Source organism: Apteryx mantelli, chromosome 5, assembly GCF_036417845.1.
Source record: "Apteryx mantelli isolate bAptMan1 chromosome 5, bAptMan1.hap1, whole genome shotgun sequence".
NCBI classification, from domain to species: Eukaryota; Metazoa; Chordata; class Aves; order Apterygiformes; family Apterygidae; genus Apteryx; species Apteryx mantelli.
In genome coordinates this window covers 81,756,380-81,828,468 of record NC_089982.1, presented here as the reverse complement: position 1 = coordinate 81,828,468, position 72,089 = coordinate 81,756,380, and the positions used below count along the sequence as shown (strand labels likewise).

Sequence of the window (72,089 nt, the reverse complement as noted above, 5' to 3'; positions counted from 1 at the left end):
CATGTGTTTGCCCTAGAGAGATGGGTGATGCACAGCTCTCCTGGTTTCCCATGACTCATCCTCAGTTTCCCTACATGGTGTGCAACTAACAATGCACAGTGCCCCCAAAGTGTCTTCTCTGTAATGGTCATCCATAAAGTTTTATTCTTCTTTATAGTACTCTAGGCTGTAACAAACAGGATGGTAGGTATTGGGGGGAATAAACCAGCCCACCAAAACACCCAGACAGAAAACACTAATGAGTCTCACTTGTCTCTCATTATTACTCACACAGGAAATTAGTCCTTGCCCTTGGAGTGATGGGAAATATGCTGGAGCAGTTATACAGTAGCCTAATTACTTATCACAAATCTCTTAAATGAGTTTACACTCATTAATGTGGCACCTGGGAATCACTCATTAAACCATCAATGACCTTTTTGCTAATCAAAGGCCTCTAAGGGTGTCACTTGGAGGGTACTCCTCATACAGAGCTTTACCTCTGTTTCAGGGTAATCAGACAGGTCAGTTTTTCTTGCTGAATTTCAAAATGCTAGGAGTAAACCTGCAGAGATTGCTATATAGAAGACACGCAGTCATACAGGCAGGCTTGCTTCTCTATTCTGCTGGTATGCTTTGCCATAAATGAGTTGCCTCTACTAACTTTATGAACATCAGTGTTAGCTAAAACAGAGCTGTGAATGATAATTGAACACAAGGGCTTCAGCACCACTTGTATTCCTACATGCATACCTCAGCAGCTACACTGCACTGCAGTCTGCCTTGAGTCCTCTACGGTATCATTATTCCTACTGCTTATATTACAGCTAGCTGAAGTATGCTTAAACCTACTACTTCATTGTGTATCTCAGTTGCTATGTGGGTCTTGCTTGGTTCTCAAAGTCTTTTCACACAATCACAAGCTATCAGGTCCTACAGTTTATCCGGTTTCTGCTTGTCAAGGTAACTAGCCCACTTCTAAGCTGCTTGCCACCTAGTTGCAAATTAAAATGCATGTACTTAAATATTCTTTCCAATGACAAAATGAATACAATTTATTTCACATTTCTAATAACCTTCAAGCATTCTCACAGTGAGTTGCTATAGTTTGATCAGTGGTATCATTTCAGCTAAACCAAGGTAACTGAATTGTTTGTGATTGTGTGAAAATTCTCTGAGCTATATCAGTTCCCAAGAATCATTCCAGCTGCTAAAAGTAGTCAAAGCACCTTGCATGCAAGGTCACATTCCTCCTTATACTTTATGTGTGACCAAGTAAAATGATGTAACTCCTGATATTCTGCACTTTGTAATAATCTAGTTTTCTGGATATTACAGAGTTTAAGGCTATGTTTTCCCATCAAAACAATAATGTTTTTAGTAGGGATAGATAAACAATACTGGTCTAACATGTGGTTTTGATCTAGCTAGGATGCATAGCAATTGGAGTGATGATAACTTTTTATTCCTTCCTCTCTCTTATCTAACCACTAAAATCATGGCAATTTCATGGATGTTTTCAACGTTGATGAGTTGGAGCTTTCTGATAAAAACTCACAGATTTCCCAAGATTTGTGGTAAATATCATCACCTCTGTTTTACAAATGGAAAAACTAAGGTCAGTAGAAAGTCCATTACAGCTCATTTCTTGATCAGTTTTAGCCAGCAGTTCTTACAGTGACTGTTCTGGTAGTGCTGGACAGAGTAGCACTCTCATCTCCAGCTGTTTCTTCTGGCTTTTGTTTGCTCCTTCCATCAGGTAGACTTAGATGAGGAAAGAGAGAGAGGGAACAGGAACTGAGTCATATTTTAGCTTGGTTAAGAAATTATTGCGTGTCTGTGTGTGTATGCGTATCCACATGAGTTTCTCTTTCACCATGTTTATGTTGCTTTGCTCCCTGCTTTACAGCTATTATTAAGCGGTATGACATTATGGAAAGCAACAGCGTGCTTCTGATGTACACCAAATAAGCAACTATGTGTTCAGTTATAAGCACAATTCTCTTGATTTACTTCAGAGTATCAAGGCACAATATCCACCATTTTTGTTAATTTTAGGCCCAATTTTATACTTGATAGCACTGCTGATGTCAGTAGCACAGCAACAGTTTGAATTATATGTTGATGACTTGAAAACCAGCTATCAGGAATGGGATTAATCTGACCAAATGAAGACATTTCTACTGTAGATATCTGCACTGGACCTTGTGGTCCTGGGCTCCCTTAATAGTCAATAGAGAGGAGGAGGCTCTTTGACAGTGCAGTTCATCTTCTGTTAAGGCAGACATCTAAAACACAGCAGATAAGTCACACTTTAGAATGTTCTTTTCTCACATCGAAGGTAAAGGGAGCTCAGGTTGAGTAGTTCAAGTGCAGTGAAAATACCTAAACATATGATAAGAGTGTCAGCCTTGGAGTGCGCTTTGTCCTCCTCACAAAACAGTGGTTTTTTCCTCACAGTTGTCTCCTTCTTCAAGCAGCCTGTCTTCCCTCCCCTGTCATAAGGGTTGTGGGACAAGCAGTAGGACTGTCTAGGGACAACTGTAGCTGAGCAGATCAAATACGACCTTGTTACTCCAGATCTGCTTCAAAGACAGCTCTGGGTGCTTATGATGTAACAAGCAAATGAACAGCAGGGTATCTCATTACCATGGCACTTTTTCCTATCATATAGTTGAAAAGTGCAGTAAAAAACTGTAGATAAAATTATGAGTTGTAAGTCCACTAATCGTATAAAATCAATAGCTACCCATTACCTGCCATTCAAGAGCTACAGTGAAGCCATGAATAGATGTCCTAAAATCTCTAGCACTTTCTTTTCAAAATTTGATTTTTCACTGGCAGCTAAATTTGGGGGGGAGCAGAAAGGAGAAGTAGAATTTAAGAGTATGTTTATGTTGTGACTATCATTAAAAGTAAGTTAATCAAAAGTTTGACTCTCATCAAAAGTAAGGCACTTAATCTAAGCTTATATTTCCCTTTCTAGTCAATGACAGACAAGGCTATGTCTAGGAAGTCCTAGCTGTCTTGGACTGGATAAGGAAAGAAGCCTGTATGACTGGCTTAGACTAGATATGTAACATTTAGATGGCTAAAGTGAAATAAAATATTATGAAACAAAATGCACGACAAATTTTTTTCCCCGAAATACCCTATTAGGTTTTTCAGTTCCCTGGCAGAATCTGCTACTTTAATGGCTTTAGACAATCCTCATAGTCTTGTAGATAAAAAGTAGCTTCACGCAGAAAGAGGAAAGGACTGTCGATGAATACCAGAATATTAAAGTGCATGGTCCTTATTATGGTGCATTGTATGGGACTTAAATGCAAGGAAAATGCCAACTAACAAGGAAGCTTAGTCCTAATGAAATGCTGACTGTGTCTTAACTAACCCCCAAACATTTATCCTTTGCCATGAGTACATAAACCTCCAGAGACATTTTGAAATAACTGGCTTCCCTGGCTAAGATTTTCAGCGTACTCTGAATGGCATTATGGTCTCAGAATGAAGCACAAGTCCATTGAAATGTGAACAGCAGAAAAGAGTCTGGTTTTGAGTCACAGTTAGAGAAAGTACTAACCTAGGGTAAAGAAGTGCTATATTGCAATTCTTGTCTTGAGGGTTCTCCGGCTTTTTTTCTCAGTATGTGGACTGCATCTTAATCTAAGCTCACCAAATTAGCGAACAGACTAAACGCAGTGTTTACATTAACACATGGCATTAGTAATGGTTTTATTTTGACAATATTTAATTAGATATCAAGCTAGAAGTAAACATCAAAGACAGGAAATGGAATGTATAGCTTAATTTGAGCAATAACTGGAGATGGCCTATTTATAACAACACACTGTAATAAACTTACAACTGCTAAATTGTTTCACACCTGCTACTTTGCAGCAGGCCGTAGTATCTAGGAACTGCCTAGGCTTAAGCTAAAGGAGAATTACTATTAGCTGTTAGTAGCCTAGAGCTCTTGGCACACATCTGAGCAATTCCAACAGTTCCTGCAGGAAACACGGACATCTTCTACGTTAGTTCCTTTATCAGCCCTCTAAGTCTGCCAGTCCTTTATATTAGGTACTGAGCCTGAGACCTGGTCTTTGGATCAGCCAGTCTAGATTGACTTGTTTTCATATTGTCTAAAGGGTGGAATATGATGTTTACTGTCGTTTTTGTTTCATGACCATGTTTCCTCACCATTCCCTTATTCTGCTTGGAGATGGAGCATGAACCAACCCCGTAATAGTATAGTCAGCTTACAACCCTGGGAAAACAAGAAGCACACAACTGGGCAGTACATATGCACAGGTCACAGGAAAAAAAAGATCTAATAAAATATTACAGTAAATATCATAGCAATTTTGCTGAGTCTTGTAACCAGGCATAAGGTGTACATGAAGAAGGAGACATAGCCAGAGCATATTGACCACAAGTGGTGTCTTTTGAGTGAGATAATTCCCAGGGAACTGCAGCTGCTTAAGTGTCTTCACACACACATTGCGGAGAAATAAACTGGGATTGCTGAGATTAATTCCAGTTGTCTGTCCCACTTTTGTACAAGTAGCTGGTACCTTGATCAGGGGCAGCTGAAAAGGTGGTGGAACAGTGCCTGGAGTGTTTGCTGACCGTCTTACTAATGCCAGTCAACACTGAGTTTAGTGTGCACTAATGTGCAGGGTTGTACGCGTAAGGATTCATTTTGTGCTTATCTGTCTCAGCTGAAAAGGCTGCAGGGATAGTGTGGACAGTTAGGGATAGTAATTGGTGCAAGTCATCTTACTGACCCTGCTACTGAATGCACATCACCATCACGAGTGGCAGAACTAGCTGAAAACAGGTTAAGCAATGACAGAAGATGAAGAGATCCCCAGATTAGGAAACTACAAATGCTCTCTCCAATTCAATGCAAGCCAAAGACTGAATACAATGTAGATCCCACCATCAGAGTCCTCCTCAATGGTCATATTGATGGTCTTAATTGATATTAAGAAACTTTGATTCTTTTTAAGGGTTTCCCCCCACTGCTCCTCCTTCTTTTCATCAGGGAGAGTATGAAAGGAGAAGGATAATACTTAAAATAAAAGACTGGAAAAGTTCAGGCAGAGCATGGTCCCCTGCTGAGCAAAAAGGCAGATAAACAGATGCCTCATCGCACCCACAGAGAAGCACACATAGCAGGTCTCACTGCACAGAGTAGCACTGAAAGATCATTTCCTTCCCTTCTCCCCCTCTATTTTTAAAAGCAGAACTTTGATTTCTCAAAACACAGTGGCCACATTATAAGTAGACAACATGCTCTTCCCCCCGGCCAAAGTACAGAAACTTTCCTAATCCTGTATTCTCCCCCAGCCCTCCAAAGTCTGTAGAGTTACTGAAAACAGTGTTTCACAGCAAGAGTTTAGTGAAATTGTATAATATGGTCTGTATTCACAATGCATGGCTTTTTTGTTTTGCCTGTTTTTTAAGTTAAATGTCAGGTTCATTGATTTCAATAATTAATGTATGTCTCCCAGCCCTCCTAGACCCCATATACTTCTGTTCCTTCCAGTTGGCTGAAGGGTTTATTTTTGACTGGGTATTTTAATATGCATGTCTTGATTAAACTGAATTTTCTGATTTGATTTGATTACCTTGCACAGTGATCTCTCCAGCTTTAGATTTTTAATCATTTTTCTTATTCCTTTACCTCTTTCTCTTGTTTTTTTTTTGTTGTTGTTGTTGGTTATGTAGTGTAGTGACTATACAGCTGCCATGGCCTCTGTCAGATCTTTCCAAGTATATATTGTCTCCTAAGACTGTAGAGGTTAACATTCCAAAAAAAGAGAAAAAAATGAAAGAAAGAGAAGGACTGCTTTGAGATATAGAAATATGTATAGATCAGTGATACATACATATGCATATATACTTGTGTTATTTTCTAACTTCAAAAACAGCTTTTCAAGACTTGCTGCAGCCCACTCTAGCTACCTGCTTGTCTGGAGTGAATTAATGATTCCTGGATATAGTTTGTGCATTTGTTTTATATTGCACATTGATAAAAGCACATCAAATTCAAAACAATTTTCATTTATGTATGGAAACTTCGGGGCAAAAACAGTAAAGCAACTACCTTGTTATGAGTTATAGGTTGGTCGTTTATTCAGGTCAAAGAAAATACTGCTGTACTTTCAGCTAAGCAAGATAAGCGCAAAATGTGACCCTATGCTGCACTGACCTCCTGGCCTAACAGTAGATAGTAAATGTCCATCCATTGATGAGTTTATCCATCACTTTGGAGGTGATCTAAAAAGACAGCAAACCATTACTTCTCTGTGACTCTCCAGTCTTGGTACAGGGAAAGCATTGTTAATGGGAGGTAGAAATCCGAAGTACATTTACATTGTATTGACTGGCCAAGACAAACATGATGCTGTCAGAGATATGTAAAAACATATCAAAAAGCTTTCTGAAGCGCAACATGTTTTACAGGCAAAAAAGAAACAGATATTGTCTCTCCTCCCCCTTAGCCTCCTCAAATCATAAAGCTGACTTACTTCTGACAAAATAAGGGATTTTAGCCTTTTGAGTTCAGCACATTGACGTTTTGTACAGTGCCATACAGAAACTGATTTAATTGTACCTAACAGTTAAAGGAAGGACATTCCACGGACAGCAGGTATGTTCTGAAGCACAGTGCGGAGAGCACAGAAAAAGAAAATGTATTGCAGTAAATCTTTCTCTGTTTCTGCTCTTGCAGCTTTATGGGAAATAGACATTCTTGGGGGCCTGCCAACTATATGGTCTAAGCTCATCCCTTTCCTTTGCAGCAAATTTCTGTGCCTCAGTTTCCCACATTCTAAGGAAAGATAATAATGTCTTATTTCATCCAGCTACATTTTCACCTCTCTCTTTTCTCTTCCTTCCTACTTGATCCGCAAGTATCAAAGACCACTTTTTTTCTTGAGATGATCTAACTAATGCATACCTATCCAGACTCTGAACAAAGAGATCTCATATTGTATTTAGTTTTGAAGCCTGCTGCTTCTACTTTAGACCTGAAGAAGAGCCTGTGAGACTGAAAGTTTGCATAATTTTTCAACTATACTAGGTGGTTTTATAAAGCCATTACCTATAACAACAAACCTTGCCCTGCCTTCTTCCTTGTACCATCACAGTTACAGCAAAATGCTGCTAATTTCTGTATGGAATAGTTTTGTTGACCGATTTAGCATAGTGTATTTAGCTTAGACACACTTAGCCTATACAAGCAGATTAAACAGTGCCCTGGTACTGTTTAATTTAATTAATTAAATTTAATTCCTAGACACTAGAAGACTATTGCCTACACTGTTAAATTTCTAGAACAATTCTTTGCACAGTTTTGAGCCAGGGCAACTTGCACTCTACTGTACAATACCTGGACACAGTTTGGGAGCTAGTGCAGGCCAGGGACCATTCTCAGTAGCGCATTTGGATGTGGTCAATCTGTTTGGAGAGTAATACAGCATAATGATATGGACAGAGGTTTTGGGGTTTTTTTTTTGCCAGTTAGACGCAGTGACAAAGAATGATGTCGAGCACATTTGATGTACTGGAATAGACAGGGACTAATGTATAATGCTTACTTAGTACAATTAGCCCTTGACCACAGTTGGGGATCTAGTTGCTACAAGGAGCTAACAGATGGCACCTGTGTCATCCCTTGTCTTTATGAAGTATATAGACATGGTAACCCAACATAATGTTTGTCACATATTAAGGTAACAGTGACCTAGAGAGTTAGCAGGGTAAGCAGATGGAGAAAGAACAGAGCTCCTGCTGTATCTCTGTCTGTTGTCCCCCCTATTCCATGCCTCAGAACCTTCTCCAGGCTGTTCGGGCCATAGCCTGGCTGGCAATAACAAAGGCTAGAGAAAAGTAGCTGAAGTTACAGGGCAAGGACAAGTGGCAATGATAACAACTCTAAGTCCTGTGGGAGGCTTTGAGAAGTAGGGACATGAGGCAGGAAAGTTGTTTAGGGACAGAAAACTGCTGCCCTACTCTCTCCTCCCACCACACCGTGTTCTGCGAAAGCTGGAGTAACTGCCTTGTCCCATGTTTTAAACTTCTTTGTGAGGCAGAGTCCTTGAAGAAATCAGTCTGCATATGACTTGGCCTTCCTCTATCCCCAGCTTGAAGCAGATGAATTGTGAGATTGTTTGGGTGGGCTTCCCGCTCTTGAGACCTGCTGCCTGCATCAGTTCCCTGGGAGACAAAAGATTGACTTTGTTCTTGGAAGCTCAGCAGAATTTGCAGGTCTGATATGGATTAGTGTTGCGCAGTCAAGGGGAGGTGGTTTGGTACAGACAGTCAATAGATACGGCCGTAAAGGAGCTTATATAGTCCACCTGCACATTATTGCAAACAGAAACAGTATACAGTAGGAGTAAGAGCTAAGTGGGAGAAAAGGAAGAGAAATTCAGTAACATGGAAGGAGAGAAGTAATGTACGGTAGAAGACGTAGGGTGAGGACAAAGAGGGAAGACCAAATCCTGATACTCACTAAAATCAGTGAAATGGAAAGATTAAGCTTCTGATGAAAACAAAAAGGTTTTTTTTTCCCCAAAAATCCTTTTCACTTTAGTCTCAAACATTGCAAAAGAGAGGAAAAAAGAAAAAGGTTTCTTAAGCTGAAACTTCATCTGGATTCAACTCCGCTGACTCTTATTTATTCCTCCCAAGTATTTGACTCCATAATTTTGGACAAAGATTATTTATCTATGCATTTATGGATTTTAGTTTTATTTTTTAACAGAAACCTTTAATTGTGTTTGCTGGGCAAAACTCAACCCCAAAGTAAAACAACTTTCTTGATTCATCTTAACCTCAATTTCAGGCTGTACTCTTGCTCTTATTAACCCCAGAGACTGCCTTCTCATTGATTTTCTGCAAGCAGGGTCACTCTAGAATAACCTTCCTGGTCTGAGCAACCTAAGTAAAAGCAATAGAGTTAAGCAGGAGTTAGATACTGTGACTACAATCCCAAACTTTATCGCGTTTGGTCTATCTTACATAGAGGTTAATTCATTAGTTCACATTAAAGTCAAAGGACTCCAGGTCTTTTAGTGCTTTTGAAAATCTGTGCAAAACACAATGCTATGGGTATAATATAGGTTCCATCCTGTACCCCGTCATAGGGGTATTGACACTGCTCTGTGGTGTATTCCTTGGTTAGTCTGTCAGGTTAACGGAGAGAGAGGCTCCTCCAAAGGGTGGACTCAGCAGAGGCCTTAGATGCATATGATAGCCCCTATGGAAGCCATCACCCTGTTTCTTTATTTAGAGAGATTTTAGGGAGAATTTTTTGGTTTTGGCTAAAGATTATGAGCAAGAATTCCTCTGTGCATTGACTGCAATACCATAAGCAATGTTTATGTCTTTGATGTCTAGTCCTGGAGGACTGCCTCATAGTCTTGGGCCATGACTTCTCAGGCAAATAAGGCCCTGTAGACTTGAGTTGTTAATTCCTATTCCTGACACCACATCTACCAGATGTATGAAAAACATGCTGTTGTAAAATTAAATAAAATTAATGAATAAACAAGTTTTCAAAAAGCAACTGGAATAGCAATAATGACTAAAAGAAAATGTAGCCCTTCAAGGCTTCAAAGTGCTTTGCAAATGTTATCTCATTAAGTAAGGTAAATGCACAGTGTTCTTACACTTATTTAATGGATTTGGAGGGGTTTTTTTCTTTTTCCCCCTGTGTCTAGCAATTAACATAATTTTACAAATGCACTTTAATTATACATAAAAATAGAATAAATATTTTTGCAACATTTTGATTTAAACAAGCATTTAATTAAGCCACATTAAGACCTACCATATGTTCTGCATACGATAGGCTATTATAAGTGCACCTTCTCTGGAAGCTTTCAGCGTTGGAGGAAATTACGTTATTTGGCATGGGCAGCCCAGTATGTAATTGACTCAAAATTACAGATGCAATAAATAATTATTATTAAAAATGCATTAACACTATAATAACTGGGTAGTCATTTTGATGGCTCTTAATAAGCCACTGTAGCTGAAACTGTATTGAGCAGCACTTGTAAAGTGCTGAGGATCTGGCAGGTTTGCAGCTTCATTGGTGGTTAAAAAGTGTGTTACCCAAGTTACTGCCAATTTCATGAGGCTAGGGTATGGTGCCTCACCGCTATGTAGCTCACTCTGTGCCAGCTGTCATGATGCAGTCTTCTGAATCATTGATGCATTAACTTTGAATCACGTAATTCTAAAACTTTACATATTGTAGAGGCAGAAAGAGCAGTAGCTCAAAAAAGCTGATTTTCCTTCCCTGTAAATTCACTCAGCTCCTCTGAGTTTGAACCTACTACTTCGTGTTTGACTAAAGTCCAGCTTGTTTTTGGCAGGGCACATGGAAGGAAATCTAGACTTCATCTAAAGGAAACTGGAGAAACCACTCTTCCTGAGAGAGAAAGAATTATGTCCAATTTTTGGCATTATTATTTTTAGTTATCAATTGGTATTTTTTTCCTCTCATCTTTCATTTTTTCTTTCTTTTCTGTGCATGTTCTTTTTTTTTTTTTTTCTTTTTGCCTCTGTCCATTACAGGGAAAAATGAAGGAAAAAACAATTGCTTCTGTTTGTGCTGAAATCTTAATCCAAGTGTAAAGCCTCCTATATACACATTTTTGCCAATACATAAGTTCATTGTATCAGAATACATAATTTCTCCTTCCATACAAGCACTTTTATAGTGTATTACCATGTCCATACTGTTATAAGTAGAGCAGTACCTCTTCTAAGTGAAGTTAAAGGCAATGTATAAACTTAGCATTTCAAATCCAGCTGTGGCACTGAAAAGGATAATTCCCCCTACCTATAAATGAGTGTTAAACTCTTTCCTGGCTGGTTCTGCTCACTACTCTATTTGTGTTAGTTAGTCCCTAATTTGTTTTAAGCAAATGCAGTGGGATTAGGTTTGAATCATTTTTCTGTGTCAAACTGGTTGATTTATCCATGGAATTAGAGGTCCAGGAAGTCAGAGCAGTAACCTTTCTTACTGGCACTTCTTGAACGTGCTGGTCTACAACCCAAATACTTTACTTCCTATAACTGAACTTCAGTGCCTAACTTAAAGCCTGACTAGAAAGTACCACCTACAGTGTCACAGCTACAACTGTGTACAGTATCAGTGCTGAAATGGTTGTTGTCTTTGAAGACTACATCAATGTCAACTTTTGATGCAATTTCTTCAGAGAAGAAGGCATTACTGAAAGATGCCTAGAACAACAAGCAGTTAAAGTTGGCCTGCAAGAAGCAGATTTGTTGCTGTTATTCTTGAGTTTGATGGGTTTGGGTTTGGGGATTGGATTTTTTTTTCCTGGCATTAAACTTACTCAGCAACTGCAGCAGCTCTACATGCTGCTTTCTGGCCTGGAGTGCAAAGGTGCTGGGGTCCCTGCAGAATCAACTAGAACCTTCTGCAGTTAAGTATCTTAAAGTTTGTGTAGCTTGCTAGGAGGTGAGTTGCTTTTGCCTCTGGACCATTTCCTGTATTGCTGCATGATTCTCAGTTACAATACTCAGAGGGAAAATACCCCTTAATGAGCATTAATGAATCACAAAAGCTCATGTTACACTGAACAAAAAGCTGACCTAGTAGCTTTTTTTTTATTTATTTGAAAGAGAAGATAATAAATACTCGCTGACCCAGTGTGAGTGAACTTTAAATTTTACACAGCTAGCCAAACTGAGACATTTGTGTGTTAGATGTATTGCTGTGCTGTTCTTCCCACATCCAGTGCAATTTTCCATTTTATCTTGCATTTATATGTCTATCTACAGATTACAATTTTGAAGAGTCAAGTCTGTAGCTAGGAAGGAGAAAGACCTTTTCTTTAAAGCAGCTAAGCATCAGACAGCATTTTATGGATAAGGCATGTGCCACAAACTGCAGCTCAGTCTAATTACAAGGATCTCATTTCCAAGCAACAAGAAATATTGTGTTTGGTTCTAGGCTTTTGGGGACAACCAATCCATGGTGTGGTGTTTCAAACAGAATCAGTTCAATGCAGATGGTCTCTGTGATTTCACAAAATAATGATCTACTTCAGCTAACTAGAGTGTGATTGCTCTGAATTTAACTACAATGAAATGCAGTGATGATCATAGGCTCCAAGTCCTAAGCTGGCATGATGTGATGCATAATGGAGAGCTTCACAGAACTGAAAGCGTTCACACAAATGGATAAATCATTACTGTTTTCTTACAAAAACTAAAGTAGCTTTTTGTTAGGGGCAGTTTCATTAAGTGCAATGAAAATTTTTGTCTCTTTAAATGTAGTTGTCATTGTGTAACCTAGCAAATGTCACTGAATGCAACATGGAGTGGAACAGGAACCAAATTCCACTATCACTGAACCAGCATAAATCAAGGAAGACTTCAAGTGAGTGAGTGAAGTTTCAGCTGATATAAATTTGTTTATTTGACAACCAAGCACTTTAGATAAAATTTTCTGAACAGTCCATTGCCCCATAATGCTTACCTAGTATAAGTCAGCATAGTTTTGTTAGCTTTGTCAGCAGGAGGTTTTCCAGTTTACAGCAGATGATATGTAGAGAGAGTGGAAAAGGTTGAAAGTAGCCAGCTGCATCATTTTGAACCTGGCCTGGTTCAAAGCCTGATAACATTTTCAGCATTTTAAGTTCAGCTATCTGTATTATATGGCTATTAGACATATCCCTTTATATATCAAATATTTCATGTGCATGTCTGAGTATATTAAGAGACAAGTGTTCACACTAGCTACTACAAGATAGGGAGATCAGAACCAAAATCAGTAGAAATAGGCCTAAGATAACAATAGACTTTGAGACAGATCTTGTACATGTATCAATGGGCTAATTCTTGTATAATAAGGATGAGTAGGAGACTTTATTGTAAAACCTGTTGTCCATGGTAAGAGCAGATGCACTTCTGTATTATACCAGAAGTGTTCAGCAAGCTGAAGCTTTTGTTTGCTCAAAAGCTGACTGAATAGATCTTAAAATTTGAACCATGCTGATTTGATTGCTATGCCAGGACATGCTCAGAACCTAAAGGAAGTGGGAAAATGTATTTTTGATAAAATGCAGACTATTATACTAGTGTCTGGAGCCTGACTACATGTATGTCATAAATGTCCTTCAAAAGGAAGCACTTTGCAAGGCTACTCTTAGAACTACATGAAGCTGATTCTACAGTCCTTATCTTCAAAGACATCCTTATTTGCTCATGAAACTGCAAAATTATTACAAATTGAAGGATCATATCTAGAGGAAGCTATATAACTCACATACATTCAATACAACTACCTAGATCCCAAGAGTGTTCTGGTAACAGGCCAATGCATATCAGGGTTGACTGAGTATTTCTGCCCAACAGTCTGAAATACTTAAGCTGTTAATCTATTGAAATTGTCAATATGACTTTAATATAAATTATTTGACCTATACTAATTTAAATATAAGTTGTGTACTATTATATCCTGTCATGACACTGATGTGCTACTCCACATCTTTACTGGGAATCATGGGTACATTGATAGGAGAGGGTATATTTTATCTTACATGTACGTTCATGCACCAAATCCTCAATTTTCATAGGTCATGTTCTTCCAGATCTTTAATGTGTATTGAGTTAGGATAGAGAAGGAGGAGAAAAATCTATTTGGTTTTGACCATTTATATGTTTAAGAGCTATAATGTTATTACTGTTATTCTAAACAACCATAAGTAGTTTTTTCAGAGTGCACACAGTATATGTTTTCCCAGAAAAATGTCACAAAGCCATTAGATATAGTTTTATTTTAAAAGTGTTGTGGATTATTTTTCCTTGGAGAAAAGAAATATAAAAAGAAACTACAGTACCTACAGTAGTGCTGAAATGAAGGGGTGAGTGTATCAGAAAACCTGAACTTGCTGCAGGCTAATTACTATGCCTCACAGACAAGTCAGACAAGAGAGAGCCGTTTCAAAGAACACTATCATAGATTTCTGATATCACGTCTGCAGAAGTGCCACTGCATCATTCACTCCACAAGAAAAATTGATTTTTGCAGAAAACTTTTACATCTAAAAGTAGAGGAAGAAAAATGAATCTCTAAGCTTGTTGAGGTACAAGAATACCAGGTAGAAAACAAATTCTTTTAACATATTGTGGAGTGGACCTATCACATTAGTGACAGTAGGGATTTGTGTTATATATTTGGCCACTGTTAAATAGTGATTATATTCCTAATACATTGCAGAAGTTAATGCTCACAGCTTGCACTTTTTTCAAATGTAGTTCTTTGAATGTAGTCATGGATTGACACATGCCCTGATCTTCTCCCCTGATACAGAAAAGGTCAATAATATATCTCTTTGTGGATTGTGTGCTCATAATTGAGATGGATTCTGAGCACCTGAATTTTCCCTTGGGGTGAAATTTAATGGAATCATTTCACTGTATACTTCTCAGCAGCAGTAAACAGTGGTTTGAATGCACAGGAATTTTTAAAGTATTTGCTTGTCAATAGCAAAGTTACTACAGCAACTGCATCAGTCTAAATCCTTTCAGATGCAGGTTAGATTCCATTTTCATTTATTTGCCATGTTAGGTTTAATGTATCTGCTTATGAAAACATTGAAAGGCATAAATCCACCAAAATATAAATAAAGAAATGGACAAATCCTCAGATAGAGTATTTTCATGTAGTCCCGTGGAAGTCAATGTTGCTCTTTGAATTAGCCCATCTGATTCTAAGACTGTTGCATATAGTCTGTCAAGAATCAATTCAGTTGCTCATAAAAAGACATCTACTGTCATTTGAAATGTCCTGGGTATCTTGGTGGGCCTCCAACTGCCATGCCAAATGGCAAAAGTCCTCTAACATATCTCCCAGACTTGTACAGATGTCTCAAATACCTTATGGCCTCTCAAATGACACTCAACCCCTATTTGTGGACAATTTAATCAAGCTTTCACTACTTGTCCACCACTGTGGAAAGTATTATGATTAGCCTTATCTAGACATTCAATATATATTGTTAGAGTTTCCCAATGTGTTTTGCACCAAAAGCAGAATGTGTAGGAGCTGAAATTTGTTGCTTGCAGCTAATTTCCATCCTCTACACTATAGAAGATTTTACTCTTTTTGAGTGTTGTACACGTGAGGCAGAATGTATTAGAGCTGTGGGTAAATCATCTTCTTTCTGATATCACCAAGTTCTGACTTGCAGTGTGTTCCAAAATGAAGTAGGGTAACAATTCACTTTTTATTCCTGTAAAGGTGACTTAGACATTACCTAGCTCACCTATCTTTAGTCACCTAATAATTAAGACTCTACAGTGAGATTCAGCTTGCAAATTAAACCAACTTTCAGGTTTCTTCATGTGAGCTAGGGGACTGAGTCTACTGCCCTATGGAGATTCTAATCCCTCCATGGGAGATGAGTGTTGTATCTCCTATGGAGATTTAGGGCAAATATCTCAAGCCCCTGGGCCATGCTATTCAAATAGATTCCCTCTATGGTCAACAGAGGTTAGAGATTTCCACAGGGCATTTCAACGTACCCAAAAGCAAGTGTCTAAGACAACTGGAATGAATCATCTTCTTCAAATGAATCTCTCCTCAGTGACTATGGAGAGGAGCAACTTCAGATAAACTTCCAACTTTCTTGTGGCTCAAGTTCCAGATCAACCTCAGTCCTTGTGTTCAGATGTATAAAGAGGTGCTTGTTGCATGATAATTTATTGCCTCTGTGAGGCAAGTGGAGTTGTAGTAGGTAAAACAGTGCAGCTGAATCAGGACATAGAATCTCCCTGATTAAAATAGACTAGCACTACATAGCTTCTTGTTTTTGAGAACAAAGAGGAAGTAAAGAAGTGAATGGGACTACTGTGCAATGGTTGTGTCTTCATTGCAGAGCAGGTGTACTCCACAATGCTTCCAGCAGTTCCTGAGCTAGAAAATACAACTTGATCAGGTCCTGACAAAATTTCAGGATGAGTCTTCTGTAAATGTCATCTCCTTTTCACCTGCTCCTTTACAAGGAAACCTGAGAACATGGGCAAGGAGAGAAGTGTGGTACACTTCAGTAGGCATTCTGGTCTGGAAAGCTGCGGGACAGAACAGGGGAACTGAATCTCCCATCTTTGCATCCTTTGATGTTAGGAATTAGTGGGGAAGAGACCCAGCTTTCCTTGGTAGTGTGGTCTCTTTTGCTGGACATCTCTGGTACATGGAATAAGGGTGTTGGAGAGATCATGCCACACTGACTGGGAGTGGGCTAAACTCAGAGCCACAGAGAGAAAGTATGATTTAGGGACCAGTGGGAACAACCAAAGTCCACTGAACTCCTCTTGCCTCTAGTAAATCTGTATCTACTAAAGGTACGGTAAGTGCAAAGGCACTCAGGAAACAGATTTGCAACTTGCACTGAATTTGTTCCACTCCAAAAAGCACTTGTAATCCCATTAGGCATTTTATAACAGTGTTCTATGGGTGCCTGTAGTTAGAGTACAAGAGTGATAGCCAAACTATCAGGTCTTCTTAATAATATCACTGTATTAGAAAAGAATCAGAAGAGTATTATGATACTAGACTGGCCAAAAAGCTGATAATATTGCCCATATAAAATTTACACACTGTGTAAAAGCCTACTTTATTGTTATTAATTGTAAAGCCCCCTTAACTTAAAAGGGAAAAACAATGGGCAGTAAGTAATTTTTTTCAGGGTTAATCTGCCACTGAATGGAAAGGGCACATTATTCGCCTTCCTTTAAAGTGACATTAAAGTGATATTCCTAACTGTTTACCCAAAAGTGATGTTGTGTAAAAAATGAGATAGGGCTTGTTGCCCTTTAATTAGGAATTTATTTTGCATAGGGTGATATGATGTGAATCACCACAATTCTAGGAGACCAGTCCCTCCCCATTGTAGGGAGTATTTTGAACTATGAACTATTATTGCCATACAAATGAAAACACCATATTCTGCATCTGCATTCCTGAAGTTTTCATTATTAGAGTATCTGAATATTTCATAATTATTCACAGAGTTTACCCTCATAACAGGTCTAGCAATAGAGAACTGAAGCATGGGATAATTTATTTGTGATTTATCCAAGATCACTCAAGTAATGCCTGTACAGAAATCAACTGAAGCCTCTCAATTCCCAGTCTAGACTATTGACTATTTAATATCTTATCTAATAGCAGTTTCAGCAAAAGAGCAAAAGCAAACTGTGCCATGTTTTCAGAGGACTTACACACAGTAAAATTACAAGTTTTACAAGCTGCCACGTGTCAGCTGAGCTGTGCTAAATGTTCATCTGAATATTGCCTGCACCGAATCTAATAATTGACTTAGCCTACTACAAAAACAAGATTACACTAAATTAGTGCCATCAGATAACAGCATACATAGCGGCCGTTACTGCTCCTTAAGTGATATGTGCTGACTTCTTGGCAAATGTTCTAGAAACCTGGGGTCCCTGTTGCAGGAACACAATGTTATAAGGATTATTCTAAATGTGACAGTAGTGCTAAGAACTGCAGCCAGGCTTGGAGCCCCATTAATGCTAGACCATTGCACAAATATGCAACAGGAGATTCTCCATGTGTGAGTTCACAGTCTACATGGACGAGCCACATGCAGGAAAGAAAGCAATCAGGCAAGCAAAACTGTCAGGGGCAGGGGTTTCAAGACATAAGTAAGTTATAGGGGATTGATGTTGGGGGTTAAATTTATTTCTCTAATTTCATTAGCTGTTACTTGTGTTTATTTACTATGTAATTTCAACACATGCTTTAAGTGCAGTGAGGATGTGAGAGGTGGAAAAAAATATTAGATATGTTGGATGAGGCAGAGTGTGGAGAAGAGTAGAATGAAAGTTGGGAAGAAAATAGTGGGCATTTAGAATGAGGATAACATGGCAACAAAGTGAGGAGCAAACCACAGAGCTCTTGGCAACAGTCAGAAGTTGCTTGATGACACCAGTAATAAATACAAAACCAGCTCGCTGTTGATCCTGCCACATGAACAGGTGCCCGGCCCATCTCAGATGTTCCTTCCTGAAAGACATTTGATTGTCGGCAAGGGTGGAAGACGAAGGAGTAACAGACGAAGAAGCATTTTAGACTTCTAGATGTTAACTGGAGATGCCTACTGGAAACCTTGTCACCACAGAGACCTTTGTATCAATGGACGAAGAGAGGCACAATGTCAGTTCTGAACACAGAAGACCATTGATGAAACATTCCCCTGTCCACTGACAACAGAGCAATTATGCTTCTAATGTAGCTGGATTGCCTGAAAGTAGTTGTGCAAATTCAGACTTCAGTATTCTGGATGTTCTATTCTCTGAGCACGTATTGGAAGAGGATATTTTTTATAAATTAGCTTCATTTTCCCTTCAGCAATTTGTCTTCCAAGTGAGAGGGGTGAGAATCATTGTTCTGTCTGGTGAAGTTTAGATTGCCACCTGCTGAGTTAGATGTACCCTAAGGATAAAGAATGGGATTTTTTTCCTAGGAATGTCTTTTTGGCGCTGTCATTAAAAAAGGGAAAGAAAGAAAGAGATTCCAGGTTACACAAGACTATGTCACAGACAAACCTCTCAAGTAAAAGTTGGCAGTTACTTTTTTCTTTACAGATAGCAGAAGTGAAAGTCTGCATTTACTAGCTAAAATCAAAAGGCTTTTTCCTTCTTTTGAAGATGTTGAACAAACATCTCAATACGTGAAGTCTTGTCTGTTTCTTATCTGAGACATACAAGGCACAAGAAGATATTGGGGACTGAAAGCAAGGTGAGAATACTTATTTATCCTGTTATAGCTACTCTGTCTAAGGTTTGAAGGATGCTGACTTCACATCCTTTCTGGAAGACTGCTTAGTCACCTGTCTAGCATGTATAGTTCAGAAGTTGATACAGTAGATTATATCTGATGCCTTCTACATTTATCAAAGTTAAGCAGAAGGTCAAAATCACTAATGTTCTCTTTCCACTACAACAAAAGATGGATTGCAAAGCAGAGAAACTTAACAAGAAGAAAAGGAAACCTTTGTTGAAAAGGCTATGTAGGGACCAAGTTTGTGGAGATGAAAAGAAATGAAAGAGACTGAAGGAAGCAATTTTCTTTTGTGCCAAAATGCATAAACTGGACAGCAGAGATTGCATTCCCAATCCAAATACCAGAATTTTTTTTTCCTGTATAAACAAATAACAAGGTATTAATTTTATTTATCTATCTACTTTGTAAAATACACAAAAGTTTTCAGGATTAAACCTTGAAACATATGAGCAGAAATAAACTATAGTAAAGCATTAGAGAGAGAGAGAAAAATGCTAACTCCAAAATCTTCATGTCAGTATCTCTTTTTCTTGGTCTTGCCCAAATATACGGATAAGTCTTGTCTTGCACTGTCTAATCACATCTTCTCTATTTTACTCAAGTTTATTGTCTATACAATTTGAAGTTGCTTCAGTAATTGAAGGAGATACTTCTTTCCTCCACCTCCACTTATTTCCTTCTTATGTTAAATCAATGTATTTTACAAAGAATTGGCTTTCTTTTCCATTTTCTTGAAATTGTTTTATGGAATGTAATAATATTATAATTTTTAATTAAAATTTTTTATATGTCTCTTTCAGAAAGCAGAAAAAAATCAAAAAATATTTCATTATGTTGACAAGATGCAGCTTCTTAGTTGAAATACTGTAAAAAAAAGATTCTGTTCTTTCATGTCAGTTCATTCCTTCCCCCATACTCTCAGTTTCAAATATGGCATGTGCTGACTTATTCTGTCAACATGCACTGTCAGTTTTACCATTTCTGTCAATCAGGGTTGATCAAAAGGCAAAAGTCAGTGATTTGCCATTTGGCTCCAATTTGGTAACATGATATATGGAACAGTCTGTTTTTTCTGTTTCTTTGTACAAGCTTCAATTGTGGAGTTTTTGGTGGGGACAAGTCATGTATGCAATGAAAGTGCAGCTTCAGGACAGCCAAAACTATTTACAGTTTAGATTTGATTTCTCCAAATAGTTTTGAATAAAATAAAAATGACAGTGTATTTCAGAAATGTCAAAACAGCTCAGTCACCAAATCAAAAATGCCAGTGATTCATTCAACCCGTATCTGTAACATCTTAGATGTCTGGTGTGTTTTCAGGAAGCAAATTCCAAATCTTTACTGGTAAATCTAGATCACTGCACAATTATAGTTATCACTTTCCTAGATATGATAAACTCAAGAGCTTTCTTTTATTCTTTCCCTCTTAATTCTGGCAAGTCATAAAGAAAAGGGAAAGTCAAAGGTGTGGAATGAGGTTTTCAGAAGCACTCAGTATTCGCCTAAGTCATCACCCATTGAACTCTGTGATTAAACTCTTGCTGATTCCACGGCAACCGAGTTATGCTAATTCTTACTGCTTCTGGACATGCTATGCTTAAATACATCTGTGGCATGTACTTTCTTTTTTTACTGCACATTGATTTCTTTCAGCTTTCCTTTTCCTTTTCTGCATTCTGGTTTTGAAGCTAGTAAGTCAGCTGGATGTCTCAGTATAACAGTTCCAGATCGGAGTACTCTAGGCAATAATAGCAGTTCCACCATTCATTAGAAAACTTATTTTTAAAAATTGGGAAGTAGCACACTGCAGAAAAATATTCTATAGTTTACTGACAGCACACTGATTTTTAAACAAGGTTCATACAAATAATAGCTTCTAGCTTGCCATTCATTACATGGTAGAACCTTTTATTTTTATTTTTATGCTGGTTTGTTTGTTGCTTTTTAAGCTGTAATGTCTGAATTGTTTTATTTAATAAAATGTACTTCAGGGTTTTTTCTTTTTATAACATAATCCATTTCTAAGCTTGGTAGGGATAAAAATATACCCACAGGAACAGTCTTACCAATTTGTCATTCTTTCCAAGTTCTTTATGTCTATTAGAAAGATAGCACAGTAACATTTTTAAAAGAAGGAAATTTGTTTTATAGTTTGGGGGCATGGGAATGACTAATTATATTGCATTATGTTTTTCAGCCTTGAAATCACAGCAGAATTAAGTGCAGAAAAAAATATTTTGATATTTGTGTATGCAGCATAGTTTTCCTGTGAAATTTGGAGCGAATAGATGCTTATGAGGCTGCAGAGATTGACTACAAGGCTCTCCATAACCCATAGTGTTCTCTGGTTTCCAAAGTGTACTATAGCAGTTTTCTACCACATGCTAATACTAAGGTGTTTTGCATTAAACATGGTGATTCAGGGCTATCCATACAGCCAAGAGGATTTAGGATTCCCTTGTTATACCAGGGTTCCTGTAGCACCTCATGACCTCTTTCCCTGCTTTTCCACTTCCGCCCCCAAGAGTAGGGCTAGTCATTTTGTAACATATACTGACAGGCTGACTCTGTCTCAAAAGAGTTATTATGAGAGAGAGAAAAAAGCTGGGGAGAAAAAGACTCAGTCAAGTGAATTTACTCGTTTATAGTCATAGAGAAAGGCAGTAACAGAGAGCAGGTTCCAGAGCATGTGAAATGGGACTGAGATGTAATATAGTGCCCACAGAAAAGGCGCTTGTATTCAACAACCAAGACTGCCTGCACTTCAGTGACCATTTAAGGATTGCCTAAAATTCACGAGTGCCTCCTCAGTCACCTTTAAAGTTCCTGAGTGCCTATTTTTAAGAGTCTAGATGTGCCCAGAAAATCTCTTTGAAGAGTTAGCAGCTGGGTGTGAGATGCACATAAATACTTAGGTGTCCATCACAAAGCGTGAATAGATTTTGCTCACCCAAGCACAGAGAGCTGCCTCAGCCCCGCCAGACAGAGGCTGCTGAGAGGCTGCATGCACTTGTTGTAAGGTCCTGAAGTTCTGCCACATATGCTCAGAGTTCCTTCCTCCATCAGTGAGCTGAGGACCTGGCAGGCCATGGGTAGGACTCACAGTTTAGGAATTTTCTTATTTGTGTTCCCTGAAAAGCTCAACCAAGTATGCTCTGGGCACATGCACAACACAGACAACTTTAAGTTCAGCAAAGAGGTCATAGCCCCACCACTGGAACATGACTGGAGGAGAAAGGAGTAGGAACCACCTTTAACTGGGAACTCAGAACAACAGGCAGGGGACCAAGTTCACTACTGTCCTCATCCTGGGGAGCTACCAGTCCGCATGACCCACTTCCTAACACCAGTTCTAACCAACAAGTGATCTTTCATGCATCCAGGTCAAAATGCCTATGCTAGTTTAGACACCAAAAATTAGCATTCAGCTCCACTTACTCTACAAAGCAGTCTAATATCTACATCTCTTTAAAATTTGGATCTAAATCACCTCACAGGATGTCTGTCTTCTTCTTAGGACTACCTTCCACAAATCTCATAAATTTCCTAACCTGTTAAAAATTTTGTGGCCCTATTTTTCTCTTTTGTCAAGCAAGCTGAGCCAAAGGGACCATATTTCTGTCTACATTGTATTTCATCAGAACAGTGCAATAAAATATGTAGGTATGAATTGTCATATTTCTAGAATATATGAATTCTCATAAACTCACCAGATGTTTTGAAGCAAGCACTAGGTTTTAATTGGGACATTTAGACTTGAAAAGGCCAATCTGCAGTGACACTGTGCTTCTTATTTATTTCAGTCTATTTACATTTTAGAAAGAAGGGCATAGAAAGTTTCTTTTTCTGTTTTCCTGAAAAAAAGGAACAAAACAATCATTAGTACTGACTTATACACAAAGAAATAGAAAGGTGAAATGGGAAGATTGCAAAGCAATTTAGCCCTAAAAAGAGAAAATTCCTAAGAGAAATCCTTAGTAAACAAAAACACAACATTTTTGGCCATAGAATAAGGATACAGTGCCTTTCCTGGGTAAGGGTATTCCTCTTGGGCAAAAAGTAGTTGTAAGATGCAAGCCTGAGTGGAAAGTCTTCCGGTGAGTTGCTAGATTAACAGTTACAACATTCAAATATCTGAAATAACGAATAGTGATTTTGCCAGAATTAAACAGTTAAAACTCCACTTTGAAAATTGTAATAGCAATGTGACACCTGTTCATCCACTGGATTGCAAAATAACTTACTGAATGCTCTAGGGTAGCTAAAATGGCACTAGCCACTTATGTTTAGGCAGCTGAATCCAGCTCCAGGTCTCTGTCAATTAAAATCAGAACAGACAAATAGCTTAGCTACAGATATCTAAATTTAAGTGTCTTAATTTTGACCTAACTCCTATCCGAGGAATCTTGCCCATTCTTGAAAACCATCTTCCTATATCACCAAGCAGCACATAAGTTCAATGTGAAAACTATTCAAGAGAATCACTAGACATGCAAAATCACAGAAAGTAGGGCTAGAAGAGATCCTGAAACGTGAATGAATCTATCCATCTACCCCAAGACAGGATCAGTTCTACCTGTGGTATTTCTGACTGATGTTTAGCCAACCTCTTCTTAAAAACTCCAAAGGTGGAAATGTGAGATTCCCAAAATCTTTTTGCACAGATGTTTTTTTGAGATCTGAAAGCAAGTTTGAGTGGCTAAAGGTGCCTTTTTCTACTCGGACTTGGCAGAGTGCCTGGAGGGGAGGCTGTGTTTGTCACATCATAATGTCATTGCAGAAGCAGATCAAGACAGAGGCAGGCTCAGGAGCGAGACACGTTAATCAAGATGCTTTACATCATGCTGTATCCCTTGGCCAGGTGAGTTGTACAGGACCCCGTTGAATGTGAGCCTCAGTGCATTTGCATCCAGCTGATCTGACCTGGTCCACTGTTCCCTTCCCAGTGTTGCTTTCTCTGCAAAAGGTATTGGGAAAACCCTGCAGAGAAGCCATCCTTCCCTTAACATGCAGTCTATTTGGGCTTGGCAGAAGGACAAATGAATTCATGAATATCAAACTGAAACCACGTTGCAGTATAAGTAAATGTAAATAGGGTAGAAACTGGCCAGGAACAAAAGACTTTTAATGTATATGGATGGATGAATGGACAGACTTGTAGCTAGATATTGTGCAACAGCATATTCAAACAACTGTTTTTAAAGAAAGCTGTTAACACTATGAAGACAACCTCCAAATATTAAAAAAGACCAGAATTAAAGCAACTCTACTTTTGCATCCTTATTCTTAGCCATTATTTTTTCCACCATCCTCCTGAATCTTCAATATACAGTGTCTGGACTAAGCAGGAAAGATAATTTTCCTGTCCTGTTCCACTCAAAAGTAATCCAGGACTAAAATTGCAGGATATTACTTCTTAGTGCCCAGCACCTCTCAGCTGGAGCATGCTTTGTGGGGATGTTTGTTGCGGTTAACTGCTGTTTTGCAAGTCTCTCCAAAACTATGACTTTAAAAGGGCACCATCACCACTTTTACGTGGATGACAAAATGTCTGATGACAAAACACTGATACATAGATAAGACCCTCAACAAACTTAGAGTAACCTTTTCACAGGATGGATGTTTTCCTGATTTAAAATAAAAATTTCGACCATGTTTTCACTAGGAATAAAACATGGTATTTTTTGCTTGCCTCATTCTTGAAGAAAATTGAACTTTCCTTGACAAAGTTTCCCTCCAGAATTAATTCTGAGGTAGACACCTGGCACGACATATTTCAACCCAAACAGTTAGCATTTGTCAAAGGTATGAGTGTCTGAAAACAGGTTCTGGTAATGGGAAGTGTCAAGCAACCTTAAATACACAGACCTATTGTCTTGTCTGCAATGTAATTTTAAATGAAATAACCATTTCATCACACATTTAAAAATGCAGCATATGTTCACTCTAAAACTTCTTTCTAATCTTTCAAGCAAACAACTTTTCTGCTTTAGAAATAGATAATATCTGTTATAAATACAGTTTCTTTTTTCAACTTTCTATATCTCGTAATTACTGAATTATGAAGTACTAGTGGACTCAAACAAACAGATCCAGTGGTATTCCCTGGTAATAGCTTTTTCCAGGGCAAGAGAAATTTTTAATATGTGTCTTCCACTGGTTAAATTTATGTGCCAAAATGATTTAAATCAGCTTTTTTTCCTTTCTTACTGGCTTTCCTTTCCTGCTGTCCCAAAGGATGACCTACCCAATAAGGACTGAGAGTGAATTCACACGCTACATATATGCTGGATATTTACAGCATATATTTGCAGCTTGTTCTCTGTCTTTAGAGATGAATAATAACAACATTTTCTCAAGGCTCTTACTCTATTTGATAATCAGCAACTTTCTTCACCTTCGGTGGAAATTAAATAATTTTATAATCTAGAAATGTGTTCTAAATTAAAGCCAAGAATATCAAAGCATGCTGCATTAGGCACCAAATTGTCATATAATTTCAGCGGTGAAGACCTCTGTATTGACTTAATCTTTCTCCAGATGCACTGTTCTTTCCCTCCTAGAGCATTTGAAGGACATTTTCACACAGAGCTATTATATACAGAGAGCAGGAGATTGTCAGTGCTGGTTGGCAATGCTCTTCAATAACTGCAGGAGAATCTGAAGGCATATATGATGATTTCACATATTTGGCTTTAGCCAGGACACGTCAACGTTTGAAAAAATTGCTACAGGTATTTTAATGAACATGTGATCAGGATTTGTACTCTAGCTCCTATTTACATACATTTTAGGTTGCAGGTCTCACATATATCAGGCTCACAACCCCAAAACTTAGCATAAACAATTCATTTTCTGTTGAACCTTAACTGCAGAAACTCTAGATCATAACTTCTGTTAGGGTAGAGGTACCTTTCAACCAGCCTAAAGCTTTTTTAAAGTATAGATTCAAAAAAAGAAGCATAATCCTTATTGCATACATTTTACCACTTCTTCCTTTACCTACAGATGTTCTTTTGAGGAGTCATCTCCAAACTGCAATCTGGCTTGACCTTGTTTTACTAGTGAAGTATGACAGAGGCATGGCACATGGTGATCTATGTAGGTCAGCATTTAAATATTCGGGGCTTCAGAACAAGGTTTGCATATCTGAACTTGCTGTGAGCATATAAATCTTTGCGCTAGTTTAAGTCTGTGAAGCAACAGCTGAATCCTAGTGTTAGGAAGGGAGAAAAAAAAGAGCAAACTGTAACAAAGAAAAAAGTAGCTATCATTGTTTTCACGTTGGGGAATCTTTAAAGTAGAAAAGATGCATGGCAATCATTGGAGAATATCAGCCAACGCTATCTAGAGATTCTAAATAGTTATCTCTGTTAATTTATGCAAAACTTAAGCCTGCTGTGTAAACTATGTGGGAACTTATTTGAAATATTGATGTCTAAAATAGCACCCTTAGTCTTTCTTTTTTCTTTTTTCTTTTTTTGAAACAACACTTACTGAAATTTATGTTGACAAGTTGCAGACAGAATGATAGAGTGCACCTTTTTTGATCTGCAGTTAGAAGTCATTTGCATCCTTCCAGCTTACTTTTTTTTCCCACAGAGGGAAGTTTCTTTAACTCAGTTATCAATCAACAAAAGCTCTGAAGGGCTATTTCATACAACAATTTGTTAAAGTGACGACAATGGTATCAAACACACAGCTCTTCAGTAATAGCCTGAAAAGATCCATGTCACTGGGTTATTAATTGTATAAGGAAAAGAATTTAAAGCCATTAGCATTGACTGCCTCTGTTTCCAAAGTGAACATTTTTTTCCCTGAAATTACCATTCCTTTTTTCTTGTTTTATTGCTGTTCCAAAAGCTGTCAGTGAAACACTTTAACCATCTGTATTATGAAAACTCTTTTCCGCAAGTGATTACTATCATCTTAATAAAATTTTTAAGAACAAAACAACAAACAACAACAAACAAACTGAAGAATCAATTAAATTATAAAAATGTACGCCCACTGACCATTCACTATTATTTTATATTTACTAGAGGACTTAGAACATAACATATATAACAACAGTTGGAGGTATGGAACAATTTAAGGTTGCTTTTTTTTTAGACATTGTGAAAACATACCAAGTGCTGATTTGTTTTTTAAGTATCTATTGAGAACTTACTGAGGCATATCCTCAAACTAAATATGCATTTGTGAAAATTCCTCTCAGAGAAATGATAGCCATTGCCACAGTAGTGATGGAGAAGGGGGGTGTGAGTGGGGCCGAGTGTATGTAAATAGGAGCTAGAGTACAAATCCTGATCACATGCCCCAACCTCTCTGCCCATCCCAGTAAGTCCAACTGTGTGTCTACCTGGTCAGTACTGATTCCCCCCATTACCCTGAGAAATCTGTCTCATACTGGAAAACTCAGCAATAGTATTCCCCATGGGTTAGCAATGTCTTTAAAGCTACAAATTAGGTGTTTTGTTTTGCAAAATAACAAAATAATCAGTCCCTCTTTAGCCAGTGCTACGCTGCTGTAGCTCCGTAGAGCCAGATACTGCCCAATATGCTTCCGACTCCCCAAGTGCTTAGAGCTGGGCTTAGCTCTTCAAACATAGCTTTTATCCCAGTGCCTTGAGTGGGGTCATTCCCACACACAAAGATACTCACTTATGTGCTTGCAGAACTGGGCCAAAGGTTGTGTATTTTTATTTTATGGGGGATGTAGTCATGAAATTTTCCCATAATTCCGATCATAAATGTTCTGAGGTGCCCTTTCTTTCCCTCTGAACACTATAGTGTATTCCTTAAGAGGAAAGAAAAGTAGCTCCATTCAAATTTCTTTAAAGGTCCTTTGAACAGAAGAAATGGATGTGCCTTTGTTGTGGAAGAGAAGGCATATTCTTTGAAAGTGTGTGTTGCATTACAGTGGGATTGACATGCAAACTTTTCCAGACTTTTAAGTGATGTTTGGGTGCGGCTACTTTTATAGCAAGTATCTGAGAAATAAATGTAAAGGTGAGAGCTGCAGATTAGGAGAAAGAAATATAGAGGCAGACATGCTATGTTATGAGGGATTTAAGCTATTTAAAATAACAAATAGCTCTTCACCTGATGTTAAGATGATTAATAGCCCAGACTGAAAACAAGATACGGATACTTAAGCTAGGTTTAAATGGACTTCAGCTGCTTATTTCCAAAATTTCAGTCAAAATCAATCTAACTTTTCAGACCTGTGTGGGAAGGAATGACTTGTGTGTGGAAGGAAGGGGCAATTTGCAAGCCAATCTGCGGGAGAATGATTTCTCCATGTCCAGCTTTCTTTACACACCCCAGTGCAGTAACCTTCAATTCTGGCAGCATGGAGAGCTCTCTGTAAGCCTGTATGTGCCTGCACAGACCTTGTGCACATGGTCAGAGATGCGCAGGCTTACCTCCTGACTGTGATGCACTGCGACCAGCAATGCGGGGCAGTGAGGTTCCTGATATCCAGGGAGGGCTGGTTCCAGCAAGTGAGCTCAAAGAATGCCTAACACACGCTGCCAGATCAGATGCCTCATAAAAACCAAATGCTGTTGCTTTATTTTTAAGAGAAAGAAAATGAGAAGCCCTACTCTGTCTTCCAAGGAAATGACAGTAAGCAGCAGAGCATGGGAAGAGAGCGGTCTCTTCCCAGTAGAAGATGCTAGGAACTGGCTCTTAAGGGAGTTAGGGTGCCTCCCTGTAGCTCTGCCATGGGCTCTCAGGGGCTGAAGAGGGGCAAAATTTAGAGGTACAGCCTTGAGTTTAATGAGTCTTGCAGTTAACCTCTAAGGCAGTTCAGCATTCAGATTTTTCCCTTATCTTCCCCAAGCACTTAACATTCTCCTCCCACTAAACAGGGAGCCTAGGTGCCTGACTGGTTCTGTATTTTATATTAGTGGACAGTATTCAAAAATTAGGGATGATATAGCCTAACATGTCAGTATGAGATTGTTTTTTGAATCTAGTTCTACAAACCTAACCCATAAACTAACTCCCTCTTCTTGCTCCTTCTCCCTTTTTCCTATCTGCTTTCATTCTCTTTTCAAATACTTTGATAAGGCTTGATCCAAAGCCTGTTTAATTCAGTCATATAATAGGTGACACAAGTAATGATAATAGCCTTCCTGAGGGAACTATTAATTTCCACAAATTATCTTTTAAGGAACATAATGTGCAATGAGGTTCCACTATTACCAAGCACGGCACCTCAGTGCTCTATATAGAAAAAATGTACAGCTTTGCATGACATAAACTGTTTCTTATTACAATATATATTTAAATGGATTATGCTGCAGTAGCAACTGTAAAACCTCTGCTGACTACAGCAAGCCCGTCCAGCAAGTCCTTCCTTCCTTCTCCATACTTCTTCATTTCCCTCTGCTTTTATTTCTCATTGTAAAGCGCAAGTCTGTAATAGAATTCTGTAATGAATTTTGGGATGCACTTTGTAAGAATGACTTGTACAAATCCGTTTTGCTCTGGGTCAAACAGAATTGGTTCTAACAGTCCTCAAACAGAAAATACATCATCCATGCAAGTGGTACATTTTCAGTGCTTTAAATTAACATATGCATTCAATCATGCTGCGTTTATTACTGCAACAATGTAGAAGGCAATAAATAAAGTCTGATATAAAACTATGCAGTTCCTTCTCCTTCCAGTTGAAAGAATAATACAAATCAAGACTCTCTGTCCTAAGTGACTGGTAGAGTGAAGTTAGTTAGATAACAACTGACTAATTACTGTATGCACCAAATTCCCCCAGGTGAATTATTAAGACCTGATGAGTAAGAATTTATTATATGTTTTGCTACTAAAGATAATGAGACCTACTGGAATCATGTTTGTTCTCTTTGCTAGGTTGTATGGCTGATGAAATGAAGCTGCAATTAGAATATCCTGAAGCTTTGTACCATGCAAACGTCACACTCTTCTTCATGTTTGTGGCTCCAGGGTTCAGATAGGATGAAGAGAGTGATGCTTCTCTTCTTCCAGTTCACCTGTGCAGTCACATAACTTAAACCACCACCTTCTACAAGTGGTTGTAGTATGTAGTTGGTAGCATATGAAGTGCCATTGTGGGAACGTTTGGCTGTGTGGGACTTCATGTGCTCTACAGGGTGCCCCTGCCTTCCCATGGAGCCATGCAGTAGCCACAGTCTTGCCATCTGTATTGTCCATGAGTCTTGAGGGCAAATCAGCCTATAGACTGGCACCCCCTGCACTGCGGCTGCATCAGAAAGTGAGTCCAGGAGTTCATGCCTGCAGGCAGATGGGGATTGGGGAGAGATGGGCTGTGGCTAAGCAGGACCCTGGAGCAGAATCCACCCTCTAAATCCTCCATGCAGGCAAAGAGGCAGGAGGGTGGAGGACTTGTGACTTTCTCCACCACGTTTCTTTGCTGCAACTGCTTCTGTGGCACTGTGATGTTCCTAGAGCTACAGAGCTGGTTGTCACAATCAAGGATAAACAGACAACCTTCCTGCAATCAGCTGAATAACGTTGTTTTTCTTGCTACCATGAAACTCTGATGCAACAATTTAATCCACTCTCTTTTTAAAGTAGATGAAAGTAATATCTTTTGCTATTGTGCACTCAAATGAAATAAAACATCGCTAGCTGGAGCCAGTCAAATCAGCCCTTTCATGAATTTTGATTGGTTTCCATGGAAACGCTGACATACTCCATTTAGCACCAGGGTCCATGCCTGAACGAAGGAACTGCTGAATGAAGTCGCAGCATCTTCCTCCCCATATACATGGCAGAGAGAAGCATTTTCAAGTAACACTGGTGATTAAGTGTTTGTATAAACATGCATAGTGATGTCAGCGCACTGGAGATCAAAATCAGTTGGGCAAGAAGCATCTGCCAGCTCTAATTAAGGGACAGGAAAAGATGAAGCATGCAGTGAGTGAAATATGTGCATTGCTTTTGGCAGCAGAGCTGTACTTTCATTTAATATGGGGATTTAAAAATTAGGGGGTTTTGCAACACAGAGAGGAGAAATCTGGAGAGGTTCTGAGCTCTTCCAAGGAAACCAAGAAGCTTAGCATCTTTCTGAACTTTTCTGTGTTTGCCACTGGCCAACATTATAATAATAGCTTGCATTCTTATAGCTGCTTTCTTCTTGAAGTGTCCCAGGTGCACCCTCCACTTCACAAGCCTCAATTCTTTTGTTGCTCACACTTGTGTAATTTGGAGGGAACACCACAGAAGTCGGTGGAGTTTAACCACCATAAAATAACTTAAAGAAGGAACTAAATCATGCTTTCTCTCCAAGGCTTGTTTCACAGCCTAGTGGGTTAATGTATCAGAACTAATTAACAGTCTAATGAGAACCCCTTGCAAAAGCATGGAGTACATGTGTGTACTGAATGCAGGAGACTTTACAGTATTGCTTCCAAATGAAGGTGAGAGAAAAGCTAGTAAAATGGAGATTTTTTCATTATAAAGACCTTTTATTAAGTATTTTGAAACCACATCTCAACCTGCTCGTAAAATGCTAAGAATGGCAAATAAGAATGAAAATAGCCTGCCTGAAAAATGTTGAAACTTTACAGGAACATTTTTTTCTTTTTTTCTCCATAATTGGGATCTTGCCAACTTTCTTAGAAATGGAATTCAGCTGATTTTACCTTTTCTAGTTTCACTGTATTCCAGCTGCACAGTCTGATTAGTTTGGGGCTCGGATGGAGCCGTTGCAGATTGTAGACGTAATCAAAGCAGTCAGTGCTAGCACTGCTCATTATCTGCTGTACTGCACATCTTTTGGGGGTGAGCTAAAAACACACAAGGCCTGCCCTGTGTGGCCTGAATTTAAATCTATGAATTGTTTTAGATGTTACTCTTTCTTTGAAGATTTTTTTTAAGATTGGGGAAGATAAGGTTCCATTAAAGATAATGACTAAGGTTTTTATTTTAAAGCAAAGTGATTACCCCAGACTTTCTCCTGAAATTTTACCACTGCTAGATTTTATGAACTTTTGTCATCTTTGCAAGTAATTCTTACAATTGCCTGGGTGGAAAAGTGGCTTTTTATGAAGAATTTGTGTGGGCAAATCAATGCGAACCCACACAGTGCTCATTTAATAACTCAGATGTCCTTTATTCAGAAAAATTACTTAGATGTGTAAGCACAGCAAGGGCTTCAGACTGGGGGATCACAGAAGCACGGAGGTGCCTAACTGTGCACGTAGGTGCCTAAGACCATGAGAGGGATGAAATTCCTGATACAGTTTTTTTTTCTGATGTTTCCTAAAGATTGATTGAGGTATCCCTTCATTTCAGTCCTCTTCAGCATGATGGATTTTGAGATTCTTATTATTAGAAACCTGAATTTTCACATTCAGCATCTGGAGAACACTGCGTATTCCTACAAAACAGAGTTGCAGTGCTCTCTAGAGGCAGCCAAATCAGGTTTAACAAGCTCGCCTTGCCCTGGAAGCAGTGGAGCAGTATTAACATTTTTAGGGCTAATTCACTGCGGTGAGCAGAAGAGCATAAACTCCCACACAGGACCCTGTTCAAACGTGGCTGGCCTTGTGCAGGTGTCTGAGCTCGGTAACGGAGCTGCTATCTGCCTTTTGCAACCGGAGAACGAAATCAGGTCCGTGAGTTTTACTCTGAGAGCAAAGTGTGCATCTAGTTCACTGTGGCAAGAAGCAGCTGTTTCATGAAAAGATTTTATCTTTTTTTTTTTAATGTCTTTGTGGTCCTGTACTCCATTAATTTTTTTTTTGGGGGGGGGAGAAGGGAAGAAACAAAGTTGTTAGAGAGAAAACATCTCTCCTTAAAAATCACACATATTAATGAAGACATAACAAAATAATGTAAGAGGGAATTATGATTATTTCATTTGTTCTTCCCACTACACAGGACCCTTAAAAGGCTCACTAAATAAAACTAAATGTTCAAACCAGACAAAATGTCATATTCACGCACGGTGCATTACAAAGCCAAGAAACTCATTTCTAGTGAACACTGTTGCAATAGAGTAGCAGGGATATTTGTAAGGGTGACATGGGTATCCGGAGTTATTGTAATTAATGACAACAAACGTGTTGGAAAGTAAATTAAATGTAGTGCTTCACAGATCCCGGCTCCTTAGAGGAAGTGTGCACACAACGTTTAGAACAGGTCATTGCATGTCAGCGTGCTTGAGAGTTTCTACCAGTCTCTCTTGAAGCGGCTGATTTTGGCAAGGGTGGAAACAGCACGCTGGAGGATCTGGGCCTTTTCTCTGAAGCCATCTAGCAATTTAAATGTGTAAAATGCAGGACGTTTTGCATTTAATTTTTTCATCCCCTTGTTATTTTCTGGTTTAGGAAAAAATGAACTTGCAGAGAGTTAGGTACATACTTAACTACAGGGATAAGAGTCTTGCACCAAGAACTAGGTCAGGGTGTTGGAAATACACAGACGCCTAAATGTTGTGAGATTAGGGTTTAAAATGAGACTCAGCAGAATCAAGGCAATTCTCCCGTCACACATGAAATTATATAGGAATTGATTCTGTTTTCTGTTTGTACTGAATTCAGGAAGAGATTTACTATTGCACTTAATGAAAAGAATAATGGTTGCTATAAGCAGCATACTAATAAACAGGTTTATATATCTATCATCTATCTATCTATCCGTCTGTCTGTCTATCTATATATCTACCTACCTATGAGATTCACTATATTTATAACTGCTTATATCATTAGCTTAGCTATGAAACATTATTGATATTTGGTTACTGCAAGTTATATATTCCCTAACACTGTAAACTATACATATATGTATAATATACTAAAGAGAATGATTTCACTATTCATTAAAAAAGTATGGGAGCTTTTACCTGAAATGAAATGTGATATGTTTCCCCAACATTTTAAAAGGCAATTACTTACAATAATTGATTTTAAGAAACAAAATGAAATACTTGTTTGGTCCTAGCAGTGATTACATTTTACATCAAAACCAAATGCCTAAGTAAGTCACTTTTTACCCATATGTATATATATAATGCATACGTTTATATACGTTTATATATTTATATATTTATATATTTAAAAGATGTATGGGATAATACCTCATAATTTATCAAAATATGTAGTTTAACATTTATAATTGTATTTGTGTTAAATAATATTCCTTAATCATTTCTGTGATTTTTGCAATAAGTTTAAGTCTGGAAATGAATTCTCAGAGCATTTATTTTTTTTTCAGATTGTACTGGTTTGTTCATCTCACAATGATGGTTAAAGAAAAGAATATTATGGATAAAAGTCCCCATCTAGAGCTTGTTTGGAGAGAAAGGGGAAAAAAATCTTACAAAAGCCTAATCCTGCATACAATGTATTTAAATTTCTGCATTACAATAATTTCTCAATACAGGCTTCCCAAACAGTATACAGACTAAACTCAATTATATCAATATATATACTGTCATGCAAATCATAATCTATATTGTTTCAGCCATGTTTAGTTTTTACATAATGAGACTAAAAAAAAAATCACATCAAGAGGGGATAAAATATTTCATCCTTTCTAAAGAGAATTTTGCTGCTTATCTGGCTTCCCGCTGCACCAGTCTGAGCCTCACACTCAATGCATTGAGCAAAGGTTTTCAAAGTGAGTTCATATCCGTCTGGGGAGACAGAAAAAATGGGCTAAATGGTGTTTGCTACCCAATAAAAAAGGGCTCAATGAAGTCAGTTGAAAGAGTTAACAGTGGCTGAAGAGACAGACCCTGCTTCATCACAGGTCCATCCCAGCACTCATTTTTAGACAGCAAAAGATAGATGAGATATATCCCACCCACAGTGGTTTTATGAACCTGTTGCTAACCAGAAGTAGCATTCCTTGCAAGACAGGACCAAAGAAGCAAAGCAAAGGCCAAAAAGCGCCTGATGCATAAGCATGTGTGAGTGCTCTGAGAAAACTGCCCTTCAAACAAAACTGCTTTTGGTATTCTTCCCACCACTGTACTCCAGAATGTAAACTTGCTCCTGATCATCCTAGCTGCAGCATACTTTGGAGATATCATCTGTGTCATCTCCACATTAGCTATGTGACACATTGCAAATGCCATGCAGAGATAATAACTCGAGCTTTGGAAAACACAACACCCTTAGCACAGTGCTATGCCTGCCTTAATTAGCTTCCTCTAAGTGGGTCTAATTAGTCTAACCCCAGGAAAATGATGACATGGCTTGCTCTGATCTCTCTTTGCATGTTGTTGAATGATGTCATACGGACAATGGATAAAGATGATGAATCATTTTTTCCTGCTGTAATGTCAGAGAACAACGTTGCTCAGATGATGGAAATTGATACAGTTCCACTGGAATTAGTAGGGCTACATTACATTGCTAATATGGACTGCATTAAAATTTGATTTCAGAAGATCACCCAGATGTCTCCATTTCTGTCCTGTTAAATCTCCTCCATTGTTATACTCTGTGTCCCTTTACATCCTTTTCACTTCCTCAACACCTTTTGTCCTGTCTAGGTTTTATGTCCATCCTTCATCTTCTTTTAGTAAATAATAGGTTGTAGGTGGCGTACCTGGTGATGTTACTGACATTTATCTTGGTAATTCTTTTCCTTTCCTGGGCTCCTTCTTCATTCTTCTTGGGCAATGCCATTTCCACAGTCAGTTCTAAGTATTGATTGATGTATTCACAGGATTTTCTTAGAGGTATCAGGATCTTATTTTATAAATGATTTATGTGGGGCTGCTTATACAGTTAAAGTAACAACAACAACAACAACAATAAATAATAAAAATAAAACCTTTTTTTTTAATCTGTCCTGAAAATATTTCAAGTTACCCATTTATTTTCTTCTTTTTTCAGTGTGAAAGCCAGTGAGTAATTGAACCATGCTTCCTAATTAACAACACCACAGACTGCAGCTCATTAAGACTGCCACTGGTAAACAATATGAAATCCTTAAGAAGTCAGTTCCTAAGAGCAGGTAGGTCTGTCTGCGTGCTAGAATTGTTGTAGTGGACTGAGGAGTGAGAATAGCACCCTGAGCCAGCCCACATAGAAGGGATGGAAGCAGGAAGAATGGGTCTCTTGACAGTGGCAGGAGGTGGCACCATCTTCCTGTGGACATACAGCAAGGGGATGAGATAGCTTATGGTGACCATCAGTCATGGTGGAAGAAATACAGCATGATGGGCTGATGGAGTTGTCTGTGATGCCCCCCTTGCCTTACAACTAGCAATCCAGAAAATGCCTCAGTTAGGTAAGTCAGTTGTGTTGTCAGTGGGCAGAGGGGAATGATGGTCTCTTTTTCTCTTAGTTAAGTTTCCTGCAAAGCAACATGACTGGTCTGTCAGGAGCAGCTGAGTTTTGCAAGCAAGAGCAGTGAAATACCAGTTTCCACATAAAATTCTCATACTTTGTGCTATAAATGGTCAGTAATTGTAAGTTGTCTAAAATGGTGAAGAAATCAAAATTGTGTTAATACCAGGTGTTTTCACCTGGTTGTGGCAAAGACTGTTTTCAGCTCCTGGAGTAGTAGCTCAGATTGTTCTTTTTCACAAAATTAATAGCAGTGAGAAATATTGCCTTAGGGTATAAACTTGGTTCTCAAACAGCTGATTTTCAGAGTGCCTTTAGCTTGTACTTTTTTTTAACAAAGCATATACTCTTTATTTTAACAGCCACACTGTTAAAACTCTAAGATAGGGCACTGAATCTCAATCAGCAACAGAATATGGAACTGTGCAACTGTACTGATGTTAAAAATATTAAATAATGACTTTGACAAGAGACATTCATTGTGTTTAATGAACTGGACAGCAGCTCAGAACAGGCTTCTCCTAGAATCTGATACTGAAATCCTATCTGACCTCCAGCTAGTCATTCAATTCTTCCATATCTCAGTTTCTACAGTTTATCAAGTGACTGGATGTCAGTTGACCTGAAGTAACTGCTTATAAGCACACTCTTAACTGGAGGCAAATGGGATCTCATGCAACTTAGCTTAGTTTTGCCTATGTAGACTCTTTCTTTTTTAATCCCATTCCTACTAAAATGTGACCTGTTTTTAGACTGTACTGCTAGACACTTATTAGATACCTTAAACATAAATAGATTTGATTGTGTTAATCACCTGTTTAGCTTAGTCATGTCTATGATTGTGAGCTATCTGTCTATCCAAGCAATGCAAAAATTTCTGCCAGCTTTCCTCCAAGAGGCTTATAATATGGTCTTTTAAGCTGACCTGAATTTCTGGTATATGCAGCATCCCCTAATAGCTTCATTGATGTTACAGTTCTGCAGAAGGAGCTGTTGTTGAGGCCAGAAGAAAATGTCTCCAGCCTTTCACTTAGATCGTTCAATGTCTACGTTATTTACGTTCAATGTCTACGTTATTCATGTATCTTAAAAAATATATAAATAAAATAAATAAAATAAAAAATAAATCTGTATCAGTTTAGGGAATAATAGCCTAGAGAGAAAAGTCTCTTTATTATTAAGTGCCTCCTTAAATTGTAATGGGATCAGGGAACATATTGGGTTGCACCCTATGCTAGTATCTGTTAATTGCTTTTTCCAGTCTCACTCTGGACTTTACTTCACTGCATTTTGTCAAATCCGCTAGAGAGCCTGGCTAAAACCAGCAACCCACATTTGTCTTCAATTTGCAAAGCATACATTTGTAGCTGGCGGGGCGGGCGAAACAATCTTTGTATTCTCAGGTGAGTGGGATCTGTGTTTGCCAGGTTCCCCTGTCAATAGCAATAACTGGCTTATGGCTAATTTCAGCTAACTGTATCATCCCCTAATTAAATCCCTGAAACTTTTCCATCTTTGGACTAAAAAAAATCCACTGTTTCTCTATTAGAGTGGCTTTTTTTTTGTATTGTTTTTGGAGGAACAAAGGCAACTACAGTGGAAAATTCCTCTCTTTCCAAAACAGTTGTCAAAAATCGGATGGCATGAATTATCTTGGAAGTAATCTAGCAGTTGCTGAATTAACCTACTCTACACTGACTTGACAAGACTCACAATTTTTGGCAGGTAAAGTTAGCAGAGTTGACTCACGTCAAGAGTCTTTTAGCATTAGGGTTTCCAGAAATTATTTTTTCCAGATTTTTTCAAACTCCTAATAAGATTTGTCTCACTCTTATTAGGTATCTCAGCATTGCACTGCTCTCAGATAACTGGTTTCAGCAGATAAATTAGATACACAGTTCATTGTTCCAAGACATCTTTATATGCCTTTTTTTTCTCTGCTGAGATGAAAACGGTATGAATGTCACCACACTTATTGTGATCAGCCTGTTTCCTTTGCCTGTGTTAGCTTTTCTCCTTTGGTACATGGAGCTTGCATTGCTGTTTACTTGTTTCAGTCCATTATCTCTGATCATTCCCAAATGTGGCAGGAAGCTGCAGAGATGCACTTCTACAGTCATTCCCCAACTCAAAAAATCACCTGTTACAAATCTGGGAGCTGCTTCTAATAACCGCTTCCACTATCTGCTATCTAATGGTGTTATTTACTGCTGGAACACTTCGAGTACAGAACACAACCTCAGCAGCAGGCTATGAAAACTGCATTTCTCAAGCAGATCATTGATCATCATCACATGAGCACAAACTCATCTTCCCCAGTGCTACTACTTCTGGAGACATTGCCAATGTTCCTGCTTTACATCCCTGTTTAGCTGTTCAGGGACTATCCATGAGTAAAGACTTGAGTCTGTATCTGTCTACTGGTACCAGTGAAATAGCAAGTTAATTCACTCACTTGATCCTTCTACTCATAATCACACTTTGAAAACATTAGTATCCACCCTGTTCTTTACAGCTCTATCTCATGGTGATAGGAAGTTTTCTAGTGGGAAATGGGGACAGGTGGCTCTTTAAAATGCATTTTTGGTTTCGTTGCAAAGAGGATATTCCAGCTCTGTCTCAAATATTTTGTCCACCACTTCTCCACTGAGTGCATTCTTCTGATGACTTCAGGGACATAGCATACCTTTAATGTGACAGTGTCTGCCCCTAGTTCAAACACTATTATGAATGTCTCATTTGAGACTGTTACTTTCTCATGTATTTAGCTCACATTTGCTGTAGTTGCAGAAGAGCTTACCACCAATCTTGGAGTTCAAATTTTATCCCCCAACACTTGTGGCCTTTCTTTTACGACTCAACACTGTTTCTGTCAGCTCCCTGGCTTCTGGCCAAGAGTTCAAATAAAAGTTAATATTCTCTTTGCATTGAGTTTGTATGCCACTCATCTGCTGCTGCAATATTGTCCATGGCTCCTATAAAGAATTAAACATAATTTGTAGCACTTTATCGTCACCATGATCCTGGTCTTCTACCAGCCCTCCTGCTCTCTCGTCTGCTGGCTGGTGGGCAATCCCTCAGGTTTCACAGGCATCCTGGTTCTTCCATGTCTTTACCAGGGATTGCCCTGCACCTTGGCTATCAGCCTCCATCAGAACCAGTGCCCACAGCTCCTATGCAGTTTGCCTTTTCCGGAGCTCGAGCCAGGGTTTGCTGAGTTCCTCAGCTGCCTGGCCGCTGCTGATTCATGGGCTGCTGCCTCCAGCTCTCCAGCTTTCCCCGGCAGCTGTTGCTCACTGATTTCCCTTGCTGCCCAGGGAGCCATGCAGCCCGGGTAGCTGGGCAGCTGGCTCTCAGGAAACAAACCAAAAATCATATTGTGCTGCTCTCCAGTAGAATTCATCAGTTTTCCTTCCCTTGAGGAAAAAATAAAAAAGAAAAAAGAAAAAAGAAAAAAGAAAAAAAAAAGAATTCTAGAGTATCAGTCTCCTTTAGGAAAAACTTCCCTTCTCTGTTCATCCTTTGAGACTCCCACCAACATTTTAAATTCTCTTTTCTGGTCTGGTCTATTGAGAATACAGCAGTGTGATTATTTTGAAATGTGATGGCACTGCTAACTGATAAATACTTCTTCAGCATTTATTTCCAAACGACTTTGTCCTCTAGGTTGTGTGTCATCCCCATACTGCAACCTTGGTCTGAAAATGTGGAGAACCATGTTATGCCCAATGTACTTCTACTGTCTCTGAGCTGTACTGAGTTAACCTTCCCCTGCTCCACTGCTCTATCAGACTGTTTTGTGTGCTGCCTCATTCGATACTCAGCACTTGATAAAACTTGTGCCGGAAGAATTCCCTCAAGAGGAAGCCCTAACCTTGGAAGCTCCCATTTTCTAAAGGACTAAAGATGAACTTTTATGGCTTCTTGAAGTGGAATGGAAGGATTCTCATGCATGATATTACTGGATGGTGAATTAAGACCACAAAAGTAGCAATTTTATGAGAGAAGAGGCCTAATAGGCATCCCTACAAACGTGAACTCAAGAAGTCACTGAGATTGCTTTGCCTAAGGCAGGACATTTTATGTGAGTAGATACAAGACATTTGTCTCCAAAGCTGCTAAACTAAGACATTTTAACAGCATTAAATGCAATTTTAAAGGTGCAGGTGAACGATGAGAAGGTAGAATATCACTGACTTCCCGAAAAATGTGTTACAGGAGGATGTACTGTTCTGAATTCCATCTTCTGGCAGTTACTGTGTAAATCAGAAGCTACAAATGCTTCAACTCATTTTGTCTATCCATGGGAATACTTGCCACAAATATGAAGTGAATTGCACAGGACAAAGCTTTAAAGGAGAGCTCTTTATAATAAAACTTTTACATTCAACAAGGAATTACACAGCTCTGCATCTCTTTTATGAAGGAAAGGATTCTGTGCTGAGCTTCATAACAGATAATTAAATGAGACAACCAGGTATCCAAGGAGATGGTATTGAAAATACAGATTTCTTGGAGAAATTCTGCAAGACGCACAAGGGGGTATCAGCTCTACAACTTTAGCATTCAAAGGACTCATTAGTACAGCACAAGCTGCCTTGCAGTTCATAGCCAGAAAATATAATCATACATCAATAGACATTTTAATGAGGTTAATGGGATTTTTTTTTTTTTTAAATAACAATGATAATGTAATAACAGTTAAAGCATTTTCAAAGGAGACTAATCAGGCTGGTTGTCAGTACCATAATCTCACCTGTGCTTTGAGAAAAAAACAATTCATGTATAATGCAAAACTGTCCCAATAGTATATGAGAGAAGTCTCAATGTAAAAAACAAATTACACAGTCAATAGATTTGGTGTTCATTTTGCCAGGATGTATCGAGCACATCATAGTGTTATCAGGGAACAGATTGCCATAAAAGGAACTTATGTAAGCTCAGTTAAAAAATGTCCACACATGTTTCTAGAGTTTTCTATTCAATCCCTATTTTTCATCCTAACTCTCCAGAACATTTTTCACTTTCCCCAGGTGTTAAACACCCGCAGTCTAGGTGTGATGAATTAGGAGCCCTTACTGCCTTCAGCTGTCATACTCTTAGGAGAGATTAATAATTAGGTCATTTGGAGCTTTCACAGATTGTCTCTCTATGGGACAATTTCTTTCATCACATATATATGAGTTTTTCTATTTTAAACAATACAGAGGTCATCTCTACAATGAACACCTGATTTGGCACAACGGGTAAATTTTTGCATAGATCTGGAACTTGGCTTTTGATTAGGCACCTTAAAAACACATCAATTATTATGCATGCTGGGCTCTATATCTGCTTCATCTTGCTAGTTTATCTTTGCTCTGACTCCTGCATAACTCAGAGCTATCTGTCCCTTAAATAGTATGTACTGTGCAGAGAGTTCAGAAGGGGACAATCCAACCAAAGATGCTCAAAAACACTCAATGGAAATAGCAAGATCCATAGGAAAATGAATTCTGAGAAAGTTAAGTGATTCAAAGAGATTGAAGATGCTAAAGAAAGTATTAAAATAGAAGTGATGAAAACAATGCTTCTACAAGACTGTGTTCACATGTGAATTCTGAATCATTAAGAGTGTTATCATCTCCCTTGCTCTGTGGGGAGGGAAACAGAAGCCAGACACTAGGTCTTCCAAATCCTAGGCTAAAGCCAGGATAATCTTTGACTGTCCCTAAACAAATTATACCACCAGGAATATTGAATTACTAAATCAAAAGAGGAGCTGTGCCATTCCTTCTGTTTTGAGATAGTTCCTCCAATATGTCCAAAATCATTGAGCAGAAACCTCTTGCAACACACCTGCATCAATCACAGGGGCTCTTTTGAATCCGAACACTATAGACAAACAACACACAAACTGTGATATTTGGAGAACAGTCTACTTAGTGTTCATATTCTTCGTATTTCATATTTACCTCATATTTACTCTTTAGCTTGTTTAGTAATAAATCACCATAAGCCCTTGAGAAAAAAAGCAAGTATTTATCAGGCTGTAACTACTGGCTTTTTTATTTGCTTGTTTCTTTCTATAAATTGATTAACAGGTAGAAAAACTGCAGTGAAGAAAAGTTAAGCAGACGAATCATGGCGAACCATTTAAATCACTCAAAACTTGTGACAAGTTAGCCTTGAACAGCTACTGTTCAGGGGCAAAAAGAAAATGAGTGTAAAATTAGTGTGAGATCTCTGAAATTCCTGATTCATAAGCTTGCATCAGAAAGCTAGCAAAATTTATCTAAAATGCCTGATGCATTTTTTGTTACAAGCAAGGAGATTGTCATTTAGCAATGACAAAGGAGGGGAAAGACACCCATGTCTTAGCTGTAAGCTTATAAGCCACCGATGTGATGGGGGAAAAGTGAAGTAGAGCCCCAGGCAAAGCACTTCTTGTGCAGATAAGGAAGGATGGTCAGTATTGCACAAAGCATCACTATAAACCCATCTGGACCAACGTGTAGCGTTTCCGTCCTTGGTGCTGCAGACTGGAACAGGTACAGCAAAGGACAAGTCAGGTGGCTGGAGAAAGGAGAGCCTGTTTCGCAAGAAGAGATAGAGGGTACATCAGCATGTGGTTCCTCTAAGCAGCAGCAAATAAGCTAGCTCCAAAATGAGAGCAATATAGCCGGGTCAGCAGGGTACTCAGCGTGCAGAGACATGGGTTTGACTCTGGCAAAGCACTGATAAAACAGCTCCCCCCTGACATGGCCAGACGATTTCTAGGGCCCAACCTAGAACATCTGCCCAGCGCTAGCGTTTCAAGTGCGACGCATTTTAGCGGGACAGAGAACCCCATTTCCATACAATTGCAGCCCCAAAAAAATAGATTCATTGTCTTTTACAGGAGACTGCAGCTCATTTTACAGTACACAGTTATGATCACTGAAATAATCATTGAGTCTGCGGGAGAAGATAATGTGAAATATTTTTCCAACCTCAAAACAAATTATTTTATTTATTAGCATAATTGTGTCCTGTTGTGATGATCTCCATTTGCTCATGAGTTTGCTGCTATATTTGGTCAGATTTCTAGGCAGATATACAATTTTTATTTGCTTTTGTGTTCTTTTGTTATTGCTTTGTTTTTCTATATTGTTCTTTTTTTCTTCACAAATGACTTGTGCTCAAAAACCTCCATCAAAAACTGAACCACTGAAAGTGTTGATCCAGGGGCTGATGACAGTTTTCCCTAGGCAATGCCCAATTTGGCTTGAAGTACCTAAATTATCATTAATTTATCATTCTAGTTTTCACCAAAAGACATATTAAAATTATTTAAAAAAAACAAGCAAAAGTTTAGCATTTGCCTCAGGGAAGTGGTTATGAGAAATTAGCTTAATAACTCTGAGTTACTTCATGGGATTGTGTTGCTGTCAAGAGCCACACATCAGATGCCCATTGTGTGAAAGAAGGCACAAACATAATTTTCTTCCTAAACAAAAATAAAGCGACAGTAATTGTTTCATCTGATTGCAATTCTCTGTTGAGTGATATAAACAGTGCTGTCACTTCTTTCAATAGGTCATAATTGCATTGTATATCATATGAAGTTAAAATGTTGACTGTAATGTCAAGGGTGGTGTATTTACAAACTGAATAATTTAAACAGTCTCTACTATGTCACCAAATGGAAAGGTGACATATTCCTGCTTCTGTAGTTCAGGTTTATGTTCACTGTACCATTTTTGCGTCATCCTTTAGCGTTAAAAAGACCGATTTTTGTATATGGGAGTTTTAATCAAAAAAAAACCAACATAATTTAGACTTTGATCCCCAAACTGTCTTGGCACAAATGGACGTAGATCCAGGATCAGGCCCTTGCACACTGAAGTAACTATGTTAAGATATGTACAAAGCTAAGCCCATATTCTCCTTAAATTAGGGGAACAATTCTCAGTGACCTACATGGAAACTGGAACAGGGCCAGGGTCCAGACTGAGGTTTAAAACCGTTCCCAATTCTACATCCTTGCACTCGTGAAAAGGGAGGTATAACTATCTATTTCCCTTTGAAGAAACAAGGCTGGCAGGCCCTTGAGAGCTTGCTGAAATCAGTGCAACTCTTTCCACTGACTTCAAAAGGCTCAGTCCCAAAACAACTAAGCACCAATTTATATGCTTATTGTTCATTATATGTGTTTTACAGCAGGGACCACTTCTCTGATTCTTCTGATTTCCAACAGGGAGAAGGCGGGGAGCAGATGAACTGGTGGAAGGAAAGCCCCACCATGGCCCATGACACATGGAAATTAGAAGAGAGTCCACAGTGCTGTTCTCCCCTCCATGTCACAGTTGTCTTCGGCTCCAATTGTCTCAGTTTATTGAAAAGAACGTATTTGCAGTGTTTGTGGTTTTTTTCTTAAATAAAGTGCTCAGCCAGCTGATTGTTTCTTTATTACTTGTGGAATTGTTTATGTATTACCAAAAACATAAACTAAAGATAAAGTGAGAAGAAAATCACAGAGTTAGTAGATAAATTACTGGAAAAGTCATGAATAATTCAAGCAATGGGACTCCAATGTTTCTCAAAAATTCTTCTTTCTTTTTTCATACAGGGAGAAAAGTGAGTTTCATATGAACAAACATATCGATGGTTATAATAGTAGAGTGCAATTTTAAAGGCGAGAAATGAGAAATGCTGAGCATGGTGGGTAACACAGGGGAAAAAAGCACTGGATTCAAATAAAGTGATGAAGAAAACTGAATGCTAACATAATGAGAAAAATAAAATAATCACTGCATAGCAAATACTCATCTTGGCCTAATCCAGTACATATGGTAAGTACTGTAAAGTATTCACAGGCAAAGTAACTGCAATAAGCCCTTGTTCGTAAGATGATTAATCATTGAGTGGTTGTTTCCTGATCAGATAACCTTTACAAGGAAGATCCTCGCATCCTGCGTCTGTGAACATGGAGTTCAGTCTGGTAAGTCAGGATGCAGCCGAATCTGTTTCCAATCAGCGGCTGCTGGAGCTGGGACCTTGGGGGGGAGGTTGAGAGCATTGCTTCTCTCTTATGAGGGTTTCACTTGCTGATTTTGCCCTGTGTGTCTTTGTTTCAGGGATCTGTTTAACATTACGCCGGAATAATGCCTAATTCAGTGACAGCGGCAGTCGTAGACCCACAGAATTGAGAGCTTCGCTTAAGCTTTGCAGAATATCATTCTGCTAAATGTTGTGCACCAGGAACAAAGAGAGAGTCCTAATCCCAGAAAATTTTACAGTTAAAATGTTCCACTGCTAAATAATGAAGCAAATAGAAGGCAGGTAAAAAACAGAGCAACTTCTATCCCAGCTTCCTATGTGTAAGCGTCTATCTCCTTGCCCTTTTACTAATATTCGTTCTCCACTGCTCAGAGCCTTACACGCCTCACTCTCTCCAACACTGATTACACAGCGAATGTTCTCCAAATGCTAAGGTACTAAGAACAAAAATAGGCTTAATCTGAAATTAATTGCATTTCAGAAAAAAATGTTTTCAACATTTATTATTTAATCGACAGCAGATTAAACTAGGTATTATAAAGGAATAAAATGCTCTTTGTAGGCTGCAGAAACCTTGATTCTTTTTTTTTCTTTTTTTTTCTTTCTCTCTTTCTTGGACAACTAATGAATTAAAAAAAACCTACTGTTTTATTATTCAAATCTGCTTGAGAAAGATGTTAAGATTAGAGATGATGGCTGAGATAGAAATGTCTTTTTCAGCTACCCAAAGTAAATTAAAATATACCTGACCTGTTATCTGCCACCCAAAGTGTCTTATGGAAACAAGACTCTTAACTGTAGCATAGAGAAATTGGCTTGTCTTGCTTAAACTCCTCAGGGTTAATTAAAATGCAACTTACTCTTCAAAGAGTGCCACAACAGAGGTGGTTACTTTTCCCTTCTTTCCTGTTACACATTTTCTGAACATTTATGATAAGATTTTATATAACTAAACAAGAAAGCTCAGACTGTTATCAAAGGAGCAAAGCTTTTGCTTGGCTTAGGGAAAGAACATGGCATCTCTCAAGGTGGTCGAAGCAGGGAAGAGTCAGAAAGCTCTAGCTACTTGTACCAGGAGCTTATGGAAACATCATAACCATGCTGGCTTCAGACTAGCTGGCTCCGGGGCTGGTGATAATGTGGCTGGAGCAACCTCAGTGTGAGATGAGTCCTCAGACACTTACTTTCTCCGGCAATTTTGTTAGCCTCTGCTCTTGCTGGGCTGCCAACAGCGCTCTGGTACCTGTGGTTGCTGTGCCCAAGATTTCTCAGTAGCATAGGCAAAGTTACATTTCACCCACTGTCAAGATCAAGGTTTAAAGCTAACTCAAGTCAAACAACATGAGCAGCAATGGCTTAGCTGTATGTTATTCTGGAAGTCTTTTTAGCCCTAGTCCATTCTTAGGCTCCTAGGCAATATAATAATGCATATGACACGCAACAGAGAAAGGGAGGTGGTCACGGCTGTCTGTATAGAAAAATACAATGGTTGAAATGTAAAATTAGATGCTATTTTAGAAATGTTTGTGAACCAAAGCCTATTAGGCCCCATTTCTTGTTGGAGTGATTTCTAAATCACAGCTTGCAAAAGGAGATCATTCTCTGTCATTTCACAGTGGCTTCCAAGGCTGCTTGAATGCCTTATGAGAATAGGTTGCACTGTCCCCGTGCCATGTCGCCATCATCTGGGGGGTTGCCCGTGAAGGCATCAGTAGGGATCCTTTCTCAGCTCAGGACAGAACAAGGCAGTGTACATATTAGGAGATGGGGACGTGGCCTCACTTTCCAATTAGACATCCTTGGCAGGAGCCAGAAATTGTTCAGCCTAAAAAAAGATTGTTTACTCTGGAAGCATCTCCATATGTCCATCTAAATCATCCCCTGTTCTGGACAGGAGAATGATATTTAAACTACTCCTGACAGGTGTCTGTTTAAACTGATTAAAAAGACCTCAGTGACAAAAATTCAGCAACTCCCCGAGAAACCTGTTTTTGTGCCTCATCACCACTATTGTTGGAAAGGGTCCCCTAATATCCAGCGAACCTCTCCTTGCACCTTTGTGCTGCAATGTAATCCTAATCGATCTTCCTGAAATTTTAACAAACTGTTTTCCCATTGTATTTTAGAAATATGATGATAGACTGAAGGAGATTTCATTACCATGGAAAAGAGTAAGTCAACAATATACATAAACTTCATTCATAACAAAGCCAAGTGATGATGAAAAGGAACTGAACTAAACATGATTAATCCTTTTTCAGTGGCTACTTTTAGTGGTCATGACAATTAATCATACCAAAGAACTACCAGTTTTTAAGTCCTGCCTTATTTAATTAAACTTAAACCATCCAAGGGGAAGTTCCAAAGTCCAGTGAAATCAAGCAGATGATGCTTTTCAAAATGGCCCTGCCTAGGGGGAGAGATATTCATCTTCATAGTTACTCGACTGATGTGTCATTTGTCATACTTGGCTTTGTAATTTGTTTTCTTCTTGTTGTTTAATCAATTTTCAGTCAAACAGACTCAGAACAGAAACAACATCCACAACAGAAAAACCTACTATGAGATGGTAGGCACCCTAAAAACTTATAATCAGATGTGATCAGTCCCCTGGTATGAACAGCTTTTATTTTAAATAGAGAAGTCTTTATGAACCTTAGTTCCTAAAGGAGAAATCTTGTCCATAGTTACACAAAGAAGGACGGAATAAAGCCGGGACGTCAGCTCATACAGCCTGAGTAAGACCACAGCACCTCCCATCCTCTCTGTCGTGTAAGACCTATAGGTTCCAATTAAGCTAGCATTTTCAGCTTCCAAGCTGTGTATCCTAGGGTTTTTTATTCATGATGTTACTTCTAACCCTATGGTTAGAATTGGCTAGCGTGTCTAAATGACCTCAACCTAATAACCCCACACCAATAGCTCCATGAGTTGCAGTTTCAGTTACAAGCAAAAATAAAGCAGTCTATTCCCCTTTCCCAGCTGACTATTGCTTTTACTATTCAGTTATTCCTTTACACACCCTTAGCCCCTACTTAGTTACTCCCCCCTTGATTCTTGCTCTGTTGCCAACAGGAGTTCACTGAAATGGAAGTCAGGCCTCTGATTATGTACAGATCTGGATTTATCTTCAGTTTTGTTATAAATTTTCTCCAAAAGGTCAGATTGTTCCAAATTCTGTAGAGCATCCATTTTAGTGAGTCGTTAGATTTAATCTATACTCTTCTGTGCATCTTTATAGCTGATGTTAAAAAATAGTTTTTAAATGATGTTGGATTACTAAGAAGAGCACAAAAACCTCTTGAAAGAATATTTTTGATCCTCACTTTCGGACTGCATTCAAATATTAAAAATTCTTTTGGAAACTCAAAAAGATATCTTTGTATATATTAAATCATCGCTGGTTTATGCTAAAAGTTGGCATGGAAATTGGAGAGAAAAGGCAGAGCCCCAGTTAACCTCTCAAATTACTTTTTTTTTTTTTTTTCATACAAGTTTAAATAGAAATGAGAAAGAATACTATGAAAAACTCTCGGTGAAAGAAAAGTAATAATTAATTCAACTGACGCCATTGAAAGAGAAGCATCTGTAGAAAGGCCTGTTGGCATTTTGTGATACAGCAGCTGGCTGTCTCAAAGGTGAGCTGCACGCAAGAAAAACTGGCAAATAGCCCTTCCTATTTGCAGCTCTTACCCTCTCAACTCACTGATGAGCACTATGGTAGGCTTCAGGTAAAACTGAATACTTCCTTAAAAAAGGTTTGAAGTTGAGGAGCTTGGCCAGGAAATGGCTGCTTCTGCCATGGAAAGAGAAAATGCGAAAGGACCAGAGCTGTTCTAAAGCACAAAGTCTGCTGCTGCTACAGGAGAAGTAAGGAAGATGACTACTTTCCCTGGGAATAGCTGTTGCAGTCTCTCCATAAGCCAACATCCAATACACCACGACTCATCCCTCAATGGCAATAGCAGTAGCAAAAGTTTTCTAGCTCTTCAGAGTCTGTCTGGGCCAAAGTTATTAATCTGTAAGCCAAGGAAATCTGTTGTCTTAAGCAACAACCCATTTTCCAAGGTGTCAAGCTAGACACAGTGGTCACCCACGGCCTCTAGAGGTAAAAACCATCTGTAGAACACTGGCAGGAATGGAACCTAATTCTTTAAGGGACTCAGTTCTGTATATAGTGCATTTATATGGTTCCTGGTACCAGGGTAGCTCAGCATCTCACAATCAAGTATGTATTCATCTCCTAGATATTCCACGGTGAACAGAAAATTCCTGATTTCTTTATGGAGAACTATAAACTTAAAGTCTAAAGAGTGAAACCAAAGAATATTTAAATGCTTGTGTATCACTAAAAACAGTAGGAATTAAAAACCTTCATGGAGCTGGGCCACAGTGTGTTTGCATACAGGATTTGCGACCTAGATATTGAAGTTCCTATTACAGTCAATAAAGATCTATTCAATCAGTCAGTGGAGTCTTGTAGGTGACTCATCTCACCCTAAATTAGAAACCAGTATTTGATTGCCTAAATTAGTCTCCAAACTTCATTTATTATATTGCTTAAACTCTTGATTTGCTTGCCCAGAAATAGGCAATGAATGCTGTTTTAGCTATTCCAGCACATACCACTTGACAGCCAGCTGCCAGCCTGTGAAGGGTATGGTCTCCCATAGCCCCATGTCAAATTTGCTAACCCCCACGGATATCCTGAAAATGATAAGCCTCAAATGACTCTGGGAACCTATGGAAAGGCGAATGACTAAAACCTTAGTTCTCCACTGACCACAGCAGGGAACATCAACCCTTAGATCTCAATTCCATCGCCTAAACATGTACTTCTAGTGTCATTTGTGATGTGTTAAAGTATCCTGCCTGGCCTTCAGCAGACATGCCAGAAAGGCATGCCTTCCACACCTTCTTGCCAGCGCCGTGCTGTTGTCTCAGATACCTAAGGCAGCTCAAGTATCATTAGATGCCTTATGTACAATCAACTGAAAGGAATACCCACTGCAGAAGAAAGATATGCTAATGTGCAACCTAACCGCACCCATCAATTCCATAGCAGAAGAAATTCAAAGCCAAATTTTATTATTCCTCCTCAATAAACTAAAGATGCTTCAGCAATGGATGCTTAAAGCAAATGAGTTGCCTTCTGAAAGACAGTTTGAAATACTTAGGGGGCTTTACTTTCAGACCATGACTTCATGCTTTGCTAGCAGAAAGCCAGCTCTTGGCTCCCTAATAGTCATTTATTTTAAGAAGTAGAAATGTTTCCTCTTTTTACTACATCTCCAGCATCTCAGTTGTTTCCTTTTGCTAAACACAGTAGGGGTTGATTGACAGTGATCCTGACCACACTTGCACATGAGAGTAAGCATCTACCATGCCACCTCTGTGCAGCCCATTAAAATTTTTCAGGTTTAGAAATGGGAAATTTTCAGGTTGGAAATGGAAAAGTGGAGAATGTGAAAATGAATTCCCCACTCTATCATCTGCCAGAGTAACCATGAAAGCCCATCCAGACAGCAATAACCATTCATATCATCTTGAGCTGAAGAGTAAGTCAACCTTCTTTGTAATTTTTCCTTGTCAGGAGACATCTTCCTCTTTCTTTCTTTCTTTCAGTATATTCTGTGTCTTCTATCCCAGACAAATCCAATATGGATAAAACAATTTCTCTTCCATTGCAAATGCTGATACTTTTGGCAATGTCAAGCAGAAAGTCAATGAAGTTAATGTGCTACCAGAGAACAACCTAAGAAAAGAATCAAGTCCTGGTAAACTTACACTAAAAAAAAGTGTTTCTCCTCCCTAAATTTCCCCTTTTTCTGTCTTTTCCAGCTGGGTAGAAACTAAACAAAAATAATATAAAAAAAAGAAAAGGAGGGAATCAAAATGAAATCAGAGTTTGGTTTAAAAAGGATGAAATACAAACTATTGAAAATCTGAAACATTGTTTGACATCATTTTTTTCCACAGGGAACATGCACTGTATATTAACCAGCCCAACTCTATGCTTAAAAAGTCTTTATATGTTTAAGAAATGTTCTTAGAAAAAGAAAAAAGAAATGGAGCTTATGAGAAAGACTCGGTTTGAAACCAGATAGGTTCTGCAAGAAGTGAATAGACTGAAACGTGATGGGAGTGAACAGCTCTGTAGTATAGGCAAGAAGTCTGAGAACTCTCCAAAAAGAATACAACAACCATGAATCAAAATACTTCCAGAATTTTTATTATAACATATAATTGATTGAAATGTATCATGACTTATTTCACCTGCTACCTTTTTGTTAGTACGTTTTCTGAAATTACAACAGAATGGAAACAAAACAAACCTTCTCTTTAGACTGAAATGTTGGATTTTTTCCAAGAACTGACTAAGCTTTCATTTAAAACCTGAAAGTTTCATTTTGCTGAAGGGAAACTTCTGTAGAAAAGAATAATTATTTGCTAATAGGGTTTCATATTTAAATAAAGAACAATAAAATCTTTTCAGCATTTTATTTTTCCCTGGAGCATCTATAGGTTTGTTTGTTTATTTATTTATTTATTTTTCTTCTGAGAAAGGAGAAACAGGGGTAGAATAAGAGGGGGAAAGTAGAAAATGGAAAATATAAAATTGGACTGCTTTAAATTTCTGGAGAATCAAAATGTTTCCATGAGGAAAAATTTCACAGAGGAAAGCAGGAAAGTGCAAAAAAAAAAAAAAGCCATTACTGTGTTCTTTCAAAAGGTTTTAATTTTAATTTTGTGGACCTGTAGTTATGAAAACAATTATAAGAGCCTGCAGAGTATAAAAGGAACTGTGAAATAAATCAGATGGTAAAAGCTCTGTATTTTCCCTGGGTTGGCATATGGCTTCCCAGTTCTGTAGGACTAGAAAGATGATAATGTAAAAAACAGTAACAATAAGAGAACCCCAGGGGACCTGCTGGAGCTCCTCGTAAATCCATTCTTGAGTTTATATACTCTGCTGGGAAGAGGCTTGTGATTTTAATCTATTTTTTTTTCCCATGTACTTTATTTATGTAAGGAGATACACTTTTTCAATTTGCAAAGGTTTGTTTCTGCTAACGGTGCTGTTAAGTGTTGCTGTAGTGTCAACACGGTGAATATCTGTCGGAATGGCCATTTCTAAACTGCCTTCTGCATATCTGCTGATGATTCTTGAAGGCAATTGTCAAAGACGTTTTAGTTTAAGGCCTAAGCATGAGGGCAGCGTGGCTTAAATAAAAAGAGAATTTCACCATCAAAGAGTATCAAAGAGAATTTCAAACCATCTACCCTTCCCCCTGCAGCGGAATCACGTCTTTCATGAGACCAGGGAAAGTTTAATATCAGCTTTTGAGAGCATCAAGGACAAAAAGATGTTGATTTGGCCCTTTATCTGGGGTGAGCTTTCTTCTTAGCTCAGCAGTGTACAGAAAAAAATAAACAAAAACTGAAACATAAAACAGAAAAGCAGATGAGGAAGAAAATTGTCGCCCTGTAACAACAAATAAGTAAGCACACACTATAACACCTAATAAATTAACACCAGTATCACTGAAAAATAAAAATAACATTTTCAAAGGACAGCTTGTCATGTTCTCATGACTCAGGGATTGTTGTTTGTTTTTCCCCTCTCTACTCCCCCTTTAATTAATACATTTACTTCCAAATAAGATCCGAGCATTAGGAAAATGTCACACCATATGTGTGTTTATTTTTGCTCAAGTAATTATAATGGTGTAGAATCTCTCTTTTCCTTTCTTCGCTTGCTGAGACAGAATGTTCCTTCGGAGGATAGAACAGCCTCAAAGCAGCTGCTGCGACATCTGAGGCGGAGGAAAAGTCAAAACTTCACTCTTTTCCGTGTGTACGCAATGACCTTTACGAGAGAGGGAGGGAAGTCCTTCCTCCAGGTGCCGTCCCCGCAATCACCAGACGAATCTGCGGGTGGAAGCAGCTAGAAGGGAGAGGGTCTCACGCGGTCGGATGCAGAGCCCCTGCGTGACACGCACCATCTCTGCAAGTGCCTCGGGAAACGGGTGCATGGTTCAGCGCTCCCTTTAGCATGGGAACCCTCCAAGCTCCTGAACGGGCCCTTGCAGCGAGAGCCGCTGATATGTTTATAATAATAAGTGGGTCCAAAGTTTATCTAAGCGATCTTGGTATCTTGGAACCCAACCACTGCGAGCTCTGAGGAAGGACAAATCCTGCCTTCTTGAACTGGGATGATATGAAGCAGCTTTAGAGATTCCTGGGTAGAATTTGCTTATGGTGAATAGTTCTTTATCATCTTCCCAGTGAGTTTTGATGTCTTCTGAGTAGTCGGATGATTTCAAGTGTTTTCCTATTATTTCTGTTATTCATTTTACTCCGGTTACTACTGCAAAATCATACTCCAGTATCATTGTCCATGATTCAGAAATCTTTCTCCTTCAAGCCAGCACCAGTCAAATCCTTAGCTGTCAAGGTGGTATCAAAACATGGAACACGTTCAGGTAACATATGTTGTGAATAATCTAGACATGAAGGGAAATATTGTAGTCTTTGGGGTGGTCATGTTAGACGCTGGGTGATTTAAAAAATATTCAGAATACCTGTGATGCTTTGCACAGTTTTAGCCTTTCATACCTATAATATTTCCCATTTTCTTCTCAGCAGACTGGCGCTTGCAGATCTGAAAATGCAGCAAGAGATACTGAAATAAAAGCCAAAATCTTCAGTCAGGGCTACCTGTTCTAGACACAGTAGGAATGGATAGTACAGACAAAACATGGGCCAAAGAACTTTTCTTTCTCTTTAAGACATAAATAAGGAGTTCTTATAACCCAGATAAAACTGCACAAATGCTATAGTCTTTTGGTTATTGATTAAAATAGAGTCTTGTCCTTTCTGTAGTAAATATTCCCTACTATTAGCAAATATAGTAAAAATTTGCTAGTAAATATGCAGGATGATGATGTCCATTTGAGCTTTGGTCCTGTGTTCCAGTAGCTTCATTTCATTTCAATACAACAGTTCATGATGCTGGGAAGCCACATTTTGAATTAAGGTCATTTGGATTCATATATCTATTTACCCACAATAGTCCCGGTAACACAGCTAATATGAGGTTTCTACCTGAAACAGATTTTATTGCTTCATTTCTGTGGGTAAAGGAATGAAGGGTTTAATATAGCCAGTTCAAGATTTTCTTCTTAGTAGCTTTAAAGCATTGTGTAGGCAATAAAAGTTCTCTGTATTTATTTATCTGACTCAGTGTTCATTTCCTTGAGGTCAAGATTCAAAAGTAATATTAGGACTTATTCCATTATTAGGGGTTGTTTTGTCCATTTTTTATCTATCATCTTCAATGTCAATGCAATAATATGGGGTATTGATATCCAGTTCTGACAACCTTACTCTAAATAGTGCAGGAAATAAAGACTTGGGACTTTCCTACCTCTTTCAGTGATTTACTTGTGCGTGGCCAACCCTTCTGAGATAGATCCTTCCCAGGCACTGTGGTCTCCGAGGACCTAATGAACTCACATGGAGATGTCATACGCACCATATTCAGGATAAGTATTTTCAAAAATTAGGTTCCCTCAGGCTGAGCAACAAGAAATATTTTTGAGACCCGAAGAAGTTACAAACAGGCACTTGGCTTTTTACCACTTCCCCAGTGCACAAGGATCCATCAAATTTTGACTTCAGGAAGCAGCTGGTTCAGCTTACCGGGTCACTGGGGTGGTGAAAGAGGTTAAATTGCTCCTCAGGTACTCTCCAAAACAGAAATTCCCTGATGAGAAGATTATGGTCAGCTTGGGAGCCTCTCCCTATCACTCATAAAGTGGATCATCAGGGAGATGCTAGGTCCTCCATCTGTCATATCTGGCTGAGTGGCCAACAACCAAAGCCACAGCTTAAAACAACCCAGCAGGGCTGTTCACCACCCCAGGACTGAAGCCAGGGACTCCGTGACGCATCACTAACACCCCAGCTCATATACCTAAAAAACAGCTCTGGATGCACAAGGCATGTAGATCACTTTTTCATCATCCTCTTAGTTTCCTGCAGAAGTCAGGATGTAAGGTACAAGACCGATAGATGGGTAGGAGTCGTTGCTAAGAGATGGTTGTGGAGGCAACCTCATACATTACATGTGGCCTGGTGCCTAGACAGGAAGTATGTGCTCAAACCAGATGCTGTAGTTAGCTCTGAGAGCACCTTTGCTAAAATATGAGGTACACTTTGTTCAGTGGCAGAGCTGCCACTTCCTTTCTAAGATGGAAAATCTGTCGTGTTACTTCTCTTATGACTCTTTCTTCCATAAAAAAATAGCAGATGACAGACCTACAGAGACAAGTTCAAATAATAATTTGCCCAGGCCTCTCAATAGGCAGACCACAGATATGTTTTGTGCTTTCAAAAGTAAGTCTTGCAATGTAATGTCAGCCAGACTATCAGATCATGGTGCACGAAATGGAAAAGCAAATGGTCATTTACGTGCATTTATCACAGCCTTCTTAAAAGATCACAATCAAGTCATGGTGGCTTAAGAAGGTCTTGTCTAACAGCTGACAGTAATTGACCTTGTAGATGATCACAGCTCACACTGATTGCAGGACTCACTACTTACATGCAAGGTGAAAACATAGGGACGTATGAACAATCAGACTGGATAAGGTGCTGCAGCTACCAGACAGTGTAAGCCTGGGGATTTTCTGTAGGCCTCGAGTCATGCTTGTGTTTTACAAAACAGTTGTACTTGGAGCTCAGAAGCTTTGCTTCTGTCACTCATTATTGGGGGGGGGGGAGAGGATTTGTTTTGCTTTGTTTTTTCTTTCCCTGAAAAAAAGAATTAATGCTAAAATTTACCCTGAGCTGCACTTCAGCATTGATTCTTCACTGTCTAGTGCTTTTCCTAGCCATTTAAAACTCTTCAAGGGAGCATTAAAACACCTTTGGGTTGATAGGCTTTCACATGGCATGGCTCTCTTCCATTGGACTGGAGGCTCCAAAATGGTAGGGTATTTCTACTAACTTCTGTAATTTTCTCCTTATTTCAGCCTATTGTGAGCCTGGAGGATTCAGCTAGAATCACTCCCTTCATGCTCACATATGTGGAGAGCATAATCTTTGTTGCTTTTCTTTTTCCTTCCTTCCTCCTTCCTTCCTTCTTATGCCACTTGAGCTTGTATCAAATATACAACTATATAAGCGATGGCAAATTGTTTATATAATAATATATAAGCAAATGCAATACTTCTTGATAGACTCTTTCAAATCTTATTAACTGATCTGTACCTAATAAGCCCAAACTTTGAGTGTATTTTGAAAAATCACGGATGCCTTTAATGTTTAATGAAAAAGCAAATTGTTACTGCACTGTTTCCTTGACCTTTCTCAATCTGGATCACTAAGCAACTTTAAGCATTCAGCATGCTCTGAATAAATCAGGATGTTCTGTAATAATCCAAGATCAATCAACATAAATAAAACAAATTATCCCAGATGTGGCCTGAAAAGACATTTGCTTGAGTTATGTAGAACACATGGGATTCTAATTGCAATGTTTTCTAAGGTTCTTTATTTTGAGAACTTAAACAGAGAATTATTTCCATACTAGCATTATTTGGAGTTATTAAAAAGCCCACTACAGGCAATATAAATAATACCATATACTTTGGCTGGAGCACTTTTGTTACAGTGTGCTTATTTTGTTCTCACAAAATTTAAGTAAAACAAAACAAAAAGTAGGTGAAATTTCTTACTTTTTTTTACTTTAACATAAACTCCCAGACTTCAATCTTGCTAGCATTTATGCATGTGCTTATCCGTAAGCACATGAATAATCCTCTTTATTTCAGTAGCAATACTCATCTACTTAAATTAAGCTTTAAAGACTTCTCACAGAAGCCATTTTTAAACACATTTTAAAAGCCCTGTTGTAAGCAATGTAACTTATGTTTAATTATAAGGGAATTGTATTGCTTTTCTTGGAGATGAAGTTGGTGCTCTTTACTCCAGAGAAAACAGCTAATGTACATATTGATTTATTTATTTTAGAATGCTCTGTTGGCACCCATGAAATCGGTGGAAATTTCAAAGCTGGCAGCTCCAACCAGAAACCTGGAGAGAAAAGATGAGGAGATCTTCACAACAAACAAGTAACACCAAAAAGAACTAGGCTGGAGATGCTATGGACCAGGGAGAAATGAGGCAGTGTATTAGCGTGAATTAGATTCAAAGTAGGTTGCTGCTCTGTGTCTCTAGCCTACTCTACAATGAAATGAAATCCAGTCCCGCACCAGACTCAAAATACCCGGGTAAGAATGGAGCTTGTCCCTGTTAACAGCAATGGACTGAATAACAGAATCAGGTTCTGCATGAATGTGACTCTGTCCTTTCTCAGTAATATAAAGGAGGCAATTTCAAAGTATTAAACTATCAAACAATTTATAGTATCATGCCAATTTATGTGAGATGGGGATCTGGCTCTTAAAATCATTCTGGCTTGCATGCAATAAAATCACACAGTACATCCAAAGTTCAGCGCACTCTGACAGCGCATCTGAAGTGTATACTTGATCTATGAGGTGAACTATGCTCAGTCAGAGTTAGACTGGGTCAGTAAGCCTGGAATAAATTAATTACACTGACATCACCCAGGTTTGTCTTCTGCATGTGCTTTTATTTAAAGAGCTAGAATTTTGTTGAGCTCAGTAATGGGAACTGTCTTGCAGTGACACTGCGCAAGTAATCCCCCTTCAAAGGAATTTGTTCATGCAAACAGCCACAAGACAGGCTTCACTCACTGCCATGAGACGAACCCTCAGGGCAAAGTGGCGTGCATCCCTCCACAACGCCATGGATTCTTGTTCATGAGCAAGACCAACAAGGTAGAAAAACAGCCAAACAACCAGAAAGTTTGCCCGTTTCTCTTTCCTTTTGTCAAGAGACCTCCAAATGCTGAGTATGTCTCAAGAACTGCTTACGACACAGATAACTAGCATACTTGGCTACAGTTAATCTTTAAGATCCCATGTGATGCCCATGAGGCTCCTACCAAGAAGGTGTTGCCTAATTCCACTTTCCATTGGGATGTAGCTGTAGAATGAGGGACAATCCTTAAGCAATGCTTTAACCCTTTTTTCTTTTTTTTTTGGGGGAGGGGGGAATGGATCCAGAATATTTGTTTCAAAGGACATGCAAATCAATATGGGGCAAATCTAAGCTGACTAGTAGGAGACAGGCTTTTCTTAATTCCTTGTAGGAGTCCTGGAGCCATCAGCTAAAAAGCTTGACCCAAGGGAGATATATGTTAGCAATCTCATCTGCAGAGGCATGTCCAATGACAGCAAGTTTTCTTTTACATGCAATACACATTCAATATACATATTTAGAAAGTCACCCCCTATTTCCAAAGCTTATTTTCCTAGCCTATTAGGGCAACAGTCAAACTTTAATTGTTTTTCTTTATTAGAAAATGAATAATTCCTAAATGCATATTAATATGATGATAGAAGCCATATGGACTTTCATGTGAAATATTTATTCAGTTCCTCTCTCCCTCATTTTTGTTCTTAATAAAATAGAGAGAGACAGAAAGCTGGAGAGAAAAAAAATTATATCCTCGAAAATTGCATGTGGTTAACATCAAAACATTTTAATTGAACTCCACATTACAAAAATCCAGATGGTCCATGTTCTGTTCAAGCCTCAGGGGACTGCAACATGCTACCACGTGTAAGATGCATCATTCCCGCCTCCTTCCCTGGTGTACGGAAAACTTTCAGTCAAGATATCAAAGGCTGGCAAAATCTATATTTGACTGTCTCCTGGGGATTCAGGGAGATTTGGGGGAAAGCTTGAGGGATTTGGGATGATATAAGGTAGATAGTATTCAACAGATATAGAGCAGACCTTCAGCTGGAGCAAATCAGTTCCAGTTTATGTCACTTTAGGATCTGGCCCCTGATTTACAGCAGTTCAGGATCTGGCCACCGAGATGTGCAAGTATTTGTGTATTGACACTTATCCTGTTTTGGACTTTTCACCTTTAAAATATAATTTTATAGGCCTCTTATACAGTGGTATCATCCTGCTCGCAGTATGCACAGGGAAATGTACACTGAATGTAAATCCATCGCACTGCTCTCCCACTGTTCTTCACCATGTTCCATGGCATTACAACACTTTTCTGGACACCACCAGTGCCCTCCTAAGCATAGAATGACTTATGTAGACCTGCCCCATCCTCGTTGAAGCTTGTAAGCCAAAATTGTACTAGGTAGCAATTCAACTTACATTTATGTTGTCATATTTGTTTAAGAGATTATTCTCAAATCAAATCAAATCTGGATGTGCAGGATCTCAGCAGCCCTCACCACTCCCCAGGAGACAATCACATCTCATGAATTTCCCTGTCTTCTCCTTAAACACAAATTATTATGCCCTGAGGCATAAGACAGTTCATAAAATGCAAGTTCATGACTCCTTCTTGGGAGCAGAAGGAAAGCGGGCAGGAGGGTTGTGACCAAAAAACTAATCAGAATAATGTTCAGTGGCTTCCTTCTGTTTTTAAACTGCCTTTGACCAGCAAACTGCTCCAAGCCTCATTTTAGGTCTACAAATACAATAAAATGCAAGCGTGAGGCTTAGTTCACATGTGAACAAAATTCACATCAGAAACACCACGCTTGTAGCTGCCAACTTACATAAGAAGTAACAGAATAAATTTTAACAAGTGATTGAAAGTGTTGTGAAGGGATTTGAATTGCCAGGTTGATGTAGGGAGAGTGATGTGAGGAGGGCAGGGAAGATTTCAGGTTTCATATACCTTGAGCTCACTAGTGTAGGAGGAAGTTTTATGGTCTTGGACCCATCTCTAAAAGAAATAAAGTGAAAATTAAGAGTAACCTGAGACAAAGTCAATTTGCTTTTGCCCTTCACCAAGATGAGATTACTGCAAAGAGCTACTGAGAAACACTTTATTGTCATGGTTCTTGTTTCTTACCTCAATGATATTAAAAGGAAAATTCCAAACAAAGCATGTAATGAAATTTAATGCTGCTCCCCTAGCTTGAGCAATACACAAGAAAAGCAGGTTGTGAGTCTGTACTTTTTCCTTACTGGCTGCCACTTCCATTAGTTTCAAGGACCTTTCACCTTTGCCTCCTCAATATTCAAATTTTCCACTTCACTTGCTGGAGATGTTGCCAACTTATCAATGCTTCACTGAGCAAAACAGCAAGCAGGGGCAAGGCCATCTCCTTTGTTTCTGCACTCTTCCTAAGGTATTAGCGAAAAAGATAAAAAAGGGGATGTTGGAAAGGAGGGAAGGGAGAAGAATGGCTTCAAGAGAAGGGATGCACCTTCTCTACCATCTTTTAGAAAGAACGGAGAAGGAAAGAGAGGAGGGTAGCCAAAGAGGGGGTCTTTCCATTACCCATTTCCTTCACTGGGATGTACTGTTGTGGTCTCTGGAGACACTATTTCTTGTCAAATGGGACTGGCCATGGTGACAACACCCAGTATGGGAGATTTACGGGACAGCTGGACTGAGAGGTCAGGCTGGGAAAGAAGAATTTGAACATCACCTTTTTCCAGTGCCATGAAGTGAGTGAGGTGAATTAGATAGATAAATTATGTTAAATTTATTTGTTTTAAAATAAAGATCTGACCATAACAATGATCATAAGATGACAGAATTATCACGGTTTAACAAGCTGGCGTGCTACAGCTGAACCACAGTCTCAGTCCCTGTGCACATCCTCGGCCCAAGGCAAATGTGAGGCAAATTGATTTAGCTTAGCTCACAGGGGAAGAGGGCTGACTTAAGTCACATTATTTCATATGGCACATGGAGAATTACTGCAGTTCAGTGATGCAAGGTAACTCATGACAGCACAGTCTCTGAGCTTGAAGATGTGCTGGGCCATGAAATAGTGGTTTGAGCCTTCATCGCTGAGCCACTTAGAGCTGAGAGCAAAGCACGGGAGGCCGGATTAGATGATCTTGAAGCGGAAAGAAAAGGGATGGATTAAGTGACACCACAACTTTTCCCAGGGCTCAGTCTTGAGAGCCTATATGTATAGCTGAGGCCAAATTAATTCCTAGAGTAAATCCAGAGAGGTCATTTCCATTCCCAATATTTGATCATGATAGTTTTATTTGTATTGCATTTAGGGATTCCCAAAGGCCTCTGGGGTAACCTGTTGTTCAGGCACAGGGAGATACATGATATTTGCTTAGGACTTAGGTAATACAAGTATACCATTCTGTAAATTCGTTTTCTACTGAGCATGGTTCTTCTGTATGATTCAGGAACAATCACAGAGTTTTCCACTTGCTTATGTTAGTTCCATCTCAGATAAATTACTGGTATTGGCCTGGCTGTGACTGTGCTGTATCACTAGTTTGCTTATCCATTAAAGCCTCAGCTTTATAATCCCGTACAAATAGGTGGACCTCGCAATATAAACCGCACATGGCTACCTATGCCCTATGTGTTATTGACTTGCACATCAGAATTTTACAGTTAAAACTCTCACAAAAATAAAAAAATACCTCTCAGTTCTCATTACAGAAGAAACACCAAAGATAAAATTGCGCATCTTTAAAAGCTTAACATTTATCATCCTGTTTGTTTTTCCTTCTCTAGCCTGCTTTTCCCATCTGGTTTTATACAGCTTTTTATGTCATTGTAATGCCCCCCGCCATGTCCTCTGTGTTACATAGATTTTCAAAATCAAAATAAAAGCAAGTCCACTGTAAAGCACACTGCGAATTGCCACAGCAGTCCCAGGACTCTCCAAGTCAAGGAGCACTCTGTCAAAAGGCAGGCACCATATGGAGAATGTTTATTGCTCTTGGTGCTTCAGTCATTGCAACCCTTGCTGCTATCTCTAAGAGGGGCTTGGAAAATGTAAGCTGCTTTCATATTTATTAGCCCTCACACATGCATGCATACATGTACAAATACGTATGTTTTAATGCACAGAATTAAAGCTTTAGGTTCTGAATCGTGTACCAGCAGCAGCAGGAGTGCAAAGGAGCCACAAACAGGACGAGGCATTCTGCTCTGATAAGCAGAATGAAAGGCTTGATTGGCAATGCTGAAAGGCAGGCTGCTTATTTGGTACAAGCTGCCTGATGAGCAAAAGCCAAAAATATCCTAGTTATTAATAATAATGAATCACAGAAAGAAAGTGAGAGGGCATAGGCTTCTCTGCTATTTGCACAAGTTGCACTGACTAGTAGTGAGGAAGAAATCAGCAGGAAGTCAGAGAAAACAGGGAAAGGGGAAGGGGGAACAGACATTGCAAGCAGATTGTAAGGGCTTTAACTAGGAATTGATGCCATAAGGAGGTTTGTTTTCCTGGACGTGGCTGGTCAGCTATATTGGAACATATCTGTGCAATAATCAGTTGGATGACCATCTTTTGCCTCCCAGCTTGCTGCCAAAACACTGCTAAGTCCTGAGGCCAAGCCCTCTTAATCAAAGTGTCGGACGTGCTGCGTGGTCCAAGCCACATGCATATGAGCCCAGGTGCCTCTCTCGTTCCCAAATGCCACAAGAAAAGCTCAGGGGACTAGTAGAGGCCACAGGGACCCAAGCTCAGCCTTGAGAGAAGGAAGGATGCAACTGGGACTGTGTTTCGGGGGAAAAGGGACCTGAGGGCACACAGGGATCGGGGTGACAATTAAAGGCCTGTGATAAAGGGATAAGCAAAGGGTCGGTGTATGATGTAGGTCGTTAGCACGTGACACAGAAGATGATGGATATCTAGCTCCTTCCCCCCACCTCCATCTACCAGCTCTGTGAACCTGTGAAGCACACTTAAACCGCCTCAGTCCCCCCCCCCCTCTTCTTCTTGTCCTTCTTCACAGGGCTGTCCTGAGCCTCAGAGCCACCAGTGAGTGCAAGGCACTTGGGGTCAGGCTCATCCCTCACAGACCCATCTGTACCTGCAAGAAACAGGGTGAGCAGCCTCCATGCTTTGAGTATCTGGACCTTGGCTGCAAAGGAGAATTGAGCCAAACAACCGCATACACAAGTACTTCTGGAGATCATTGTATCATAAAAAGCAATGAATCTACACAAGCAAGCAAGGGTGAATCATTTTCCTGATATATCCAAACTTTTGCTTACTGAATGACATCAGACTCTTCTGACAAGAGTCTATCTGGCTATTCTGGCTCAGAACTTTTCCACAAAGTCCTCCTGAGACCTAACGCTCTTTCCCAAACTCAATTCCTTCCCAAGACAATGCAAAGTGGTACTCACCTCTCTGAAATCTGCTTTTGTGGGCAAGGACCTGGCAGTTGCAATAAGAAACATTGTCCTGAATGCCACACATGCACTGAGTGAGAGTTTACAAGGCATTTGGAAAGCTCAATCCGTAAAAGAATGGAACTGATCTGGCAGATCAAGCTATTCTACTTGTGCCACAAAGACACAATTTAGATGGAAATTGTCATCTGGATTCTATGTGGTGACTTTTGCGCAGTAACAATAAAGTTTTTATCTGAGATACTTTCATTCTTTGCAAATTTAGCTTCTGTCAAGAGAGGGAGGTTGCACAATTTAACAGCCAGTTCTTAATGTACCAGAGTGAGAGACCAGCTGTAGTTGGACCGGAACAGATAATCTGAAGGAGACCAGTGCCTGGTAACATTTGGGCAATTACACTTTAGAAAGAATAAAACAAAGAGTCTTTAAATAGGCAGGTTGCTTGCCATTAGCCTTTCGAGAACTGCCCAGCAGGTCCTTAGGAGCACGGGCATGAAAGGACAAAAACATTGTTGTGATTGAAGTGTGCCATTTGCAAAACCAGGTAGGGTAAAATATCCTGAGAAAGATAAAACATTTTGATGGTTTTCCACCAGTCTGCTCTGCCACTAAAAACTTCCTTGTAACCTCGACCTTTTCCCTTTTCTTATTTCAATCAGTGAGGAGGAAAGAAAAAGAAAAAGAAAAAGAAAAAGAAAAAGAAAAAGAAAAAGAAAAAGAAAAAGAAAAAGAAAAAGAAAAAGAAAAAAAGAAAAAGAAAAAGAAAATAATGTAGACTCCAGGTCTTGTAAGATTTTGACAGGCTTTGAGTTGAAGATTGAAAAGTCCATTTTGCTGCTCTGGCAGAGTTTTGGAGATAGCTGTCTTCTCTATATCCCGACCTTTGCATACAATAATACACAGAGTTCCTTTCTGGTTTAGCCATTAGCTAAGTGAAGGCTCCATCTTTGCAGGGGTTTTATGCCTCAATCAAAGCCAACTTGTGCTGTTACCTCACTCTGGATGTGTCAGTATAATAAAAATAACTAATGGTCCAACTCCCCTAACAATGAAGTCAGAGGAAGAACAAGGAAGAAAATTAAATCGAAGACATGAGCTATTCCATCTTCAGAGTGGTGTTTTATTAGCCTTTGTTCTCTAGGTGCATCTAAATCGTCATGCATGAGGCCTATGATTACACCCAGTGGGGAAATTCAGATTTATGTTAACACAGAGAAAGAAGACCAAGTTATAATCTGTATCATGTGGCATAACTATATTAAATAAACACACATTGTAAAGGATAGCAGGACTTGTTTAAATGAGTTTATAGTCTGATTTTGTAAAACTGAAGAGATCCATTATTAATAGAAAATAAAGACAAAAATCTGAGCAGCTAGCACATATACAGGCTATTCTGAAATAAGTTCTTAAAACAGGTGAGAGGAATTATCCTCTGGAGGTTGATTTTAGGGATTTAACTCCTACATATCACGGGACAGTGACGTGAGCACTTAGGCCACCCACATTCACTCTTGGAAGTTTGGAGCCTGGATTTTGTGAACATTAAAAATTGGACAGGAATCTGAGTGAATATGATTGAAAGGGCATATAAAGTATGCAGCATTGCAAATTCACAGCTGCAGGCAGTCAAGATGTAATTTGCACTAGCATCCAATTAGTAGCCACCATCCAGCTAGAACATGAACAGCATAATTTCTCCGATAGTCAGCTGCCTGTCTGCAACCTGTTGTGCCGAACAAAGGCAGGCAGTAATGCTCTCTCATCAAAAATGAGGGCGATCTTAACAGAGCGCATAGAAGAAAATCCTATCTTGCTCTATCCGTGTTGGAAATTAGCACTAGCTGACTCAGGAAGAATACAGTTTATCTCACCTGGCAGTCCATAATTAGGCCTCAGTGGCTTACTGCCAGTCTGCTCTGCCACTAAAAAAGTCATCCTGAACCCTTTATAGTCAATGGAGAGATATACTTTCAAAGGAAGATTCGTCTCACCAGTTTGAGGCACCTATAATAGTTAATCTGCTGTCTGCCTAGAAGAGCAGATTAGCTTCAAGACCTACTTTTTACCCAGGTAGAATGAGGTGAGATACAACTCACTCCAAAGGAAGATGGAAACTCCTTGTTAATCTAAGATTTATTTACTTACAGGGGTCATGCTGCAAGAGTGCTCCATTTGAGCATTACCATAAAATGACATCTACAATATTCTGCAAGAGAGGCTTATCTCTGAAAGTCAAATCTCAAGGATATTGCATTCCAAGGTACTGGATTTTGTGCTTATGTAGTGTATTGTGAGACCAGTATCAAGACATGTAGCAGGACCATCATTCCTTAGACCTCACCCATCTAAAAATTCCCCTAATTCTGAATTTACACAATCTCCTGAAACCAAGAAGGGTGGTTTTTTTATTTTATTTTAAATAAAGATTTGAAATATGAATAGATTTAAAAAATGTGTCTGCATACGTATCTCCATAGTCAAAGGCAAGATTTGATAAGGAAAGTTCATGTCCATGTGAAAAATGCTATTACACGCCTGGAAACACCGACATGTTTCTAAATGTTTCCAGTGCAGGAAATAATGAAAACAGAATTCACAAGGCTCAACAAAAAAGAACATTGTACCCTAATTAGCATGGATAAATACTTTTTCTACACCAGCATTCACTGATGACATCTCATAATTGCAATAAGAGGCTTTGCAATAAGAATAAAAAAAGTAGCATACTCTTTCATGCCTTTCTGGTTTGATATCTTTGGTCTCCTACCTAATACTCCCCTTCAAAATGACCAAATCAATTATTCATGTACCCTAACTTTAACAACTATTGCTTAATTCTTCTTTTTACTGTAACGCTGATAGACCAGTAATTGCCTCCCATGATGGGATAATGTAGAGAAGTAGTGTAGTTGCCAGTGTTAGTGCTCTGCTATTGTTCTTCATTATAAACATGTTTAATTTGCCATACAGCATGTCTTTATAGATTTTTTTTAATTGGTTACTCAAATTGTTCTCTGAGACTAACTAACAGATAGCTTCAAAAACTGCTTCCAATGAAAAGTGGTTTTTGAAGAGTCAGCCAGGAAGTGGACAAAGGCTCCATTTGTCTTCTATGTGACCTGCTGTCATAGGAAGATCAATTTCAGGAAGGACAGGGGTACTTCTGGAAACCTTATGTCACTTAAGCTTCTTTAAATTCACCAGCAGGCATGGACAGAATTGCCTGATTCTTGACGGAGGGGAACTTCGTGTTGTTCCTGTCTTGCGACTAAACCCAGAAGGACCTTCATATAGCACCTTGGGTTTATCAGAGCTTGTGTCCTCCACTCCACTTTCGAATGGTGTAGCTGCATCAACTGGATCTCTTGCAGTGGTGAGATAACCAGCAAGGCTGCTTCTGGAATCAAAGCGAGTATCTCTGTGCGGCTCTGTGTTGCACTGCATGGAGATACCGGTTCCAGCTGGCCCTCGCTAAAGGATCTTCACGCTTTGTTCTGTTGTGCAATGTAGAAATTCATTCCTCCAGTTATTTCTGGAGTTACTTCTTCTCATGCTCAGACAATCTTGTTCCCCTGTCTAAATACCACTAAGACCATTCTTATCTTTTTAGCTGATAGCTCGGTAGCTAGGACACTTAGCTGAAGTGTGGAAGACCTGGATTCAGATTCTTCCATGCCAGGAAAAAAGATCTTGTGTGAAAGCTTAGATTTTCCTGCCCAGTGAGAGCTGAGAAATTCTAGGTCTCTTCTGATCTCTCTGTTGAGATCATTGATCTTCATAGAAATAAATGGACCAGAAACAGAGGGCAAGTTTACCCCATAGCTCAGCAAGTAAGAAACACTCATGGGGATGTGAATTCAGGCAACGTCATGGAGGGTGTGGATTACACCCTACCAAAACTCAGGTTGGTACATGAACTACTTTGCAGTTGACAGCAGGTCACACACCTGCATGTGAGAAGGGAATTGTTTATGGTTCTAAATCCTCAAATTCAGAATGGAAGGAGAAGTATGACCCATTGGGAAAGGATGGGCAAAAATCATTTCCTACCTGCCCACTTGAAAAGAGGGATCTCTGCTCAGTTTGTGCACCCCACTGACGGATACACGTTCTCTTTGTGCACTAGCTATTGGACACCAACCTGAGGCAGCAGGTTCTGCTAGGTGCAAAGTGTTGCAACTGTTGTACTTAAACACCACATAATCTATTGGCCCTTATTCAGGGCTGCGCTAGAGCTAGCTTGAGCCAGACTGGTAAAACCAGGTGCCAAAAAACATTTGCTAACAGTATCTGATTCTCCATGCATGCCTCATGTTTAGATGTCAAAGCATTTTATAAAAGGAACCATTAGACTCCTTCTTTTTAAACATTGAAGTAAAAGGACTTGCTATGGACACTCAGATGACAAAAGCAGTATCTGGGCAGGAAACCATAGACTCAGCACCTATCTGGGACTCCTCCATTTCCCTAGGAGGGATGCTGGTGTCTTGCTGAAATCAGACTGGGGCTAAAGGAGTTGGCCCCAACCACTTGAATAAAAAAGAAGTGTCCTGTCCAGGAGAATATAAGAACTTGGGGAGAAAAAGAAAGAATGACAGCAAATCAACTTAGGCTCCTACAGAGGAAGAAACCTCCCACTACCTTAATTCTCATGCAAGACTTGGTAACAGAATGAAGACTGTGTCATTCTGTTTTTAGTATACTGCACCCTTTTAAATCTAAATGAGTATCTACATTTTCTGAAAGGTCAGCTGTGACTCAACCACTATTTTTATGTTGTTCTGCAAATTGTTACAGTGAATCACTGTGTACTTTTCCTCGCATTCATAGACATCTTATGTTTCTTCATCCCTTGTTCCCCAAAATAAAAGTGGTCTAGACTGAGAAATGAAGTGCGTGATTTGTTCATTTTATGTGGGAGGAATGCAAAAATATCTTAATTTTGTGTAGCGAACCTAGTTTCCTTACACCAAGGTTTCCTATGGAGTTTAATGTTCAAACAAATTTCATTTAAGCAAATTTCTACCAGCATTAATTTCATCTGCCTTTTGGTGCAAAAATTTGAGTGGAGCCAGACTTGCCAAAAAGTGAGCCCACCAGAAAAGTCTGTGGGCTTTTTCTGAGGTGAATGTGAAACATCCCGAGCCCAGCTGAGTTTCAAGAGGGAAGTTGTTCAGAGATATACAGTACAACAACACTGTACAATATTTGAGTAACACATCATGATTCAATGTGTAGTTTATATACTCTGAGATTATCATATTAAGATGATGCTTTCTGACTAAACGGAGCTGGTTGATGGGCATGCTCAGTCATACCTGTTGATTTCAGTGAGAAAAAATAACTATTTTTTGAAAACATTTGCTCTTTTTGGCCCTTGGAAGCCAACAGATATATGGCAGATCAGAAGATGAGAGGAAGGATAGCACAGTGAATAAAACAGAACCAGCTCTATGTTCTGATAAATCTTGTATTTCTTTTTATCTTGGTTCTGCTTGGTCCACTCCCTTTTTAAGTTGTGTTTGTTATATCATAGTGATTAGACTTCCCTCCCTTTCAAGCTAGGGCAAGTATGAAACCACTAATATTTAAGAGATGTAGGTATGCCTCAGTGTTCAGGCTCTTATGTCTACCAAAGCAGAATATTGACTCTTCTGAGTATTTACACCACTAAAACTGGATTCCACAATGGTCATGGGCAAGGCCTATAGACACTAAGAGACAGAGGGACAGCTATAAAGAAAAGATTGCCAAACAGCAAGACGTCTGCCTCTTAATTACCAACAGATACCAGTGCGGTAACCCCCATCTCCCTGGGACAGGTGGGCGTTATCTCATGTTACATGAGTAGGGCTAGGAAAAACGTAAGACTAGAAAGATTGGCTCTGCTTAAGATTTGATGAGGGAGTCCTGTTTGCAGTCTCAAGAGAGCAGATGCTTCTGGAGGAAACCCGTCCTGACTCTGTATAAAGATTTATTGTCCCGCTGTTTATATTTCATACTATCCTGGCAGCCCTCTGAAGGATGAAACAGCCAAGGCCCTCCCAAATTTCTTCACAGGCTGTGGCAAATACAACACCTAAAGCAACATTTGTAGTCAGAAGGCATATTTCTTACTACAGCAGCTTATCTGGACAGGTTTGAATGCATAAAGACCCTTCTTCAGGTCTGTAACTTATTTCAGTAGTCACCCTTAAAACTTCTGCTATTACTTTTTGTAAGTGATGACCATTAGCATATGGTTGCCAGTGCTAACTACAGGGAATACCAGGGTAATACTAATTAGGAAACAGATGAAACTGTGCAGATTTCCTTGCTGTCTTCTGTTAACCTATTAATATTATTTATGATATGCATTACAATAGCTAAGGCACCCTTACGCTAAGCACTAAGCAAACATCTAGCATGAGAAAGTCCTTGCCATACAAGACCATACAAGCTAATTAAACAAGACTGACAATGGATAGGAGAAGCAACTGATGTGAAAACAATGCCTCAGGTCACATAACAATAGAGCTATGTATAGCCTAAATACCCATTCTATTGTTATAAGCTGGTACTTCCTCCATTGCATAAAACTAATTCTCTTCAAATGGGTGAATAGGAAACACAACAAATCATAAAAGGATTTTGTAATTTTTTAGCAATTTTCACCAGGAACAAGAAGGGCATCTGCAGTGTTGAAATGATTTGTGTATAGCATAAAGCAATGCAATGATAGAAAGATAATTCCATCATTGGGCAAAAAATGGAATCATAAAATTAGAAAAAGAAAAGAGTGGGTATTTGTATCCAGAGGAGGAGTAATTAAGTTCAGTTCTCCAGGTATTATCACTAAATTGTTAGCAACAAGAGGAAGAAAACATGTTTTAAATGTTGGCATAATTCATAACATTTGGTGGAGGTTGTTCTCTTTTAACATAAGCCATTCAGTTAAAAGAGGCTCACAATAAAATGAAACAGATTCATCCATCATTAATCAGGCCAATCCAAAAGAGAGTGCCATCATTTAGTGTGCATGCTGTACAGCAATAGACCAGAATGACACATCGGAAGTGACAAATATTATTAATCATTTGAAATGGAACATAAGGTAGTGGCAGCTGCATCTATGATAGCTACACTTAAATCCAGCATTCTCATTCCAAATGTAAAACAAATTGTTTGACAAAGAAATGGTATCAGATGCCAATAAAAGCCTTTCAGCTTTGTAGGCGACTGCATAATATCTAGAGATACATATTCAAAGACGTTCTGCAGATTGTTGATGGGTGCAGTTGGCATCGACAGAAAGAACTGGGCAGGAAAAACAGAGATGTGAAACCAGTCAGAAGAAATGAGACCCCAGAAAAGTAAGGCTGTCATTCTGAAAGGTTACCCTACACTGTATAAAGTGAAAGCTTTTTGGTGAGAAGTTCTGATTTTGCAGTGACCGACATTTCTGGGAGAAACGCAAGAATATAGCCTCTCCCTATTCATATGGGCGGAGGCTTTCAAACCAATAGTGTTTCAGGAATTCATCTTGAGATATGGTAAAGTCTGTTTTCCAAAGGGAGGGGGAAGGAATCCCTGGGTTCTGGTTCTGGTTTCCTGGATTATTTTCCTTTTTTGTCCAATTACCTAATCTTAAATAATAAGCAGCTCCTGTGAGGAGACACTGAAAGTCATATCTGCCCCAACCATGAAGCTGTGCAACCTCTTGCACGCTGACCTTCTGGACCCATGCCTGTGAATTTAGCTGTGTAAAGCACCAGCTTGTGCAGGGCAGGTGTAGCATCTGCCCCAGTCTAATGTATAACCCCAGAAGGTTAGACTGGAACTATATTGATATGAAAAAACCCTAACTAGATATGCCTCTTCTGTTCAGAAATGAAACTCCTGCTAGGCTGAGATGGAGGACTGTACAGCTGTGTGAAGAAGGTCAAGAGAGAAAAACTATCTGCAGTTTCTCAAAGAACAGGAATGAAGAGGTACACCATATTTCTGGGTGATGAGTTTAACCTCAAAAAGGGATTTCATACAACGCGTACAATATTGCTGGACTCTCAGTAGAAGATGGGATTCAAAATGGACTTTGACAACTGTCTATAGGAGAAGACCAACCGGGGAGGTTAAATACAGTGGTCCAATCTCCATCTCAGAAGATCACGAAACCACTAACTCGTGGAAGCTGAAAGGACACATGAGGAATGATCGCTTTCACACTTTCCCTCTGCATCTACAATTGACCGCTTCAGGGCAGGATATAGGGCCAGATAAATCAGTATAACTGTTACTGTGCTCTGATCTTATCTTACTCCTTGAGGTATAGAACTGTCTGTTTCTGGCACACAATTTTAAAGTAATGAGAAATGGCCAGTAACCATTTATACGACTGTTAGTTGGGAGCTGTACATAGTCACCACTTCTGCCCAAGTCTCAGAAACTCTTCAAACCATGCTGAAAAAAATGGAAAGAGGAAAGTCTACACTTACTCAGAATGATACAAGCAATCGCTGACTGATCTAGAAAGCAAAATGTTCAGGGATTAGGAGTTATGGCAGCATACAGTATCAATAACAATAATAATGGGCAGAAATTGGTGTGCTTCCAGTTTATACAAATATAAAGAATTCAGAACATTAGGTTTCAGGTCACTGAC

At 39.0% G+C, this 72,089-nt stretch overlaps 1 long non-coding RNA gene across 1 annotated transcript; it reads left to right on the top strand.

Moving 5' to 3' along the window:
- Positions 1–35,705: 35,705 nt before the first annotated feature.
- LOC106498625 (uncharacterized) lies at positions 35,706–53,514 on the top strand. The gene is made up of 6 exons (XR_001295011.2): positions 35,706–35,821; positions 44,747–44,969; positions 45,061–45,118; positions 45,255–45,459; positions 47,304–47,348; positions 52,947–53,514. It is a non-coding gene; the product is annotated as an uncharacterized lncRNA (long non-coding RNA).
- Positions 53,515–72,089: the final 18,575 nt, after the last annotated feature.